Raw genomic sequence first — 72,089 nt, 5'->3', positions numbered from 1 at the left:
GAAAGCTCCCAGGATACCATATTTGTCCTCATCAGTTTTTTAGATTTTATTTTGACACATCATCAATTGGAATTTTTAATTCAGACTATTCTCAAATGTTACAGCAAATTTACATAGTATATCATCAAAGTTCCAAGTCTTTTGATAAGGGTAATTAAACTTGCCAAGTTTGTTGCTACAGCCCTGAGTCTGCAGTCACTCATCCACCGGTTATGTTCCTATACTTATATGTTTGCTGCTTTCTGTGTATTATTTTTATAGTGTTCGAGAAATGTATTCACTTTTAATTCCCTGGAAACTTATCTCCAAACCTAGAGAAAAAGGACCCAATCTCTTACAGCCTGTGTACGTGAAATTCCCAAAAACATACCATATTACTGAGGCATTTTTTTTAAAGTATTTATCTTCTAAAGAAAAGACTCCATCTTTTAGGACTCAGGTATTGATTATATCACTCCTTTTGACATAATCCTTTACTCCTTATGCAGACAAAAACACCATTGATTTTTAAAAACTAGTGGAATTTTTTTCCCCATCACTAGAAGTTTTGTTTGGGAAAAGGAGAATGGAAGCCAGTTCAGAGTAATCTATCTTTCTACATAAGTATTTCTGTGGCACTTATCACAGCAGTACCTGGGCACTCAAAAGCACCATTAGACTAAAACACATACACTGGAGGGGAAAAAAAAAATGCTAGAAGCTAAGAAAACAGAAAGTTTCAAACGTGAAGGGAAATAGAAAAAAAATGTTCTTTGTTCGTGGGCAACCAATGGGACTTGAAGGAAATTCTCAGGAGCAATTAAAAAATATATACCCTTTCTCCACGTCCGTTTATTTATTTAAAAACTTCTAAAGGACTATTCTAGGCCTTTGATTCAGATAAAAATACCGTTGAGACTTGCTGTGGTAAATCAAGGATGCAATATGACACTTATGCTATCTCTCTGGATATAAGACAAAAAAGAAAGATAGATATAGATAGATAGATATCTGGATATCTATCTATCTATATACCAGTTGATCCCAAGGATGTTTTAAATTCTCAAGTAGGATAGTCCTTTTTCACCAGGATACTCAAATAGACCTGATGCTTGTCCAGTGGAATATGTATAGACTATGGTATCTGAGATAGATTTAGGAAATGAATTGCTGGATGGTGAAACTTGCCAAGCTAACTAATTTAAAGAGAAAGGGACTGATGTCATAAATTACATTCCAAACTGACTTTGTAACTTAAGTATCTTTTATCTCCTACTATAAAATCAGTAAAATTATAGTATTATATGCCAGATGTCAATTAGGAGGGCAAACTGGTTTGCATTGTCAAAGACTATGTATTCCACTCTTCTTAATATATAAAAGAAAAGTTACTGAATAATTGCTTATTCGTATCAAAAATATAATCTATAAAATTGTTATATATGAAACTTCAAATTTGAAAATAGGCCAGTTTTCTTTGGCACATGTCATTTACAGATTTATATTACAATTCAATCCAACATATTGAGAAAAAGCATGTTAATGGGAAAGGAATAAATATCTAATTTATAGGAAAGTAACCGCCATAAAGTTTTATTTGTATCATGATGTAATTTCTGAGTAAAAATTCTTTCTTTTCCATTTCATGGTAGGTAACCTGCCGATTCTTATGATTTCCCTCCTATTTTAACAAAAACGACTCAATTTTTTTTATGTGACCTTGTTATACAGTCAGAAACACTGCTGATAGAAATTACATTTCAACGAGTAAAGCCATCTTCACCTCAGATTTACATAGAAGTTGGCAAATTAAAAGTATTTTAATAAGGCTAGCAGTGATAGTTCAGGAATGAGATTTAAACTGAGCTTCTGTGCCAATGAGTGCATTAACTTTATTCAAAAATAGTGTATGTAAAATGGCACACAACTGACATGAGCTGATTATGATAATGTCTTAGTGCAAATTTTTGAAAATCAGGTACTATAAAAATATACCATTAACTTTATGTTAATAAAATATTTTGCTTGATGCCTTTTAAATTATTCATTTGAAGTAGTCTAAAAATATAAAGGAACTCTTATTATCATTCAATTTACATGATTACTTTTAAGTTCACTTTTTTGGTTTAACATAAACAGAGTGTAAAATTCACATCAAGCTTTTGGTATTTAAAATGTGTAATTTTTATGCAAAAATTGGATGCTGTGTTACATTTTTAAGGTTGTCATTAGTATAAATATAATTTTGACTTCTGATTTGAAACAATTTAACCCTTAGGAGAAATTATCATGTTTCCCAGGTTGACTCATTATTGCTGCTTTGATTATAGATGAATTCCTTTGTAAAAACACTTTTTAAAGAATCTAAGCACTGACTTGAAACCCCAGGGGTTCTCACAGATGCATTTGAAGAAATGATGAAAATTATCAGGAAAAGAGGATCATTTTTTTCCCCAAAAGTACAGTTTTATTTTAAGGATTAAACAACATTATGTGCTCAGGACTGTGTTGGGCTCTCCATGGCTTTACACAAGAAGACAGACAGCACACCGATTGCCTGTCATTGCTTACGGTCAAATGGAAATTCCTACCATCAGTTACAGTTACAGCACAGTATTGGGCACATAATGCTATCCATAATGCTACAGGAAACTGGATTTATATTGTCAAAAAAATATGAGACAGTAAAACTGGATAACAACCCTAAATATGGTGGGCCTTAATACGAACAGGAGGAATCTAATCTAGATTTTTAAAGAAGAGAGGATGTAGGCCTTCAAATGGGAGAGAAATTTGAATGAAAGATCAGTTGCCTTCTTTAGAATATATAGAACATACCAAAGTCTAGTTCTGTTCACAATATAAATAATTTAAAATTTAAATTTACATGTATACTTATATATACTTCAGTCCATATGCAAATATAAAACCATATAAATAATTACTATATAAATAATTACAAATTACTTAAAACATGCAATTTTTTGAAAATACATAGTTAAATAAAAAGTTCTCCAAATGCCAAGCAGTGGCTCACGTATATCAAAAGATGTTTCAAGACTCTATACTTGGGAAGGAAGGGAAAGAAGAAGAAAAATGAAGCAGGAATTTGACTTATATGTGCTGTATATTAGCCTGATGCTTCTTTTCCGTGTAGACCCAAGTTGTGATTGCCTCATTCTTACATATATAAGAGAATAAGTCTCTGTTGCATGTCATTACAGGCAAACCCGCCATAATTTAAAACTTTTGGCACAGAGAAGAACTTCTCACTTTTGTGTGGCTCAGTACAACCCTGTCTCCCTAGAATGGTACTAATTTGACATGACTGGACAAGACACTGAATGAGGTTCCCATGAGTTTGGTAGGATTTGCAGAATTAGATTATCTTATCTTATCAGAATTGCAAGGAACCTTACAAGCTAGTCATCTCTCCTCCTACCCAATTGAAACTCCTTGTACAACATTCTGAAGAGATGTTCATCTAAGTTCAATTTGAATGGTTAAAGAAAAAGAGGGGGCATTATTCTATGCACACCAGTTGCTCATCCACAGGACTTTCAGAAATATAAAGACAGGTACCATAATATTTCAGTATCTTTCTCCAAGCTCAGCATATCTGTTCCTTCATGTTTTTTTTTTTTTTTCATAAGAGAGTTCCCAGATTACTTTCCATAATCCTTATCTTCTTCGGGATCCTTCTAGGTTTCTTTTTTTCCCCAGAAAACATATTTATTGATGCTACCATGTGGTGATCCCTTGGTAACACACAAACCCACACACATACATGTCACTGGACCCTGCTCTCAATAAAATTTTACTTAAGAAGAGGGAGGTAAACACGAATCAAAGAAATACATAATTGGGAACTGTGATAAGCGTGTAAAGGAGATCACCCCAAATCAAAATGGAATATCCAGAATGCTATGTAAATTGTGGATCTGATAGGACTTGCACAAAAAGAGAAACTATTACTGACCTTGATCTGAACACTGTATAATACTGCAGCCAAAAGATTACTCTAGTTGGCTCAGTTTGAGCTTGTGGTAAGGTGTGGGGTTTTGTTTTGTTTTTTGGTTTTTTGTTGTTGTGTTTTTTTTTTTTCAAATCAACTTCTGTCACATCAACTTTCCATACCTTCTGCTTACATAATTGATTTTTGAACATCAATGCAAAAACCTTACACTATGAGAATAAAATTCCATCATCTTGGTTTTAACCCATGGGTCTAACATGTCAAAGTCATTTTTGAATCATAATTAAGGCATCCAACATATTAAGTAAACTTTTTCATCAGCTGAGAATATCATAAGCATTTATTCAGTGACTTCATTAAAGAGCCAGACCAAATATAAAGTCCCAGGATATCAAGGACTTCTCTAAATTGATACACAGATACATGTAAAAATCTTTCGATACCTAACCATAAGTATAGACATCTGTTGTTTGTGCTTTCTAACATCCATTTCTCCTTCTTCTGGAAAAACATTTTTTCTTGAGGAAATATTCTTCTGCTATTATCACTTTGTATAATTTTGATATAAATGTTGTGCTCAGTCTCTCCCTGGTTCCCAGAGTGTCATATGACCTAACTTGGTCAAATGAGAATATTGACTACTGCTGGCTACAGAATTGGGCACATAATCTAAGTCATTCTAGTGAGATTAAATTCTTGACCTTTTGTGGAATTGCTGGGAAGAGAGACTGTTGCTGAAATTGAAACTGGGAGGACTTGAGATTGGAATTGCTGGAAGTCACCATATGGAGAGGGCCTAACTAAGCATTCAAATGACATATGAAAGTGGAGCCAAGAGATAAAGAGAAAGAGACCAAACCCTCACCCAGCTGTTCTAGATTCAAAGCCAGGTCTAGATTTTTCTGTTGCATAAGCCATAACATGAACTCTTCAGCTTTAGCCAGTTGGCGTTAGTTTTCTGTCATTTGCCAAGTGTTCCAACTGATACCCCATATTATTATCAGGACTGTATTTTCTTTTTGCCCATAAGAATATCATGGGAGTCTTTGTCATCTGTTTTATTGAAATCTAGATAAAGAATATCTATAGTACTTTTTCAGCCAATCGATGTAGTAACCCTTTTGTCAAGGGAAATTAGATTTGTTTGTTTGTAGTAAATTTATGCTGGTTCACACTGATCATCTCTTTTCTGAAACCATCTGGTTAATAATCCACTATAGAAGCTTAACTAGTTTAGAAGATAAATTCCATATGCTCTTTGCATCATTAACTATGGAATAATATATATTTTTTCCTCTGATCTTTTAGATTTTTTTTTAAATAAAGTCTCAAGACACATTATTCCCAAGGATTTTGAGTATGAGTAGTTTTTAAAATACCAAAACTTATCTCTGACTTCTAAATTCTTTTGGTTGTATTTCATTGGTTACTGTTTATTTAAAACATTATTATATATGTATATATATATATATATATATATATATATATATAAACGTATTTAAAACATATAAAGGCAAAAATTATTAATGTTTTTAAGTGAAATTCTGTTTTATTAATTATGGCATCTGTAAGTATTTGACTAAGTGTCCTACCTACATATAGGCAATATTACTTACTCAATTATGTGTATAAATCTAAGTAAAGATGACTTCCCAATCCCTTTCAATCTGCCCCCAAGGATAAGTGGGCCAGATGGCAAAGTCCTGTTAAAGTGTATGTGTTTGATGATGCCTAACATTTTATCCATGGCCCTTTTCAGATAAATGGAAGACCCCATGGTCCCTTTCTTCTGAAATCCCTTTCACTTCTTCCTGTCAACCTCTATGGGGGTTGCTCTTTTGACTCTGCTCAACAGGAGTCTTGAAATGAAAAGTGATGACCTGATGGGGAAGAACATTTGGGCTCTCAAACCCACAAAGATGCTGGGGCATAAACTGACACCAGAAAAACTTCACTTAGAACCAGAAAGTGGGGTTGGGCATGGGGCAGTTCCCTTGGCTTTCCCTAGCACAGAAAGAAAGAGAGACTACAGTCCCAATACTCTCAGGCGATAATTACCAGACAAACTGACCCTAATGAAAAAGCACTACAGAGCACCTTCTTAAAAGCTTTTGGTGTGTGAGTTTTTAGATAGTGGTGCTCAAATGTGGACAACTGATGATACCCAAAGTTTCCCTGCCTGCTTTAGGCAGTTTATTTTTAAAATGAGGTTAAGCAAACTGCAGTTTAGGGGAAAACACGTTTATTTTTACCTTAGTAAACTGGTTGTCATTTTGGCATATCCTTTATGGTTGTCACAGACTTGACAGTGTGACACATTAGCTCAAACAAACAGATTTTTGAGAATCAGATCCTCAAATACCAGGCAGCAGTATTTTTCTTTAAACACTGCTTGCCGTTGTTAGCAGTTGCTACCTATAAAAAGTCACCGGCCATAGTCTGACACTTTATGACTCCCCAGTTGGTAATTAGTGCCTGAGGTGTCAAACCTTGCTTTTTGATTCCAGTGCAACAATGAGATACACACTTTGTCCAATCTCTGCCTTAATTTTTGAGAACATGAGGCCTAAAACTGGATATAAAACTTATAAATATATCCAATGTCTCCCACATTGCTAATGACTGAAATCTTGGCAGAGGTGATCTCTAAACACCAAAGCACGAACTACTTGAATGAAGAGTTTTGTAATGCATAGTTTTGAGTCAAGTTTATCATAAGAGGTATAGCACATGAAGTTGAAGGATTTCAGAGAATGGTCCTCTTAATGTTCAGCTTAGTGTAAATAGCTGAAGAACTGACATATTTGGGTTAAAATATCTTTGTAAGTGGCCAGTTGTTTGAAACCTGGTAGGCAAATACATAGTTCTCGGTGATAATGAACACTTAAAATATAATAACAGGCCACTTATTTTTATTTTTCTCAAATATCCTTCTAGAGAAGCAGTTGGTTTCATGACTCAGGTCTGGAGTATAATGATCATTCTGCAAATACCCCAGCAGCTTGAGACTTCGACACCTGATGCCTGAATCACTGAAAGTATCCTCCAAGTTGTCTTCTTGTCTCAGATCCACTTTATTTTTTTGTCCCAGAAAAATCTTCATAAAATATACCCATAGCACATATTGTTTTTTCTGCCACTCTGCATTTGCATTTCAGTTCTACAGCCTAGGAGAAAATAAATAGCCTTCAATATGCCAGTTATTACAAGTCTGAAATTCAAAGTGATAGAGAAATGTCCCCTATTTTTTGTGGTATTCTTCTTGGCTCTGTCACATGTGTGCATTCTAGGGATAGAATAACATACTGAAAGGCGAAGAGATAGCGGGGAAAGATCATGATTCAGGACAGGGTCAGAAAAAGTGATCTGTACAGAGTGAGATAGAAGATATTTTAAGCACTGTAGGCCAGGTAGTCTCTGTTGCAACTACTCAACTCTGCTATTGTCATATGAAAGCAGCCATAAACACTACCTAAACAGATGTGTGTAGTGTTCCAGTAAAATTTTATTTATGGACGTAATAATTAGAATTTCATTTAATTTTCATGTTTCATGAGATATTCTTCTTTTAATTTTTTTTTTTTTTTTGGCCATTTAAAAATGTAAAAATTGGGGCACTTGGGTGGCTCAGTCAGTTAAGCATCTGTCTTTGGTGGGTCGTGATCTCAAGGTCCTGGAATTGAGGCCTATGTTGGGCTCCTTGCTCAGAGAGGAGTCTGTTTCTCTTTCTGCCCTTCCTCCCCCACCAACTTATGCTTGTTTTTTCTCTCTCACAAATAAATAAACAAACTCTTAAAAAATTTTTAAAAATCATTCTTAGCTCATGAGCCATACAGATGCAGGCTGTGGGCCATATTTAGCTTGCAAGGCTCTAGTTTGCCAACCCCTTGTTTAGGAAAGAGATTGATTTGGATATGACTCTGAGCTCTGCCATATACATAAACATACAGGGTATCTAGCTTTTCTGTGTATTAGTCTAATTATTGAGTTATGTGTGGTGGGGGGGATCTACGTGCAGGGATCTGCAGTGTTTGATGAGTTATCATAACTAGCATGGTGTTAATCTTATAGGGAATCAAGCATTATGACTCTGGGAAATCAGATAACATGTCTCTCACATGTAACCTTAAGAGCAATAGCATCTAACATGCACTCAGTAATTACTGCTGATGTGGAAAACATTAGATTTCATCTTTTTCCTCTCTTAAGTCGTGAGGTGAAGCATCTTTGATCCTCCAGCATGGATCTGGAGAACTTTCTGAAATTCTTTGACTTTTTTAATAATTCATCTTGATGTGGAAACAATAATGTTTCCTGCCTTAAATTTTTTGGGAAAATTTTAGGAAGTAATGCATATAAAATGCTTAGACAGTGCCTACTATGTTTTAAGGATTACTCAATAAATAAGTTGTTATTAGTAATACTACTACTATTAATGTTATTAAATGGCTTCAGAGAACCTGCTGGATAAAGTCCATACTTGATCTTAGCCAAAAAGCCGAGAAGTGATTGGATAAAGTCCAAATTACACAACTTTATTCCAACTGTCTGATCAACTGGCTTATCCCAGTATTTCAGAATTCTTCCTGTGTGTCATATACCTCTCTTCTGTCTTATCCTACTCATAACTTGCTCATTCCCACTTTTATGTCTTTGCTCATCAGCTTTCTTTTATGTGAAAATCTTTGCCCCAACTCCTCAGTGCTATGCTGTCAGAATTTCCACGTTCTTCTCAATTTCCACTTCTGTTGGGCCTTCCCTAAGAACTGTAGACCTCACTGATTTTTCCTTCACTTTCAATACCAGTAACACTTTTATAGTGTCTAACATAATTTCACACCTGATTGTATATATTTGTTTCATTTTCTTATTATCTCAGAAGTCTTACAGGAACCAGATTGTGATCGCCTGTAAAGGAAGAAATGGTGAGAGCTACTTGTTCTGTGTCCCTCTTCTCCCTAAAATACTTTTGCTCCCTAAAATATCCTGTCACTTTGAACACCTATCTGCTGACTGATGTGGTCACTTATGTAGAGTAAATCTATATTATTCCTGATCTTGGATCCTATACTGATCCTGATCTTCTTGTAAAGACCTCCATATAACGAAATACTCCGTGTCCACTGGCGGTTGTATACACTGACTATTTTCCCTATTGCTTACTTACCGGTAATATCACACTGCTTGAGCTCAGCTTTCCTGCTGCTTCTGGTGACAGGATATTCTTCCTAATATCAGTTTATTTGTTCAAAAATTTAAGCAAATTTTTAACATTACACCTAAGTAAAAATGTATCCTTTTAAAAATGTTGAGTCTTTGGGTTCCCTTTTGAGTATTTCCTATGGATTTTGAATTATTTAGCATATGATGCCTAAATTTTTTCCACTGGAGTTAATTAGGCACACAGTTAATTGTGATTCATTGGGTAGCATTTGGCAAGACTAGAGGAGGTCATTCAAACAAAAATTTTGCACTTCTGAATACATTGTCTTTTGTTACATTTGAGATTAGAGAGAGATAAATTTTCTTTCCCTCACCTTGTCTTTTTTTCAAATATTATATATGCATTTTTTTTTCTTTAAGGAGAAGGGAAAAAAAAAACAATGGGTGGGGCCTGGAAGAAGGGAAAGAATATGATGACATTGTTATTCACTGCCAATGAGGCATCCCTTCTTTTCAGTTCCTCTAGCCAAGGAGGTTCCAGTCAGATGCCCTTCCAAGCTTGTGATTTCCTCCCATCAGCCACAGGGTGCATGGCAGGGTAATGCATGGTGCTTCTCTACCCTGCAGACTAGACCTTCTGGTTTCACAATTCCAAAGCCCCATGCAAAGAGCAGAGGGAAAGCTGCCTTGGTATCGAGTTGTAGAGTAGAGAGAGTGGGAAGAGACTTAAATGAAAATATTTGCCAGCTCCTCTATTGGCCTCCTATCTCCTTCAGCAGAAGAATATTTCAAGCTGCTGAAATTTAAAATGATAGGAAAATCAAGACCTGCATCTTCTTTTTTTTTTTTTTTTTTAAGACCTGCATCTTCTTAATAAATCCATTTCCCCTGAGGATCAAAGAGAGTGGTATTAAATCCCAACATTGGTCAGAAAGACTGGCCCTCTTTCTGGGAGCTCTGAAAAGAAAAAAGAATTGAAAAGGCAGGCATCTCTCTATGTAACAAAAGCAAGAAGGAAAAATATTTTTCAGTTACAGCTCTGTCCTACCTTGCTTTATCCTTTTTTTTTTTTTTAAGTTTTATTTATTTATTTGACAGAGATCACAAGTAGGCAGAGAGGCAGGCAGAGAAAGAGGGGAAAGCAGGTTCCCTGCTGAGCAGAGAGCCCGATGTGGGGCTCAATCCCAGGACTCTGGGATCATGACCTGAGCAGAAGGCAGAGGCCTTAACCCACTGAGCCACCCAGGCGCCCCTGCTTTATCCTTTTGTTTGGGCGGCAATCACAGATCCAGTGGTAGAAGATATTTTTCAAAAACATTTGTCTCCTTGGGAGGCTTCTAAGCTTGTTTTATTGGCAACTATGAAATCACCACTGGGTCTATCATGTGGTTATTCTGCAGATGGTTTGCATGGGTGGCTTGTTTCTACTGGATGAAGTCTCCCTTTGGACTCTAGTTTGGATTCGAGAAATTCATGCACTACTAGTCTTTACTTTCTTTTGATAAAATTCTCACACTGTTTCACCTATAGACTATTGCCTTTGGAGTTTTGGATGGATAAGAAGAAACTAACATGGTAGAAACTTAGTCAAGTAGCACTGATGAAAAGGAACAAAGCTTCACCAGACATCATGGTCTCTTCTAGTTTGGGTAGGTAACAGGTGGTCTGGCAAATTTCTCAGTACATACAGAAACCAACGTCCATTGGAAGCTCAAAAATAATCTTACAGACTTTTACCTAAAGGTAGCTGGCAACACTTCTTTACACTTATGGGTTTTTTGTTTTTTGTTTTTTTTTTTCTCTTTCTCTTCTCCAAAACAATCACGGTTACACATACAATTCATGCCAGGGACATTTATATATGCCCAAGAGAGTGCAGTCCTTTTAGATACTTTCATTTCAGTATTATTACTTTAGAAACAGAATGTAAATGTTTGAAATGGATCATTCCAATTTGCAGAAAAGGTAGGTTACACTATAACTTTTTAAAGGCTTTGGTTCATTTTTATGTCTTCAGTTGCCAAAAAAATTTAAATCTGTTGTACTTTTCCCGGGATCTAGGAGATAACTGACTGTTGTGTCATGGGATTGGCTTTTCAGAGTTATGAAAAATGGTTTTAAATGGTTACACAATTGCTCACTGATGGGTGGTCTCTGGTAGGTTATTTAACATTTCTGAGTCTGTTTTTCCATCTGCAAAATGGGAATAATATGGCCCTATAGTCAGGGGTTACATGAGGATTAAACAATATAACATGCAAAATCTTAGCAAAGAATTGTCACCTAATAAACTCAGCTACTGTGTATTGAGTACTCTCTTTGTTAGATTGTTTTTTTGCGCTTGATATGTCATAACTTAGCTAGCTGTCATTACGACTTTACCTTCTAAAATTATACCTCCACCCTGTTCAGATGGAGAAACTAAGGGAGAAAAAAAAAATTAACTTTACCAAGAAAACAAAAGGAGTAATTTGTAGTAGTGAGACTTGCTTCTGCATTTTAAATCACTACTCCATTTTGGGTCTCCATGCATTATGTAGATGACCAAAGAATTTTAATTCTCCTTTCCCCTAATTTTCTAGTCCTTTATTTACCTCACCTATATAGTCGATGTGATTAGACCAGTGACTCTTCACAGAGATGCCTATAAGAAAAACCTGAGCAACATCTTGAAATTGGACAAGGCTGGACCCAGTCATAGGAAGATCCCAATTTTCTAATATTTATTTATTTGGGCTCTTAAAATATGAATTATTCAGTTGCAGAGGTTATTCTGATGTAAGACACTAAAAAGATAACCAGGAAAGAAAGAGGGAGAGTAACCAACAAAAACGTTCTTACCCTTCTGTTTCTTAAATTTTTGCATTAATCTGGATATAGAAGAAAATCTCTCATTTTGAAACAAGTAACTGGAGGCAAGCTATGGCTGTAATTTTTGCCTCTCCAGTGTTTCACCACCTGGTTCTCCTTTGTAAGTGACCTTGGGACTTTAAGATATTCACATGGAGCTGTCGTGCTTTTTGCAGTTTAAACAATTCTCATTTCAGCAATGTGTTTGGCAGCAGCCTTTCCCTTCTTACATGGCAGTAGTACAATACAGGCTTTTAAGCCATTCTTAACAGAATTACCCCCATGCTGCTTTCTTTTCCTGATATGTCTTTGCCCTTAGTTCATTTTTAGCATTTATAAAGGATTGTATGTTTTTTATTAGCATTCATCTGTACCCAATGTAAGTTGTGATCAAATTCTTCAATATTAATAAATGACAGATGAAAGTTTTTACAGCGTAGGCAAGAAGAAATGAAGTTCCCTGTGCTTCTAAAGATTAATCTGAATGGATCTCTTTCTTATTATTATCAACCTGCTTATTATTTTTGCAGATGCATGTGCCCATTCTAACTGAAAGTTACAAGGGAGTGAGTGTCTGCTGATCTGGAACAACAAACAGGTGTGTGTTTGTGAAAGCTCATTGTTCTTCAAGGGCATTTACAGATTAAAAATAACACATGCTATCAAAAGTTATTGTGTGTCATTATAATACTTAGAGTATCTGAAAATGTGATATCAGGCATCATCAGGAAATCAAAACATACAAAATGTTGATTTTTAAAATAATCCTTTGCACAGATAAAAAGGAGGGGCACAAATCTTGAGCAACATACAACATAACTTTTTAAATAGTTAAGACTGATGAAGTGCTTACCATTTCACTGCCTTAAATGCTTTAGGTGATATTATTTCATTTCATCATCATGGTAACTATATGAAATAGGTAGTGTTATTTCTGATTCCCATTTCGCACATGAAAAAAACGAAGTCTCTGAGATAGTAAGCAACTCATCCTAGGTCATCCAGCTGGAGGTGATAGAGTCCAGCTTTAATCTGATTCCATGGACTGAGCTCTTTATCATTGTATGACATGGCTTCCCAGTGGGTGAACCAGTAGGTCAAAGGTCCAAATACCCAGCTGTTAGAAGTAAAATGCTGTTGCTTACATGACTAAGAGGAAAGCATGAAGGCACCATTTGCTGCTATAAAAATCAAGTTGCTCAACCAGAAAGTTTAGAGTAGAGTCATGGAAGAAACAAGGGAAAAAAGCACAAAATGGGGAAGGCAAAGAGGATAGACAAGAGAAGCCACAGGTAACAGAAGCAGCCATGGAGAAGCAAGGGAGCATGCCAGTCTCAAGAGTAGGGGAGAATACTAGCTCAAGGGAAAGAAAAGATAGGATGGATAGCTCTTTCATAGGCTGCTTACATCTCCATACCCCTTAGGGTCCTGGAGTGCTGCATTAGAGCCATATCCATCATTGACAGCTTTGCAGTGGGAGCAGGCACCAGGGCACTTAGTAAAAGGATCAGTCAGGTCTCGTTTTCTGCCATAGCTTCTGAGAGTATGAATCATTGTTTTCACCTAATCTGACTTTGTGCTAATCACGATAGATGATAGGAAGGATTAATTGAGAATGGCATTAAGTCATTTATTTTACTGTGTTGCAAGGCTAAGCTATGTTATAGTAGAACATACAAGTTATAACTTACAGCATGTAACATAAAACGTGTAGTTTAAAATACATTCCCAAGCATGTAGTCCAAACCTTGAAGGAAAATCAGAGTACCCCTTTAAGGAAATTAATTTTAATTGTTTCTTTGAGCAAGCCCAGGCAGGCTGCCTAGTATGTAATTGACTCTCAGTAGGTGAAAGAAACAAAGGGAGGAGAAAATATGAGGAACAGAAAATAGAGAGAGATAGCAAGGAAGGAAGAGGTGGGGAAGAGGAAAGAAGGATATGTATATAAAAACATTGGGTTCCTATAACTTCAGTGCTTTTAAGTGAGACATGAGAGAAAGCTAAATACAACCAGTAGAAATAAACCAATAACTCATACAGCCAAAAAAACACTTAATGGGTATTTCAGAGCAAAGACCTGATTAAAACCAACACTTGAGCAGGTTTGTTGTTGTTTTTTTTCTTTTTTTGAACAGTTTTAAATGACTGATTAAACCTATCTATTGTATTTTAAACTAGTCAAATTGAACCTCAGGTAATCTTCCATAAACCTTTTATTTCTGTGAAAATGACAAGTAATTGGGAATTACCATTATCCCCAATCTTTCTAATATGCCAAACATTTAACACAGTAAGAATATACTTCTCTGGCCAATTCATTGATCTCTTGGTACATTCAATGAATGATCTTTTCAAAATGGTCATAAAACTAATTCCTGTCACACAAAGTAGTTTACTGTGAAGAAGAGATTGTGTCCTGTACTTTTTTTAACCTTCTTTATAGGTATTGATATTGTGAGGCACTTGATCTAATCTTAATCAGAATATTGAAGTACTGTATTGAAAGACTGTTGATGGCCATTGTAACTTTAAAGGTCAAATGATTACATTTTTTATACCCTAATCTCTTTGAATAGTTGAGTCTCTCTGTCTCTGTCTCTCTCTCTCTCTTTAATTCTGAACTTGCAGTCTAGCTCTGTGTTATCACCTTATAGTTTTAAACAATTTGCAAGTTTTGAAGTATCCTCTCTTTAAAACTCTCTTCAATGGTGCTGGATTTTTTAAAAAAAATAATTTATTTATTTCAGAGAAAGAGAAAGAGAGCACAAGTTGGGGGGCAAAAGGGGGTAAAGAGAGGTGGAGAAGCAGACTCCCCACTGAGGAGGGAATTCAAAATGAGGCTCAATTCCAGAACTCTGAGATCAAGACCTGAGCCGAAGGCGGACACTTAACCGCCTAAGCCACCCACGGGCCTCAGTGGTGCTGGAATTTTGACACTCCATCCCCATGAGGGGATTCACTGTGAGTGAGTCAGAAAGACCTGTAGGTGTAGACTTGTAAGAAGAGGTTCTTATTCCTTGGGTAGCTAATGCAGAGATCCTATACTACATTCTGACTCTTGTTGACAAGACAAAGGGAAAGTAGAGCACCATGAAACAAGATCATTTTCTAGAGGAGGAAGAAATTGCTTGAGAGATTAATATTTTGAGTTTTGATTCCCTAATATAGTTTGTGTAGAGTTGACTGTGTTATAGTCTTTCCAGAGGTCTGATACATGAATACTTTTTTCTTTTTTTGTAAAGAAAGGTGCAAATGTCCTAAATAAAGTCAGCTAACAGTAAAAGATCTTTTGAAGAAAATAAATTCTTGGTACTGGGGTATCATTCATTTAACTCTGCAACCCACTGAGTCTCATACCTGTGAAATAGTACCATGACTGATGATTATAATCAATACTTTATGCTATCAAGAAAATGTAAACCCTTATCTAGTGTTTGTATTAAAGACTGCAGAAAGGCATGCAACAATTTTAGAAAAGGTTCTACTTCCCAACAATTAACAACTTTAAAATTTGATTCCCTGAAGTATTATATTAACTACTTGGGAAAATTCACTTATCCGCAAGAACTTTCAATGTGCAATAAGCCAATCTATTTCTTCTTAACCAAATAATCAATTTTGGATATATTGAATAGAATTAAATCTGAAGTGAGTTTCAGAGTTTCAGTCCTGGTTTTGCCATTCCCAAGTTGTGACCATCAGCACGTTACTCAAACTTTTGAAATCTCAGTTTTTTTATGTAGAAAATGGGGTTAATGATGCTTATCTCACATTATTGAGGAATGTGCATTGAATATTTCAGCACAATACCTGGCACATTGGATATCCTTTTTTTTTTTTCTTTCTTTTTTTCTTAGAGAGAGAGAGCAAGCATGAGTGGGGAGGAGTAGCAGAGGGAGAAGCAGACTCCCCGCTGAGCAGGAAGCCCAATGCAGGGAGTGGGGTCTCAATCCAAGGACCCTGAAACCATGACCCGAGCTGAAGGCAGACACTTAACTGACTGAACCACCCAGACACCCCACATTGGATAGTCTTAATAAATGGCAGCTCTTTTTACTTTAAAATTTCCTTTACATGTATTTAGAAGCAGTGAATGGGTTTCTACACATTAATGGCAATGCATTTTCCAACAACTTGGAAGTCATACCCTCAAAATATAATTAGGATGAAATTCTCAGAACAAAGGTATAGGTTCATCAATAGTCATTAGTCCTGCTATGTCCTACAATGAACCGGGCACTAGGATAAATGTTATGAACACATGATTTGATTAGCATGGTGTTTATGATAATGGCTTCTAAATCAGGTAGCTGTAGGTTGAAGTCTTAGCTCTGCCCTCATGGGCTGGATGACCTTGGCATGATTTCTTCTCCTCATTTTAAAATGTTGTTGACAGTGTACTTCAGAAGGCTGTGTGAGGGTTAAATGGAATAATGAATATTAAGGGTACTTAGTACATTGCAGGCTTCTTCTTCTTTGCCTCTCACAAAATCCTTCAGTTTTATCTCCAACCTCACAGTCTGCTTCTTCTAATTTTCCTTCTCTGTCTGACTGGGAGTGGAGTGCCGAACATTTGACCTTGGTCCTTCCCTCTAACACACTCACCCTAGGTGACCTCATCCAATCCTGTGTCTTAAAACACCACCTCATTCCCAATGAAAGCTCTAACTTCCCACCTAACAGACTGCTGAAGTAATTTAGAGAGGTTAAATAAATTGGCCCAAATCATGTAGGAAGGGTTAGACTGGCATAAAACCAACATCTGACACTGAAACCCAAGTTTCAGGAAAGGAGAAAATTGCAGGAAGGAGAGAATAAAAAACAGATGATTTAATACCAATCACTCAAGTACCAACTTCCAAACTTAACAAAAAAGAGGAAATGTTTGAGTGTTTACTTGACTTGCTATATATGAAGAAATCATGCGGTTTTTCCATACGATAGTTCAGCTTATCCTTTAATTAAAAATTTAAAAACAGTTTTTGAAGGTTAAGAGTTCTATCTAAAACTTCACATCATTTTCAAGGAAAATTAATGAAAATTATTAATTGTTATAGCTCATTTATAAGAAGCTAGATGAGAACATTATGAAAAATTAGTGAAATTATTATCAGATGGAATAATTAAAGATCAATTGTGAAATAATCACATAATTCTAGCTATACGCTGTATTGCTCTTCATTAATCAAAGATAATCTGGAATTGCAATACTTAATTAAATGCAAAAAACTGTTTGTGTGTTCTGGCTCTGAAAGGAGATAATTGGAGAGTACAGAAGCTGTACAGTTATCAGCTTTTGCTGATTTTTTGAGAGACTAGAAATGTAAGTTATGCAGTGTGGGGGTTGGTCATTTTGTGGACTGTTGAAATCTGACCTTAGATACTCCTTTTTTCCATGAGATAATAATATTCCTCTTTCAATCCTGAAAAGGAGGAATTTTAGTTCATCAATAAGAAAAAAGTAATGCATCTAATTTTGGCAGATGTAGAAGATCTCAAAGGCCCATGAACAAATTCATCGCATTGTGCCTTCTTTGCTGCCAAAGTAGTGACCTATTGGCTAAAATCCTCAATGCTACTCAAAAGAGGAAGTGATTCATTCTTTCTCCCATTTGTAAAATAAGGTTATATTTAATACTCATGTCAGTCATGGCACCTAAGTAGTTCATTGGGTTAAGGGCCTGGCTCTTGATCTCAGCTCAGGTCATGAGGTCAAGCCCCACATTGGGCTCCACATGGGCATGGAGCCTACTTTATATTCCTGTCAAACTCTGTTTCTCTGCCGGAACCACAGTGAAGTCACACATAAATTTCAAATGCAGTTTTTAAAATTTTATTAAGGTAAAATTTGCATACAATGAAATGCACCTATTTGAGACATATATCAGTGGCTTTTGACAAATATATATATACCCATGGTATCACCATGACAATCAAGGTATAGAACATTTCAGTCACTTCAAAAAGGTGCTCATGTCCCATCCCAGTCAATCTCTTCTTCTACCATTGGTACCAGGTAACCACCAATCTGCTCATCTGATAGTCTACTTAAATTTGTCATTTCTAGAATTTTATCTAAATGTAGCATACAAATGTATTTTTGGGGGGTCTGGCTTCTTCTGCTTGGCATGATGGTTTTCGTGATTCATTCCTCCTAACTCGTTCTTGTTTTATTACTAAGTAGTTCTTCGTTGGATGAATGTGCTGCAATTTGCTTATGATTGACTTATTGGTAGATGTTTGGTTTATTTTCAGCTTTGAGATATTATGAATAAAACTACTGTGAAACATTACCCATAGTCTTGTCTGGTCATACTATAATTCGCTTTTCATACTGTTTTCCATCATTTGTTTGCACTTGCTCTCTGTATCTACCAACTAAAAATTAACTTTAAAAATATCTCCATGATGGAGGAAGTTAGGTTTCCATACTCTATGTGGAAATACATTAAAATATGGAAATGTCTTTTCTGGAGAAGAAAACACTCATATATATTATTTAATTCCTTATTCACATTATGCTTTTGTAATAGGCAAGGGAAATACTATTATTATCCTTAGCTTGCAGATTTGAAAAACTGGGTCTTAGAGGAGTTAAGTGATTTACTCAACACCACAGTTGATAACTGCTACCTTGAGTCAAGACCAGAGCCTGTTTTATAGCTTCTTAGCATGGTGCACTTTCCACTCTGCTGTGTAGAAAATGTTTCACTTCCGCTAACCCATACTTATTAAGTTCCTTCTGCTTGCCTAACACTGTGTTAGGATATAGGGAAGCATGTAACAACAACATAACAACAACAGCAACGAAAATCCATGTTGTTCCCACATGGAATTTATTATTTAATTGAAAAGACAATACATGTACATGAAAAAAAAATCGAGTGCAATTGTAAGGCAATTAGTTAAGGTTGTTAGAAACATGTATTCTGTGCTGCATTGAAAACAGGTGTTGAATTAGTAGATAGCTAAATAAAGGAGTAGGGAGTTATTTCCAAGAAGTTCATTAAGGAAGTGATTTTGTGCTAGACATTGAAAAACAAAAAGTATGGATTGAGAAAGAATAAGCACGAGAAAAGGCTATGTATGTCTGTGTGATGAAGAGGAATTTGAAATCAGCAGGACCGAGGGGATTTAGTTTCAAAATGAATATAGAGGGTGGGGCCGGCTGAATGCCAAGTTGAATTATATGGAATTTACTCAGTGGAGAGCTGGGAGACATTGTAGATTCTTAAGCAACAGAGGATAATGAGTGACATGGTACAAGTGATGTTTTAGAAAGGATCAATTGGTCAAAGCTTGCAGAATGGGATAGATCTAGGAATGACCATCAGAAAGGCTCATTCAAAGACTATTGTAACTTAGGTATGAGGTGATAAACATCCAGACCAAGGAAAGGGAAATACAAATCTAAATGTTTTTATAAAAACAGACAAGCTGTAATAGTTCTTCTTCAATGCTATCCTAATTCACAGGCATTCAAACAAAATTTCTCTAGAAACTAAATGTTCTTGTGCTAACAGAACTAGGTTTTGCAACCACAGAAATTATTATAAAGCTATGCTTTGTAGGACTTAATTTTGGCCTGGAGCTTAATTCCTTTTACTACAATTCACCACCTGTCAACTTACCAAAAGATGCACTTAACTTGCTTATTTCAGCGTCTCTTTTTGGAGTATAGTTTAAAATAGCACCCATCAGTCTTAATCTCAACTATTTTCCAAAATGCTTCCCCAATTAATAAGTTCAGTATTAGAAGTAGTGACCCTGTAGGGGAGTAGGACAAAAATAGCTCACCCATAATTAGAAATGAAATCTCCTTTCATTGAGCAATAGGAAATTGGCCAAACCCAGCAGCTTTTCATACTATGCTGTGTTAAGGGTTCCTTAAAGTAAGGCAAGTGTTCCCCAAATTTTTTCTCTGGTTGTTCAGTGGTCTGGTGGCTGCTTTTATTTTGTTCCCCATTGCAGGCTGCCAGCTATAGCCTCATTCACCATGCCTTGGGCACACCTGTATGTTGGATCCTAGTAATTAAATGAACCATCCTCATAAGCAGACCTCAATTAAACATTTATGTGGGTCGTGACAAGTTGAAGAAACCCACCAACTCCCCACCCACACTCACACTCTAGAATACAGATTAGAGGTGTAGCTTTTTTTTTTTTTAATTATTATTAACATATAATATATTATTTGCTTCAGGGATACAGATCTGTGAATCATCAGGCTTACACACTTCACAGCACTCACCGTAGCACATACCCTAGCCAGTGTCAATAACCCAGACACCATATCCCTCCCCCCACATCATAGCAACCCTCAGTTTGTTACCTGAGATAAGAATCTCTTATGTTTTGTCTCCCTCTCTGGTTTCATCTTGTTTCATCTTTTCCCTCCCTTCCCCCCATGACCCCCTGCCCTGCCTCTCAAATTACTCATATCAGAAAGATCATATGATAATTTTCTTTCTCTGATTGACTGACTTCACTTACCATAATACCCTCTAATTCCACCCACATTGTTGCAAATGGCAAGTTTTTTTGATGGCTGCATATTATTTATATATATACACACACCACATCTTCTTTATCCATTCATCTGTTGATGGACAGCTAGGTTCTTTCCATAATTTGGCTATTGTAGACGTTGTTGCTTTAATGTCCATTGTGGACATTGCTGCTATAAACATTCGAAGAGGCACGTGCACCCTTCGGATGACTACATTATACCTTTAGGGTAAATACCCAGTAGTGTGATTGCTGGGTCACAATTGCTTGGTAGTTCTATTTTCAACTTTTTGAGGAACCTCCTTACTGTTTTCCAGAGTGGCTGCACCAGCTTGCATTCCCACCAACAGTGTAGTAGGATTCCCCTTTCTCCACATCCTTGATAACATCTGTCATTTCCTGACTTGTTAATTTTAGCTATTTCAACTGGTGTGAGGTGGTATCTCATTGTGGTTTTGATTTGTATTTCCCTGATGCCCAGTGATGTTGAGCATTTTTTCACGTGTCTGTTGGCCACCCGGATGTCTTCTTTGCAGAAATGTCTGTTCATGTCCTCTGCCCATTTCTTGATTGGAGGATTTGTTCTTTGGGTGTTAATTTTGATAAGTTCTTTATGGATTTTGGATACTAGCCCATTATCTGATATGTCATTTGCAAATATCTTCTCCCATTCTGTCAGTTGTCTCTTGGTTTTGTTGACTCTTTGCTGTGCAAAAGCTTATGATCTTGATGACGTTCCAATAGTTCATTTTTAGCCCTTGCTTCTCTGACCTTTGATGATGTTTCTAGGAAGAAATTGCTGTGGCTGTGGTTGAAGATGTTACCACCTGTGTTCTCCTCAAGGATTTTGATGGATCCCGGTCTCAGATTGAGGACTTTCATCCCTTTTGAGTCTATTTTTGTGTGTGGTGTAAGGAAATAGTCCAGTTTCATTCTTCTGCATGTGGCTGTCTGATTTTCCCAACACCATTTGTTGAAGGGAGTGTCCTTTATCCCTTGGACATTCTTTCCTACTTTGTTGAAGATTAGTTGACCATAGAGTTGAGGGTCCATTTCTGGGCTCTCTATTCTGTGCCATTAATCTATGTGTCTCTTTTTGTCCAAGTACCATATTGTCGTGATGATTACCGCTTTGTAATAGAGCTTGAAGTCTGGAATTGTGATGCCACCAACTTTGGCTTTCTTTATCAACATTCCTTTGGCTATTTGGGGTCTTTTCTGGTTCCATAAAAATGTTGGGATTATTTGTTCCATTTCTTTGAAAAAAGAATAGAATGATGGTATTTTAATGGGGATTGCATTAAATGTGTAGATTGCTCTAGGTAGCATAGACATTTTCACAATAGTTGTTCTTCCAATCCACGAGCATGGAACGTTTTTCCATTTCTTTGTGTCTTCCTCAATTTCCTTTATGAGTACTTTATAGTTTTCTGAGTACAGATTCTTTGCCTCTTTGGTTAGGTATGGTTTGGGGTGCAATTATAAATGGGATCAACTCCTTAATTTCTCTTTCTTCTGTCTTGTTGGTATATAGAAAGGCAACTGATTTCTAAGCATTGATTTTATATCCTTCACTTTACTGAATTTGTGTATGAGTGCTAGCAGTTTTGGAGTGGAGTCTTTTGGGTTTTCCACATAAAGTATCATTTCATCTGCAAATAGCGAGAGTTTGACTTCTTCTTTGCCGATTTGGATGCCTTTAATTTCTCTTTGTTGTCTGATTGTTGAGGCTAGGACTTCTAGTACTATGTTTAATAGCAGTGGTGATAACAGACACCCCTGCTGTGTTCCTGACCTTATGGGAAAAACTGTCAGTTTTTCCTCATTGAGAGTGATATTCACTGTGAGTTTTTTCATAGATGTCTTCGATGTTATTGAGGTATGTACCCTCTATCCCTACACATGAAGAGTTTTGATCAAGAAAGGATGCTGTACTTTGTCAAATGCTTTTTCAGTATCTACTGAGAGTATCATATGGTTCTAGTTCTTTCTTTTCTTAATGTATTGTACCACATTGGTTGATTTGTGGATGTTGAACTAACTTTGCAGCCCAGGAATGTGATCATAGTGAATAATCTTTTTAATGTACTGTTGGATCCTATTGGCTAGTATTTTGGTGAGAATTTTTGCATCCATGTTCATCAAGGATATTGGTCTGTAATTCTCTTTTTTGATGGCATCTTTTCTGGTGTTGGGATCAAGGTAATGCTGGCCTCATAAAATGAGTTTGGAAGTTTTCCTTCCATTTCTATTTTTTGGAACAGTTTCAGGAGAATAGGTATTAATTCTTCTTTAAATGTTTGGTAGAATTCCCCTGGGAAGCCATCTGGCCCTGGGCTCTTGTTTGTTGGGATATTTTTGATGACTGCTTCAATCTCCTTACTGATTATGGGTCTGTTCAGGTTTTCTATTTCTTCCTGGTTCAGTTTCGGTAGTTTATATGTTTCTAGGAATGCATCCATTTCTTCCAGATTGTCGAATTTGCTACTGTATAGTTGTTTGTAATATGTTTTTTTTTTAAGATTTTATTTATTTATTTGACAGAGATCACAAGTAGGCAGAGAGGCAAGCAGAGAGAGAGGAGGATGCAGACTCCCCACTGAGCAGAGAGCCAGATGTGAGTCTCTATCCTAGGACCCTGGGATCATGACCTGAGCTGAAGGCAGAGGCTTTAACCCACTGAGCCACCCTAGTGTCCCTGATTGTAATATTTTCTTATAATTGTTTGTATTTCTTTGGTGTTGGTTGTGATCTCTCTCTTTCATTCATGATTTTATTAACATGGGTCCTTTCTCTTTTCTTTTTGATAAGTCTGGCCAGGGATTTATCAATCTTATTAATTCTTTCAAAGAACCAGCTCCAAGTTTCATTGATTTGTTCTCCTATTCTTTTGGTTTTTATTTCATTGATCTCTGCTCTGATCTTTCTTATTTCTCTTCTCCTACTGGGTTTAGGCTTTCTTTGCTGTTCTCTCACCAGCTCCTTTAGGTGTAGGCTAAGGTTTTGTCTTTGAGAACTTTCTTGTTTCTTGAGAAAGGCTTGTATTGCTATGTACTTTTCATTCTCGAGAAAAAACCTTTGCTGTATCCCAAAGATTTTGAACAGTTGTGTTTTCATTTTCATTTGTTTCCACAAATTTTTTTTTATTTTGTCTTAATGATTTTTATTTATTTACAGGCAGAGAGACAATGAGTGGAAGCACAAGCAGGGGGAGTGGGAGAGGGAGAAACAGGCTTCCTGTTGAGCAGGGAGCCCAACATGGGGCTCAATCCCAGTCCGCAGGACCATGACCTGAGCCAAAAGCAGATGCTTAATGACTGAGCCACTCAGGTGCCCCTCCATGAATTTTTTTAATTGTTCTTTAAATTCCTGGTTGACCCATTTATTCTTTAGTGGAATGCTGTTTAGCCTCCAAGTATTTGAGTTCTTTCCAACATTATTCTTGTGGTTGAGTTCTAGTTTTAGCATTGTGGTCTGAAAATATGCAGGAAATGATCCCAATATATTGGTATCAGTTGAGACCTGATTTGTGACCCAGGATGTGATCTATTCTGGAGAATGTTCCATGTGCACTAGAGAAGAATGTGTATTCTGTTCCTTTGGGATGGAATGTTCTGAATATATCTGTGATGTCCATATAGTCCAGTGTGTCATTTAAAGCCTCTATTTCCTTGTTGATCTTTTCCTTGTTGACCCTTTAGGTATGATATAATGTCCTTCCTCATCTCTTATTACAGTCTTTGACTTAAACACTAATTTATCTGATATAAGGATTGCCACCCCAGCTTTCTTTTTTTTTTTCATGCTTTCTTTTGATGTCCATTAGCATTGCAAATTGTTTTCCACCCCCTAACTTTAAATCTGGAGGTGTCTTTGGGTCTAATATGAGTTTCTTGCATACAGCATATCGATGGTCTTGTTTTTTATCCATTCTGATACCCTGTGTCTTTTGATTGGGGCATTTAACCCATTTACAGTCAGGGTAGCTATTGAAAGATATGAATTTAGTGCCATTGAATTGCCTGTAAGGTGACTGTCACTGTATATTGTCTCTGTTCCTTTCTGGTCTGTTACTTTTAGGCTCTCTCTTTGCTTAGAGGACCCCTTTCAATATTTCCTGTAGGGCTGGCTTGGTGTTTGTAAATTCTTTTTTTTTTTTTAAAGATTTTATTTATTTACTTGACAGAGAGAGATCACAAGTAGGCAGAGAGGCAGGCAGAGAGAGGGGGGAAGCAGGCTCCCCGCTGAGCAGAGAGCCTGATATGGGACTCTATCCCAGGATCCTGAGATCATGACCTGAGCCGAAGGCAGAGGCTTAACCCACTGAGCCACCCAGGCACTCTGGTGTTTGTAAATTCTTTGTATTTTTGTTTGTCCTGGAATCTTTTTATTTTCCTTCTATTTCCAATGACTGCCTAGCTGGATATAGTATTCTTGGCTGCGTATTTTTCTCATTTAGTGCTCTGAATATATCATGCCAGTCCTTTCTTCTCTGCCAGGTCTGTGGATAGATCTGTCACCAATCTAATATTTCTACCAGAGAGACCTCTTGTCCCAAGTTGCTTTCAGGATTTCTCTTTGTCACTGAGACTTGTATGTTTTACTATTAGGTGACAGGGTGTTGATCTATTTTTATTGATTTTGAGGGAAGTTCTCTGTGCCTCTTGAATTTTGATGCTTGTTCTCTGCCAAATTAGGGAAATTCTCTGCTATAATTTGCTCCAATATACTTTCTGCCCCCCTCTCTCTCTCTTCTTCTTCAGGAATCCCAGTTATTCTAATACCGTTTTATCTTATGATATCACTTTTCTCAGGAATTCTCCCCTCATAATCTAGTAGTTGTTTACCTCTCTTTTTTTCAGCTTCTTTATTCTCCATCATTTCGTCTTTTATATTACTAAATCTCTCTTCTGCTTCATTTATCCTAGCAGTAAGAGCCTCCATATTTTTATTGTACCTCATTAACAGCTTTTTGATTTCAACTTGGACAGATTTTAGTTCTTTCATTTTTCCTGAAAGGGATTTTATATCTCCAGAAAGGGATTCTCTAGTATCTTCCATGCTTTTTTTGATCCCAGCTAGCACCTTGATAATCATCATTCTGAACTGTAGTTCTGATGTCTTACTAATGGCCATATTGATTAGGTCCCTAGCCATCAGTACTGCCTCTTGTTCTTTTTTTTTTTTTTTTTTTTGACGTGAGTTTTTCTGCCTTGTCATTTTATCCCGATAAGAATAGATGAATGAGAGAACAAAATACTAAAAGGGTAACAAGGACCCTGGAAAAATATACACGAATAAAATGGGAAGAGACCCAAAACCAGGGGGAGAGGAAAGGAGGGAAAAAAAGATATGTGTGTATACACACACACACACACACACACACACACACACACACATATATATATATACACATAAATACATACATACATACTGGTGAATAGAACAGAGCCACACATTTGATTTTGGGTGTATTTTGTTAGAAGAAATTATCTCCCCAAATTTAAAAAATACACACACACGCACACACACACACACACATAAAAATAAGGGTGAACATGATAAGGGATGGAATATGACTGTAAAGATGAAAGTTTTAAAAACATTTTAAAAAAGGAATTGATAAGTAGTTGTTGAAAAAATAAATAAAAAGAGGAAAGAATGTGATCAGGGTGGAGACTAGAATAAAGCCATGTGCTAGATTTAGGGTATATTTTGATCTGTTAGAAGCAATGGTATCCCAAAAATTAAAAGAAAGAAAATCCTGTATATATACAAAAAGTTAGGTTAAATACAATGAAGGGATAGAATATGACCATAACAATGAAAATAAAAAGATTTTTTTAAATATATTGATAAGATAAAATAGTCAAACATGCTTAAAATAGGAAAGATGAAAAAAATTTAAAAAATAAGAAAAAAATAAATTTAAAAAATTTAACTTTAAAAGACTAAAGAATCATGGAAAAAAGCCATGAATTCTTTGTGTTATATTCCCCTAGCTCTGGCGTTCTGTAGTTCTCATTGATTAGTGAACTTGATCTTGGCTGGATGCTCTTGCTAATCTTCTGGGGGATAGGCCTGTTGCAGTGATTCTCAAATGTCTTTGCCTGAGGCAGAACATTCTGCCCTTGCCAGGGACCAGGCTAAGGAATCTGCTCAATTTTGCTTTAGGTATCTTTTGTTCTGTGAACACTTTCCGTAGAGCTTTGGAGGATGGGAATGAAAATGGTGGCCTCCCAATTTCTGGCCCTAGACGAACTGAGAGCTCGGGGCCCCCCCTCCTCAGTGCGTCCTCAGAGAAAAGCAGTCAATCCTTCCGCTCTCCCTGGTCTCTGGCCACACTTTGAGCTCACCTGGCCTGTGCCCGAGCATTTTGATCTCTGGTGCATGGACCCATTTGGAGTCTCCAAACCCAGCAGATTCTTGCCACGCACTCCTGCACCGCTCCTCCCGGAGGAGGAAGGAGGTGGTCTCCCTGGATCTGCCACTTGTGGGGTCCCTGCTTGAAGAATAGTGGTCTGACTATGCCTTGGATCATGGTTTAAGGTAACCCTGAGCTCAGAGCTCACTCCTCAGCTCCGTCTCTGTAGCCAGCTTCCCCACTCCAATACCTGCGAGCTCTGCTGCACTCAGATACCCCTGTTCTTTTTGTGACCTCGCGGGTCCTGAGAGCACACTGTCCCTGCAAGGGCTCTATCCCCTGCTTAGCCTCTAGAGCAATGTCCCTCAGTGGAGCAGACTTCTAAAAGTTCCAATTTGGTGCTCTGCTGCTCTACCACTTGCCCAGAGCCAGCCCCTCCCCCTGCGGTCTCTCTTCCCATATATCACCTATGATTCACTTCTCTACAGGTCCTAGCTTCCAAAAAGTGGTCACTTTTCTGTTCCTAGAATTGCTGCTCTTCTTGTCTTCAATCTCCTGTTGAGTTTGTAGGTGTTCAGAATGTTTTGACAACAGTTGAATTCCTGGGGCCAGATGAAATTTAGGTCTCCTACTTCTCTGCCATCTTGCTCTTCTCCAGAGGTTTAGCTTTTGATTGATTTGGAAACTAAAGAATCCCTTAACCTGAAATTTATGGTAATGAAGTAAAATGACTCTTGTCTTTCTGAAATGAGTTCTTTTGGTTCTCAGTCCAGTGATCATTTCTATGCATTATGTTGGGGAAGACCCCATAAACTTAGGGAGAAGATAAATTTCAGATCCTACTCTATGTGCATATACCTATACATGATAGTCACTTATTATTAGACATGTGACTTACCTCAGGTTCTTCAACTGTAACATCAGAATAATACTAGTATTTACCCCCAAAAGTGAAGAAATATTAAAGTGATCTATTTTAAGTGCTGTTGTACCTGGCACATAGTAAATACTCAAGTATTAGTGATTATTTTTGAGCTGGTGCTTCTGCTACTGTTGTTTTGTTGTTGCTGTTGCTGTTTTTGCTTCAATCCAAATTTTTAGTATTCCTCCTAAGGTATTTCCAGTGTAATAGGGAAAACAAATATAAACTCCCCAAGACTGAATTTAATAAGTGCCATGTATAGGTACAAACACTGTACAATGGAAAGAACAGAAGAAAGAATAATTCTGCAGGGGCAATCAGAGACCATTTTATGGGTCATATACATTAAAGCCAAGGTTTGAAGGTAGGATTTTTAATTTAATTCCAGACAGAGGAGTGCTGCCGAAGATTTTTGAAGGGGGAATCCAACCTGTGTTTTAGGAAGTTAGCTCTGGCAACAATGTGAAAAAGTAAAAAAGGTAGAGACATATAAGAAATATAATATAAAAAGTAGAAGCATAGAGAGGATATCAAAATGGAATGGTTACCTTTTGTTGATTTTTATCATGAGTTTATAGACCAAAAGTATGAGGGAAGCAAGGAGGTAAGAATGAGGTGAGAGTGACGTGGAGAAGGGAAATGGTGTGCTCTTGATCTAGGTACCACATCAGATCAAGTTTTCCACATAATCAGTGTGGAATCATTAATCATTATTCAATGTGGATTTGATTCAATGTGGATCAATCAATCACTAATCAATGTGGAATCAATAATCAATTTACCGCAAAAATCTTGGAACTCACCCACTTTTCTCCCTTTTACCTCCTCTGGACCTTTAGTAGCGTTTCTCCCATTGGCCCTCCCTCTGCTTCTTGAACGCCTTTCTTCTCTTGACTCTCATGACACACTCTGGTTTTCTTCCAACTCCATGGATTCTCCTCACTCTTCCAGATGTCCGTTATTCTTTTTGACCACAAAAGCCTCCAACCTTGGCTCTTTCTATCTATGCAATCATCTAATTTTGTGCTTTAAAACACTGCCTATTCCCTAATATCTCCCTCTTATTGAACATATTCCAAACTTCAGACTCATGCCTGTTAACTTCTAATTTGACTTACCCCATGGATGTTGTAATAGACTAACATCCTCTTTGAACTTGCTCTTCTCTGAGATTCTCCATCTCATAAATAGCATGACATCCACCTAGTTGCTGAAGCCCAAGATCTAAAATTTTTCTTTGATTTGTTTCTTTCTTTTGCCCAGCCCCCATATTCAGCTCACCAGTAGGGCCTGTCAACATTACCTCCAAAATCTCCCAAATCTTGTCTCTGCTTGTTCTCACCTTGGATTCATCACTGTAACTTGTCCTAGAGTAAGAATTTATGAACTGATCTAGTTCTGTCTCTTTTTGACCTCTATAATCTGTGACCTACTCAGGAACCAGAGTGATCTGTTAAAAACCTAATTTCAGGGACACCTGGGTGGCTAGTTGGTTAAGCCTCTGCCTTCGGTTCAGGTCATGATCCCAGGTTCTTGGGATCCAGTCCTGCATCAGGATCCTTGCTCAGCAGGGAGCCTGCTTCTCCCTCTGCCTGCAGCTCCCTCTGCTTATGTTCTGTCCCTGTCTTTGTCTCTCTTTCTCCCAAATAAATAAATAAAATCTTTGAAAAAATACCTAATTTCAGTCATGCTCTTTTCTTTTATAAAAGACTTTACTTAACATCTCATCTCTTATTCAACTTAAAAAGTCCTATTTCTCCTAGTTCATCAGATTTTAGTTTCCTCTCTCCCACTATACTCTAGACATACCCACTTTCTTTCCCTTGAACATATCAAGCTTGTTTCTGCTTATTATACTTTGTGACTGCTTTTTTTTTTTTAAACCCGTCAATGCTTTTTTGATGTCCTCTCTTCAGAGAATACTTCTTTCCTAATCTCCCAACCTGAAATCCCCTCAAACTCTCTCTGAATCCCATTACCCTATAGTAACCTGACTTCTTTTGTCCATTATTTATTTATTCATTCTTCCTTTTGGCTCCCTCCTAAAAGTAAGCTTTTGGCTCCCTACTAAAAAGTAAGCTTTACTAGAGCAGCAATCTTGTCATTTGTGTTTAAATGCTTTTGCCACCATCTAAAATAGGTCCTAACACATAGTAGCCGCACAATAATAGTGTTTAAGTGAATAAGTCTCTAATACCACCATTCTTTTTTTGTTTCAATTTTGCTTTTTTGAAAGAGAGAGAACCAGAGCAAGGGAGAGGGGCAGAGGGAGAAGAGAATCTTAAGCAGACTCCATGCTGAGAAGGGTGCCCGACACAGAACTCGATCCCAGGACCTTGAGATCATGACCTGAGCTGAAATCAAGAGTAGGATGCTTAAGTGACTGTGCCACCCTGGTGCCCCTCTATATCCAACTCACTATCTTTTCTTTTTTTTTTTTAAGATTTTATTTATTTATTTGACAGAGATCACAAGTAGGCAGAGAGGCAGGCAGAGAAAGAGAGGGTGAAGCAGGATCCTTGCCTAGCAGAGAGCCCTCTGCGGGGCTCTATCCCAGGACCCTGGGATCATGACCTGAGCCAAAGGCAGAGGCTTAACCCACTGAGCAACCCAGGTGCCCCTTTCTTGCTTGTAATACAACAAGCTAGCTTAAAATTTATATCTCTTTAAATAGCCACCCCTTTTAATTGACTCTATACCTAGAATCTTTTAAAACTGCAGTGTGATTATCCAGCCCCCTCTCTTTCATAAACACATCCCATATAGGGTGTGACCCACATTTTCTCTAGCTTGTTTTCTGCTAATCTCTGCTTAGTTCAGTGTGCTCCTTTGTCAAATAGTGGAGAGGAAGATTGGAGATGGTTTCACTACATTTTTGTCATCAGTATTCAGGAATGCTGTTAGTTTTTTACTCTTGTAACCTCACCGTATTGCCTGTGCACCTTGCACCAGGATGTTTTTTCAGGCTCCTTTTTAATTTGTAAAGAGAAAGAACAAGAGGCCCAAAGGTGATTACCAGTCAGAGCAGCTCATCATTAAAAAGGTCTGAGACATGTGGCAAATGGATAACTGTAAGACACAGGTCAAATGGATTTTGCACTACTCAGGCACCGGCTGAATTACAAAAATTAAATAGCACTCTAATTAACCAGAGTAGTTAGCACATAATTCAGATCTCTAGAACTCTAGCTGATTGTGGATTAAAAAAAAAGAAGAAGAAAAAAGTATAACATACAAATCCCACAACAACAACAACAAAATCCTGCTCTGGTTGGTTTTCCATATACAGGCTTCAAGGGTGAAAAAAATTACAGATTTCTGCAAAAATAGGAATAGTCTTACTCTACAGGAAATGAAAAGGTGGATTCTGTTTTTCAAAGAGAATACAGTATTAACCTAGCAAGGGACAAAAGAAGTTTGGCATTCTGTTGTTAAACACTACATATATCCTGATATGGGCATTTTAGGACTGCACCAAATGAATGAAAAAAATGGGAGTTAAGATGAAAACAATATTATATGTAAGTTATAGAACTAAATCTGCCTCACTGATTGCTTTCTGAAGATGTAGAGTAGCCATTCCCCATCAAGATTATGTTAACATACTGGCATGGAACCTGGATGAACCTCCAGATTGGTTAAATAAAGAGAATGATTATGTCAGCAAAAATTTCTTAAACTCTTGGGGTGCCTGTGTGGCTCAGTCAGTTAAATGTCTGCCCTCAGCTCAGGTCATGATCCTGGAGTCCCAAAATCCAGTCCTACATTGGGCTTCCTGCTCAGTGGGGAGTCTGCTTCTCCCCTTGCTCTTCCCCTGTTCATGATCTCTTTCACTTTCTTTCAAATAAGTAAAATCTTTTAAAAAAAAATTACTTCAACTTGATAAACAACTGCAAAACATGTTGGGAAACGTTTAACAGGGACTTAAGATGTAAGAGGGCATTGTGGAAATACTAGAGAAATTTTAGAATTATAGTCTCTGCTCATAAAATGAAAAATAAAATGAAGTCTAATTTTACTGTTGCACAAAAGAAGCTTGGGCAAATCACTGTGCAGTGTGGGTAAATATAAAAGCTGAGACATGAAACTGGCAAGTGGTTGCTTTAAAAATTAAAAAAATATTAACACAGGGAAAATATAACAAAAATCCTTTGTTTTTAAATATCTAAATTTCAAAATTCAACTAAAATGTTTCAATTCAAGGGTTAATTTCACACTTTTCACAATAAGATATTTCATTTTTTAACTTTTTCCTAAAAATGATGAGGCTAGTAATAAGAGCTAATGTTTCTTGAGCTTTCACTACAAGTCATACACAATGTTAAATATATTCATTATCTCATGGGACCCCACAACTCCAGGAAAGTGAGAGTTACTGTCTGTGTCTTACAGATGAGGAGACTGTGATTCACAAACTAGCATAAATTGGCCCAAGAACTCACATGCAGTAAGAGGGTGAGTTATGAATCTAGGGGTTTCTGGCTCTAATACCCTATTTTTAACTGCTAACCTACGCTATCTCCCTAATTTAAATTGTACCTTTTCCATGGAAATGAACAGCTGACTAAAATCTCCTCATATGACTCACACTTTAAGGATTGTAGTCACTCATAATGTATTGTTCACTCATAATAATATATGATGTTAAACTTTTGAAAAGTAGTTTATAATTCTCTAAATTTAAATGAGGGACTCATTGGATAATTTACTCATTTATATGGCAGACAAATATTTACTGAGTACTTGCTTTATCAAGGCACTCCTTTAATGATAAACAATATAATTCCCTTCTCTTTGTGGAGCTAACAGTCTAGTTGTGGAGGATGGGAGGAAAAACAAACAAAAAGAAAATTTCAAATAATAAGAACTGCTATGGAGACGATAAAGCAGGATGACATGCTAAAATAATACTGATGGGTGAATGAGGCATTTTAAAAGAATGGTCAGAGAAGGCTTCATTGAAGATGTGACATTCGATCTGAGATCTTTATAAGAGTGAGCCATGAAAAATTCTAGGGGAAGAATGTTCCAGGCAGAGAAAAAGGGGCAAAAGCCCTAAAATTAAAACACATCTGGTGTATTTGAGGAACAGAAAGTAAGCCAGTGTGCCTATAGTATGGAAAATGTCAGATGAATGTTGAGATGAAGCGGGCCGTGGTAAGACTCGAGATTTTATTTTATTGCAATAAGAAATCATTGGAGGGTGATTTACAGTTTGGAGGATTAATTTGGGGCTATATGATTTATCTGAGAACTTTGGATTTTATAGTTAGGCATACCATTTCTATCAGCCTCAAACAAAAATAAGGTATGGAAAAAGATTAAGAGGGCTATAGCCATAGTGCTGTATTAAAACCAGAGCTTAAGCCCTCACATCCAGAGACCATTCATTGAGCAACAACTTATCCATTTAACTTAATCACAGTGTCAGGCACTATTTTAGGTACCAGGGACATGGCTGTGAATAAGAAAAGTTTCTTGCCTTATATTCTAGGTGATAGAAGAAACATGGAGTACTCATAATACTGAGTACTTATTGACAGTTCTTTTTAAAAATCTTTCTTGTTAGTATTTCAGTTTTAGGATGACTGCATTATTTATTAATTATGACTGACCTAGAACCTATTAACAAGCTTAGCACACAGTAGTTACTCAATATCCTTAATTGAACTGAATTGAAGGTTATCACATTTGCTTTATTGTCATTGATACAGTATTTCATTGTGTAAATATATCTTCTCTCTTTTTTCAAACCATGTCTTATTTTGGAACATAAACATATTGGGAAATCATTTTTTTTTTTTCTGAGAAGGCTTTGTCTTTTTACAGGCCTTTGCTGTATTAGTAACTGTTTTATCCTTATTCTGTGCAATGCAGTCTCCATAATTCTGTAAATTTAAATCTATAGGGAATATATCTGTTTTGGACTTAAGTTATGTGAAGTCAGTTAACCCCTGATTTTTTCATAAATAAGTTTTTTCATAGCCACCTTAACATAGTTTGTTCTCACACATCATAAAGAAATTAATGAAATGGAGAACCTTTTTCCTTTCCTATTTCCATCTATACATCCTATTATAAAAAAACTCACTAGTTGGCACCTGGGTGGCTCAGTCAAAGTGTCTGCCTTCAGTTCTGGTCACGATCCCAGGGTTCTGGGATCGAGTCCTGCATCTGACTCCTTGCTCAGCAGGGAGTCTGATTCTCCCTCTCCCTCTGCCTTTTTCTCCCCCTGCTTATGCTCTCCCTATCAAATAAATGATAAAATATCTAAAAAGAAAAAAAACCTCACTATTTTCTGATTGTCAGTTTAAAATACCATTATATTTTGATCTTTCTTTGGGCTTTCCCTTTCCTTTCTGTGAACTATAGACAGATGGTCCCCCAAAAGTGTCCTATTCTCTTTCACGGTACATATTCAGCAACATTGGAATGTCTTTCCCTATTCTCATTCCCCTTCCTGTGTAATTTATTTTCAACCTCTGGAATGTAGCTTAACTTTGACTATTTCTGAAAGTCTTTGATCTTCCACATCTGGGCTATCTGCTTGGGTTTCTCCTATTGCCAGCTTTATCACATGCTATTGTAATTTCTATTTGCTCCCAATTTATTTTCTTAGACTATAAACTCCCTGAGGGCTGGGACTAGATCTTAATTTCATTTCTAATTCCCACTTCCTGGTTCAGTGACTACCAAATAGTGGACTTTTAACAAAATATATTAAGTGAATGAATAAATGGATAAATTAACTCTCATTTTCTAAGGCAGATCATAATTTAATTTCTTCTCATTGTCTGGTACATTAAAAAAAAAAAAAGGCTTTGTTCATACTGTGACTTTTCCAGTCTCCTGAGTTCTATTTTTATCATTTTCTTTTATTTTGTATAGTTTGATACTTAGCATGTTACTTTAGAGCAATGTAGCTTTTAAATCTGAGGTAGAAAAGAAAGAAAAGACAATCTAGTATTGGTATAAATCTGCCCTTAGGACCCATTTCTCAGGAAAAGCAGATAGGAGTGAACAGTGGTTGAGGATCTAAGAGCAGGTATGTGTCATTAAGAAAGAGAACAGGGCATCATTTCCACATTCACTTTCATTCCTCTGATATTTCAGCTCACAAAAGCTCTGGCTTGACTGTTGACAGCCGGTGTATAAGAACTGGGGTTTCTACTGCCTTTATACAGGAAATCAGTGTGGCTATATAAGAAGGAGTGAGAAATGGTGTTTCCGTCTCATGAATAAAAACTGTGTATCTTGATGTTGCTGACAAAGAGCTGAAGTTACTAAACCAATGATATACTCCCAGGGAAATATAGGTGAAAAAGATACTTACTATTTTTTTTTCTTTTTTTCCCTTCCCTAGCTCTTTATCAGCGTTCAATTCAACCCAAGGAACCAGGAACCAAGGAGGAAGGAAGTAATTGACATTCAAAGCCTCTATTTTTAGACACCTTTACACTTTCTTTTGCTTCTAACTAGCAAGGATTTTTCCAAACAAGCTTTTAATTAGCAGGTGAGTTTAATTGATATGTGGGTTTTCTCAGAAGGGGAAAGGACCTCAATGTAGAGAAGGAGGGGGGAGGGACTCCAATCACTCTCACTCACAATAGAAGACCATTAATTCATTTGCACCTGGATGTTTTAAAGGATCAATTTACTGTAGCAAAGAAAGAAGGCAGAGAATCAAAAGGTTGGAATCTGTCAGAGAAGAAAGAGAGGCACTATAATTTAACATGCTATGTGGATGATTTAAAACTTGGAAAAATATTGCTTCTGATGTCCAAATACAGAAACTTACTTATTTGCATTTAGTCAGGTTTGGTCCATATCCTGAGAAAAGATTAATGTTTCAGAATCAATGAAGTTATTTATTTTTAAGTTTTTAGTCTAAAGTAAAGTAAAAAATAAGACCAAATACATATTTAAATCACTGTCATTGCTCTTAAAGGAGTATTTTATTAATGTAATTGAATGTGAGGATGTTTTAAAAGTTTAATTCAAAGTGGTCTTGTAATTTATGGGGACAAGAGAGGACACATATCCTGTGTCCAATTTCCTAAAGTGGGAGGTTGCCGGAAGTGGGGACACGTATACATCATGAATCAGAGACCACTGATGGCATGGAACAGAGACCAATACTAACTGATGTAAGGAGACAAAACAAAAGAATAAATTGAAAACATACTGGCTTTCTCACAGAATCAAATAGATGACTCAATAATCAAGCCTCACAAAATGAAGGAAACTAGAGAAGCTCTGAAATTTAGGTAATAGAAACTAGCAGAGGGTCCCTTCAAGGATCTGCCTCTTTAAGGACTCAGGAAAGAGGAAATAATCCAGTGAAGCTTAATTTCATATGCCCACCCACTGACTGATACTTCAGTCCTGCCAGCATTATCTGTAGTGGGAGAGAAATAGTTGAAGTAAAAAAAATTCTAGATACAACTTTTGACCTACTAGAAAACTTGTGTAAATACACATGTAATATATAATGTATGCATGCATATGAAGACATATATTATTACAAAATGATAACTACCGCATTTCCCCCCAATATTCCAGTACCAGTATTCTCTGCCTGCTTCAGGATGATTCTGAGTGTTGAGCAGGCATGTTTAAACTTTGTGCCACATCAGACATTGTTAAAGTTCATATTCTCCATTAGCCGGAGTGGGAGTCTGCCTTGTAGAGGAAGAAAATTTCCTTTGAGTCCCTGCAGTCAGCAACTATAAAAAAAATGGCCACACTTTTACCTTTTAAGATGCCTTTTCAGATTATGTGATATTTATTCTTAGGAAAAAAATAATAACCTAGGCCCTGCTGAGTTCACTATAGAACTGTCCGAAACTTGTATTTATTGGACATGTGATAATTACAAAGAACATGGAGCCCTAGAAGAGAAACTGGCCTCATACACGCCTCCTATCCCTAAATTTTTACTTTAATGAGAGTCCCAAACTGAGATTTTTAGCAAATGTTATTACAATAGGAAACAATTACTCATAATAGGAAGGTTTGGTTCATTATTTTTGAATGAACCACTCTATTCAGGATAAATTGTGGGGGGGGGACTCTTAAAATTTATCCTAAAGGCTATACAGACCACTCTCCAACTTACAATTTTTTGACTTTACCATGACATGAAAGCAATATACATTTAGTAGAAACCATACTTTCAGTTTTAAATTTCGATCTTACCCTGGGTTGGTGATATGCATATAATACTTTATTATGATGCCAGGCCATGGCAGCAAGCTACAACTCCCAGTCAGGTACACTGTCACAGGGATAAACAACTAATACACTTACAACAATTCTCTACCCATATAAACACCGTGTTTATTACTTTCAGTACAGCGTTTAAAAAATTACATAAGATAGTCAATACTTTATTTAAGCCTTTGTGTTCTATGATTTTGCCCAAGTGTGGGCCAGTGCGATCGTTCTGAGCACATTTAAGGGAGGCGAAGCCAAGCTCTGATCTATAGCAGGCTAGGTGTATTAAATGCATTTTGGGCCTACGTATTTTCAACTTAGGATGGCTTTGTGGGGATATAACCCCATCATAAGTTGAGGAAGGTAAGTTTTTTTTTTTTCCTTCTTAGGAAACAGAATATGTGAGGATAATTTGAAGATTATTGCTTGACCTCATGGCTAATCCAAATGGAAATTCATGACTATCTTTGGCAAAGTAATTAGATTCATAACTTGGCTAACTTGGCTTAGTATAAGCAGTTTGTATATTCGTAAGAAAAATCTGAACTGAATGTCATATCCAATTACAGTTCTGCCTTGTGTGATTTGTGGCTCCCTGTTTGTATCCTTCTCTAGAATGTTAGCTAGCAATACAAGCTCTTCTAGCAAGCAGCTCACCCAGGTCCAGTGTATGCTGATGATAGGAAGGTAATAAAAACAAGAACCCTTGAATGCTATAATTGGGGATCCAGCCTCCTAGACTACTGAAAATTAATTGGCCAGATGTTCCCTACCCAACTGTAAATAGGGGATAATGTAGGAGACTGAGTTTTCAACCTTCCCCAGGTGTGCACATTTGAGCAGAGAAAAGTGATTATGAGTGACATGATGACAGGTGCAGTGCCCATGTTCCACACTGCCCTTGTGTATCCATGATATATTTAGGATTTTTTCCCCTGAGGCACTTGAGAGATATGAAAATAGACAAAGAATGAAACCAAAAGACCTTTAAAATTGAAGAAAAAAAAAAACCTTGGAAGTTGTGAATATTATATTTGTATATACTAATGTGTTGTTATTTAAGGTTACATTTGAGCCTGTCACTGTTAGCTGTTGTTATAATTATGTGCCAAGCCCTGTAGTAAGCACTTTACATTTTGTGATTAACCTTCACAATTTTATAGGTGGGTACTTCTATCATTTCTGCTTTTTAGACGAGTCAACCACTGTCCGTTCTCAGAGATGGAATCAATCTCTCCCAGTTTCACAGGAAGTGAGAGAGTACCCTTGAGTATCTAACATCAGAGCTCATGGGCTTACCTACTAAGCCATATTGTTTCCAAAATAGAAGGTCTGTTCAGTTCTCCAAAGCACACTGTGATAAGCCCATTACCTGTATTATCTCATTTAATCCTCACAACCAAGAAAGGTATAACAGACTGTCCTGATTTCACAGAGGAAGATAAAGATACTTATAAGAGTTTGATCAACTTGACCAAGGTTGTATGACTTTACAGAATGAGAAGATGCTCAAATATACTTTCCTCTGATTTCAAAGCCTAGGTGTGAGGCAGTGCAACAGAAGGATAGGTCTTCTGGATGTGAAAGTATAACATCAGCACTTTGATTCAAGTCTGATTTTCTTTATGTCCTTACTGACATGTTTATATTCACAGCAAAAGTGATTACGCTGCCATCTTCTCCTATGCAACATATCCTTCTGCCATCTTCTCCTAAGCAACATATCCTTGAGCTTTAATTTTGAATGGGGCCCAAAGCGTCCCTTGATTATTTCATGCAATTGCCCTCAAGGACTATTTAGGAAGAAAATGTTGTTCTTCTAATAAAACAGCACAGCTATCTCAAAGAGCTTTTAATCCATCTTTTTAAAAGATGTGGACTTTCTAAAATAATGTCGCCCCCATTTGTCTTCGATGAAAGAAGATATTTCAAAACCAGGAACACCTATCATAATAAACCATTAAGATGACTCTAGCCTTTCAGTGTATTTTTAGAATTTCATATTTCACCAAATGTTGTTATATATAATTCATGGTAGTGGGATATGATGGGATATGACAGTTATCTCATTTGTGAACAAAGACCAAATAACTCATTGTCCCACATGCACAAATAAATTATTCTTGTCCCCAAGCATGAGATTCTGTTTTGTTTCCTTACCTTAATGGATTTTCTTTTTCACATTAATATTGTTTTGCAAAAGACTATGACCCTTAAATATCAATTTGACTGTTGTGAAAGAAGGAAAATTCTTAGAAATTAGCCTCAGTGATCTAAAAATGAAGTATTAACAAAGTAGCCCATGCCTCCAGAAATAAAAGGAGGCCTTGAGTGATAATTATTTTGTATGATTTCGTTCAGTGTTTTTTGTCACATGTCAAACATATGAAGAAAAAGCTTAATTTTTCCCTTTGAGACCCTTTGAGCAGATACCATCTGTTTCAGCTCAAGGAGGGTCTAGGGTTCTGTTTTTCTTTCTTCATCAATTTTGAAGAGTCCTATATTTGATTCTAACATTACAGTGCTATATTATCTAGAACTTGAGGTCTTAATGTAATGCTTTAGTCCACAGGGTATTTAAACGCATACATGAGTATAAGTAAATGAAAATTTTCCTTAATTAAATTACATCAGTGTCTGAGAATATGCCTCACTAAGTTTTGCCTGTATTTTTACTTCTTATTCTTTATGATCATGTATATTTCTTATGGTTTTTAGTCTTAACTGGTGTGAATTTTAGTCTGTGTAGTCTTAGTTGATTGATCTCTTTAAAGAGATTATTTCCTACTCTTTCTTATTTTCTCATTTGTGGGACATTTATAAAAGCACTCAACAACTCTTTTTCAAGTAAAAGTGAAATTGATTTAATGCTTTTAAAGAAACAGAAATAGTCCCATGTTGTCTCCTTAAGGGTAAAGGTCAGTGTCAAAAGAGAAGATGGCTAGTAAGGAAGCATTTGGAGAAAATCCTAACTCGTGCTTTTATTATTTTGTTTCTCAGAAAATTTTCCATGGGAAATAGTGTGATGTTGTATTTTTAAGACTTTTATAATACAAATTTCTAAGTATATGTTCATGGAATACCTGAAGTTGTATATACGTTTTTGTCGTAGACAACCAATATAAGTAATATAGAGAGTAATAATATAAGTAATGGTGATTATATAAGTAATATAGAGAGAGCACTTAAATTTGCATTTATACATATATAAGCTAGCATAAAATAACTTACTTGATCAAAGCATTATCACATATTTATATAAATATATATATTTTATATAACTATGTATAATTATCCAGTTATGATAGGTAATAGATGTTTGATAAATAGATCTTAGTTGTAGTGTGTGTGTGTGTGTGTGTGTGTGTTCTGTTTGCTAAATGTAAGTCCATGTGTCTTGCTACTTGCTAAATGTTGTCTGTGTGTGTACAAATGTTCATTGCATCAGGCAGCACTGATAGCTTAGCTCTAATCATTCATGAGAATATATGTAGGGCAGAGGAAAAAGTATCCAAATTAATAGTCCCTGTATCGTCAGTAAACACACTTCAGCTGGACTTCCTGGACTTTGATATAATCTGAGTGCAAAGCTAATAATAATTCCAAAAGTTACGTGGCCACTGACCTCTACTAAGCGTTTCTCAGAAGGGGCTTTTTAGAGCCTACCACAATCAAGAGTTTTAGAGCAATGAGAGAGTCCTGCTAACATCCTTTTAATAACATCTTCTGAGACACCCAGATTGTTAACTACTTGAGCATTTTGCATTAATTCTGGTTGCTTTTCAGTAATCAGATGATTAGGACAAATAGATAAGCAGTAATTCTTCAACAAATTCTACAAAATCTCATTTGTTTATTTGGACCTGAAATAACTGATAGAATTCTACTGCTACTGTCTTCAATATTCCACATAAAGATTGAGAGGTAGAAAATAGCAGGAGTAGAACAAAATGAAGCTATAAAATCAGAGCATTTTAGAGAGGATGACAATGGTGCTGAACACATTTTGTGTCTTTGAGGTGTCCGTTCCTCTGGCAAGTGTGTTATATCCCTGATCTCATTTAGTTTTCCTCCTTAATGGGGTAGATTGGTTATCTACAGTTTCCAGACAAGGGAACTAAAATTCCAAGGGATTCAGTGACTTCCTTAAGCATTTACTTCGGAAGCCTTTCTTTCCCCATCAAAATTGGAGACAGGTATCCCTGTTTACTGTCTTCCCCGCCCTGACCCTTCAAATTTAAGTTCCATGAAGTAATTAACAAAAATAAACAACACTCCCTGTCCTCAAAGATCTAACATTCTAGTGTAGAGGGACAAAGATAAGCCTAAAAATTATGCAAAATATGTAGAATGAGAAATGAGGAAAGGCATTGTGAAAAATAATACAGCAGGGCAGGGGACTAGAGAGGGAGTAGTCAGGGACATCTTTCCAGAGAAAGTGGCATTTGAACCAACAACTAAGGAAGCAAAGGAGGGAGCCATGAAGTCAGATCAAAAATAAGAGTGTTTCAGGCATAGGTAACAGTTCCTTGGTGTGGGACAGAAATAAGCCTGACATGTTGCATGCAGCAAAGAGGTCAGTATGGCTAGAGAGAAGGGAATGAGAGGGAGTATAGCATAGTATCAAGTGAGACAGGTGGTGGGTAGATGAGGGTGAAAACTTCTGGGCCCTTCTAGGCAATTTACTGTGAGTGAGATGGGAAGACAAGGCATGTTTGAGTAATGGGCTTGATGTGACCCGGTTTCCCTCTTCCTCAGAGACTCACAGATTGCTGTATTGAGAACAGACTGAAAGAGGTCAAGAATGGAAGCAAGGAGAATATTTAGAAGGTATTAAAATAATTCAGGGAAGCATAATCACATATGGCTTAAACTGAGGGTGGGTGGCAGGGAAGGTGATGGGTAGTGTCATTATGGATATATATACATTTTTTGATACATCTTTTTTGAAGGTAAATCTGGCAGCATAGATATGGGATGTGGGTGAAACTGACAGCATAGATACAGATATAAGTCAAGGGTCAGCTCAGGGGTTTTGGGCTGAGCATCTGGAAAGATGGAGGCACAAATAACAGTTATTGCAAGACAGCATGTTTTGGAGGAAGGGCTCAGAGCTGAGTTTTTGACATGCTAAATTTGAGATGCATATTAAACATCTTACCTGAGATATTGGTCTAGTAGTTGGATATCTAAGTCATATGGAGTCCATAGGAAAGTTCAGGGCTTGGGATATGAATATGGTATCATTACTCTAAAGATTGTATCCAAAGTCATGTAACTGGATGAAATCTCCATGGGGTTAGTGAGGCCCTGGCAGGTAATTGGTTTATAGTTGATAATTTAAAATTACCTGTATATGAATGAATGGGTGTGTGCAACAGAGGTGAAATGAGAAGAAAACTAGTTTGTCTGACATCAGAGCCATTGTGTTTCTTACTCTTCGTGTAGGTCTAGGTTTTTAGTTGAACAAGAGAAAGTGTCCGGTTATTTTAAACAAGAGCAATGGCAAAATGGGAATTTACCTGAAAGGTATTGGAGCACTCACAGATATATCTATATATCTATATATCTATATATCTATATACCTATATCTATATCTATCTATCTATCTATCTATCTATGTATTTCTTTCAGAATTAAAGAGCCAGGCTTGAATGCTACATAAGCAGAAATAAGGCCTATAATTACACAACCATTTTAAGAAAGAGTTATCAATATGTCAGCTTTAGCAACAGAATAAGAATGGCGATGGTAATAATGCTATCAAGGAAAAGGGAATCATTTTTGAAAATGCCTACCATGTTGCAGATTATTAGATCATTAATCTTCACACCACTTTTGTGAAATGTGCACTGTTACTAACTCACTTTTTTGGATGAAAAAACTGAGGGTCAGAGATGTTCATTAATTCTTCTAGGTTACACAAATGGTGAGCACCAGAGTCTGGATTCCGATCCAGATTTGACTTATTCTAAAAATAATTTTCCCATTTACCAGACTGCCCTTCTAAAGCAACAAGTAGGTACAGCAATTCATAAAAAGCTGGAAATTCTTTTCAGAACACTGTGAGGTAGGCTGGGTTGATAGTTTATTCCTATTTAATAGAAAGGGAAACTGGAGCTAAATGATCTGGCCCAGCTTGATAGCCTAGAGAAGCCAACCTAAGATGTCTCCCGGTCCACTAAAAGTGAGTCTGAATTTTCTCAACATTATGCAGAACTAAATTTAGCAAAACTAATAATGATCCTAATAAAATATCTCTATCCTTTTGCAAAAGGTTTTACCAGTTTTTGATTGCCTTCGGTTACAAATATATATGAATGTACTAAAGTCCTATATTTATTGATTGTAAAGTTGGATTTTATTTTGATATTCTAATGGTACTTCTTTATGCATTTCTGCTTAACTACAATCTTAATTGTGATAGTATTTACCTCTACTATGATAGAATTGCTCTGGATTCTGATAATTTTCAGGGTTTTTTTCAATTATTAATTACTTCCCTCTTCCCCACCCACTCTTGTTTGGAAATAAGGAGCCCTCTGTTCCTTTCTCAGGTTCTGTCATTCTGATGTGGAGAATCAATCTCTTTCGTCAATACAATACTTCCCTGCCTGCTTTGTCATTTATTTTTGTATTGGATTGTCTTTCACTTTATTTCTCTGGTCTCTTTCCTTTTGACTCTTTTAAAAATTTATTTCTCCCAACTGAATCACTTCTGTTCAGCGGAATGAGATTTTGCTTGCTTTTTCTCCAACATGTTATGTTTATCATGAGATTAATATCTATATTTTTTTGCTCCGAAGTCTCTTGAACATTTTCTCTCAGTCATTTTTATTTTCCTTCTTGTCTCCATGGTTCTGTGTTGTTAAAGTTCTTCATGGCCTGTTCTCCACCTATCTTTTAGTTTGTCCTGTTTTCCTACATCAGCTTCTTGGGAGGTTTTATTCTTCAATTTTTCACATGATGATATCAGAAATCTCTGCTACTAGGTACGGTCAAAGAATTATAAGTCCTCTGCTCTGTTCCACTCTCTGCACATGTTTATTAGTAAGTGGATAGTATTGGAAGAGCTTCCATTCTTACACTAGGCTTGTCCAGGCTTATATTTATTAAAAAAAGTACTTCAATCTTAAAAGAAAGTATATCTCAAAGTAAGATTCAGTTTTGTAAAACTTACTGTTAATTCAAGTGTTCAAGTAGGCTTGGCAATCCACAACAAATATTTTTTTCTGAGTTATTACTTCATATTGAGTTATTTTAAGTTTTGGTTAATATTTTGAAAATAAAAAGTACAATACCTGCATGTAAGAAACATTTTACAGTTTATATTTAAGTGTATTGAACAGAGTTGATAAAGTTAGGACAGCACTGGGACGTAGTGGACAAAGCTGAGCTTTGGAGTTAAACAGATTTGACTTTGAACCCTGGTTTCACATCCCTCCAGTGTATAGCCTTCAGCAAGATCAATTTTTCTCAGTCTCAAGTTTCTCTTTTTTCTTAATACTGGGGTAATTGTATCTGCTTTAGTGATAGTTAGAAGATTCACTGTGATACCATGTTTAAATGTTTTAATTCAGGGGCTAAAATATTGTAGATGCTTGATAACTTGTAGACATTATTATTATTATTATTTTATATAAAATGTCAACATTTCTGGTCTTTTTTTTTAAGTGTGAGTTTACTTCCAAAAGTAGCCATGACCTTTCTTTCCTCTCTTCAGTTTGAGAATATTTGCTTTCTTCCTATTAAGTATTCATTATATACATGGCAACCTACAGAAGAAAATTTGATAGCTATAAGTATCAAGTAGATTTTGCATAGGAAGGAAAAAAAAAACACCTGAAAAATGGTTAAATATTTCTGGATTATATAATCACAAAGTAGGAAAATTATAATTGAGGGAAGACTGAGTAAATCCTTTAGGATGAAGGCGCCTTAAGAACTGATATAAGAAATCTAATGAAGCAGGAGTTTATATAACCTCATAGAGTTTTCAATGATGAAATAAGACACACTTCCCTAGTTCTTATAGGAGCCCTCTGCAGATGGCATCCTCAGGAACTTCAGTTAAAATTAGCTAGTTAAAAGTATACACAAGTAAGTGTCCCATTCTCATAAGTCAAGGCTTTGTGTAATTCTCTACACAAAATTCTGAAATTGTTTGCCTTCCACGTCAACTCCATCTATATCCAAAACCTTTCTCACCTGGCCTGACCTGTTTCTTTAGAGCTGCTATTCTACTGGCTGACTAGAATTTGATGTATCTTCTCACCTCAACTTCCACAAGTCAAAACATCTATGTGCTTTCTGGCCATCCACCTACCAGAGCAATTCTACATTTGCTAATGTATGCCAGTGGTCACATAATTTCAGTGAGTCCTTTAAGTCATCCTTAATTCTATCATTCAGTCTCTCTGACCTTGTGTTTTAATGCCCTTGATTTCTACTTTAGACTTGTAACTTACAGTCTCTCACAGCCATTTGATATTCTACTTGCTTTTGTGCTAAAAACAAAAACAAAAACAAAAAAAACACAGATAAAGTATAAAGTATCTGGTCTAATGATAAAAATCACAAACAAATCTATTAGCATGTATAAAAATGCCATTAATGTTATGTTATATTATTGTGGATTATAAATATTATTAAAATGCTGCATAATATTAACATAGAATGGCATAAGGCCAGCACATGTACAGAAACATAACATTTCCCCTCTTCCGTTTACTGCTAGGGATTCATTAAACATTACTCCTAAAGGTGAAATATTTTGAAAGCCTGCAGATACCTACACATCAACTTTCTTTTGTTCCTTCCTCAATCTAACTATAGTTCTAAAAATTTTGTCTGATAAGGAATTTGTTCTTTATGGTTGTATACATGACTGTCACATGGGATGCATCCCCCCCCCCCATGCTATAGGGGCAAAGATTTAAATGATTTTCATTTTTACCTTTAATTTTCCTTGTCTGATTTTTTGCCTTACATGCTACTTTAAAATATAAGAAATGCTTAATTTGGGACTCTGCAGTCCCATTTCTTACCTACTTAGGTGACTATTTACTTATTACAGAATAAATTTCAAGTTTTTCTGTCTCTTACCTAGTTCTTCAACTTCTGCTTTTATTCTTCCACAGAACCTTAAGAGCATCACGTCAGGCTTGCTCATTTTCCTCTATTACAGACTGTGCTTCTCCTTTAAAAACTTGGCCCAGCCTCCTCTATGTAATAATCTCCCTCCATGTCCGCCTAGAGAATTCCTACCTGTCTAATAACTTCCACTTGATCACCCACTGCTGGAAATATGTTTCCTTCCTCTGAACTGTGACCCTAGGTTTCTAGCACACTATTTATTTTATTTTATTTCTACCATGCTCACTATGAAAAAGAGCAATGTAGAAAATCAAGAAAGAAAAAAAGACTCGTTATCTCACCCCCTGATAACAACTATTAATATTCAATAATGGGCTTTTCTTGCTTTTTTCTCCTTCTTATACCTCATCATCCTCATAATTAAAAGGAGAAAAGTAGAAATTCTATCATTATTTTATTATGTGCCAGATACTATTTTAACCTTTTAAACCACTGATTGCATATCTTCACAACTACCATAGGAACATCTTATTTTTATCCTCATTTGTTAGAAAAGAAACCCAAAACTTAGAGTTGTTAGGCCATTCTCCCAAGTCATGAAGCTACAAAGAGGTAGAAAGTGGATATGAGTCAGTATTTGCTTCGTGTCACAAGTCTTGGATCTTAACTACAACATGATGCTGACACTATGGACATATGTAATCACATCAAACTTATTTTTTCTCATATATGTAAAAAAGTTCAAGAAAAAAATGGAAAAATGTCACTTCTAAGACTAAAAGTGAAACTCTATATTAAAGAGACTCTATGAATCATTATCGTAAAAGGGCAGGTTTAGTCACGAGAATAATTATTATGGTTCACACCTGCATGGTGCTTATTACCACATGCCAGGCAGTGTTCTAAGTGTGATATACATTAACTCATTCACACTCACATTAACTCTGTGGGAGAAGTACCGTAATGGTCACCATATTATAGATGTGCATACTGAAACAGATCAGTTAACTGATCATTCTAAGACTATCATGATGCCTCAGCCTATACAAGAACATTACACTGTGTGTATGTATATACGTGTGTGTGTGTTTGTGTATACACATATGTGTATATATATTTTTTATAAATAAATTTATATATAAACATATATAATACTTCTACCTCTAAACTTACGCTTTTATATGTGTATTTTTTCTTAATATAACAACAGTGTACTTACTTTGACCATAACATGGCGTTTAATATGTAATCAGCAGCTCAAAAATAGGGAATGATTCTTGAACCAGTTTTGTTTGTAGAAGCAAGGCGCTAACTTTAATTAACTTTAACTAGGACTGCTTATAGCTGCATGTGAGAAGAGACACAAAAAGGCCCATTAACTCTGAACATAATTTCCATGTTTTTGCCTCTGTATGCCCTCAAGATAGTACTTTTTCCCTGCTGTTCTTTGATTTTTGCCTCTTTTTCCATTTTTTTTAAAATGTATTAGCCAAGGGTATGAGTCTAAAATTAGTCATGTATCCGCTGTAGCTTTTTAGTTCATCTAAACACATTATTTCTGGGGAAATGGTAGAGAATTTTGAGGAAAATTATATTTTAAAGGTTGAAAAACCTTGTTTTTAGGAATCCCCTCATCCCATTCATGGGGAATTATTTGGTCTCTGTTTTTTTGTTTTGTTTTGTTTTCTGAGTGTATGTGAGCATGTACGTTTTGAAAATATTCTTTGCCAGCAGAATCTTCTCTCCTTGTAATGCATGCTTTCTTGCCTGTGGTTTGGTAATATTGAGTGAATATTGTTAACTTTCAGATATTTAATGTGCAATTGCAAAAGCTGCATGATTCCACATGTAAACATTTTCTGAAAACTAGCATTTAAAATTACTTTTTACTATTTTCATGACCCTAGACTTTGAAGGAATCCTTCAATGACAGCTGAAGCGAGACATTAGCAGCCACTGTCCTTTTTGTATTCTGTGCCAGGCGCAAGGACTCCATTCCTCTTGAAAGTTTTATCATGTACAAGGCTATTAACATTATGAGGATAGGCTGAAGCATGAATAAATCCTGAGACTTACTGATGATGTCATTACACTGGTCAATAAAATACATAGAGGGAAGGGCTTCCCACGCTACCAGGTTCGGTTAACTAAATCAGGATACACGAGCAATTAACTCTTTAATTAAGATGAATGGATGACATTAGCCCTCCTTAAACTCTGCTCGTCAGCATTTACAAATAGAAAAAGACGGATGCCTCCTTCCCAAGAAATGTGGGTTTTATTTTTCATTCATTGACACAGGCTCATTCTTACTACTTTGTAAACAAAGTCACCAAAGTATAGAGGTGGTCAGAGATATTTTAACAGGTTCATTTTATCAGTTAGTATCTCTTACTATATAAAGATCCCATTTTGGAATTTATTAGTTTTTGTGTTTCTTTACAAAGCTAACTTTATCATTATTATTATTTAACACAATTGCTTTACCTTTTTCCCCATTGCACACAAGGAAGATTCATATCAGAATCTTATAGATGAATGCAACACAGCATGGAACTGTTATCTGCTACTTTGCCAGTAACTTAGCTTAGCCCTGGAAGTCTAGAGATACATGTTCCACTTCTCTTATGTCTCTAGTTAGCCTTATGAATGTATATCACATGAGTGTTTCTGAACTTCCATTTCCTTATCTGTAAACTTGATTACTGGAGCAATTGGTCCTATAATTCTCTTTCAGGGGTAGTTAACACAGGATAAAGGAAAACAAAGATATGATTCATTCTAGGAACAAAGTGTCTAAACCAGCAGTGTACTAGAACAATATGAGGTGATCTGTATATGCAATTAAAAATTCTCTAATATCCACATGTTAAAAAGGGGAATAATGGAATTTTCATATATTATGTAACCTAGTGCATAAAATACTATTTCAACATATATATTCATATGCACAAATACATACACACATAAGGTTATATGACCTATTATAAATACATGACCTGGGGCGCCTGGGTGGCTCAGTGGGTTAAGCCGCTGCCTTCGGCTCAGGTCATGATCCCAGGTCCTGGGTTCAAGCCCCGCATCGGGCTTTCTGCTCAGCAGGGAGCCTGCTTCCTCCTCTCTCTCTGCCTGCCTCTCTGCCTACTTGTGATTTCTCTCTGACAAATAAATAAATAAAATCTTTTAAAAAATAAATAAATAAATAAATACATGACCTATTTTATATTATTGTCTGTACTAATTTTTTGAGATTTTACAGCACACTTAAGTTCAGACTAGTTCAAAAACTACATATGGTCAGCAGCTGTCATATTGGAGAGTATAACTCAAATATGAAAAATACAAGAACAAATACAAGTATATCTCTCAAATATTTGCCAATTTAGACTATATTTTTTAGAGAAAAAGTACCCAATGTGTAAGTTACCATTGATTTGAAAACCCAAGATAATTATTCCAAAAATAAATAACAAAACTTGGATTGTCCATAGGCAATAGAATTTCTCTGAATGGATATGATTTCTTATAAGGGGAACAAACAGTGTTAAACAAATGCATGTGCCACTGTGTGACATAAAATGAGAAGACCGAAGCAAGTGTGGAAACAAAAACTTCCCCACTGTACATGATAGTTTGTACTCTTCATTTACAAGACAATCCACTACATGGTTTATGATATAGACAGTCTAGTGGATCAGATATTCTAATCAATAGGATACTAACTAGACTATAAAGAAATATACCATTTAAAATAAGTCCTTTATTTTTTAACTTCATTAGTATTTTAAATGAAAATCACTGAATTTGGGGGTTAGTGACATATCCATCTTTTCGTAGCATTTCTACTTTAGCTGATCCCATTTTTCTGCTTTAACTGGATTCAACAAATACATACTGAATTAAAAAATAAATTGAAATATAAAAATATTTTGTTAAGAGATTATAGATTTTTATTTTTACAATTTCTTTGTCACCTCACATTATTTGGATTTTTTTTCCCATTTTGAGGTATTTCCTCTAATAGGGAGTAAAAATAACAGTAATGATAATAGTAATAACATCAACCAACATATATTTAACTTTTACTAAATGCTAGGTACTGTGCTGACAAGATTATGTATTTTATATAATAAAATCTTAATTGGATCTGTATGGATTAAAAAACTAACCACAAAGTAACCTCTCTGATTCTGTCTCTAAACAAACTCTCCTCTTTTTGAACACTAAGAAACTATATAGATCACTTTATTTTCTATGTGAAAGTGATTGAATGCATATTATTGATTTAAATTACTTAGAACAGGAACTAGAACACAAAGCATCCAGTAAGTATCTGTTGAAATTGTTTAAATACATTATAAGTTTCTAAATAAGGCAGTTATTTGGGAATATCTACTGAGTGCTTTCCATGTGATAGACCCATTTTAAAGTGAATAAAATAAATATTTGAAAAACTAAAAAACCGGGGCACCTGGGTGGCTCAGTGAGTTAAAGCCTCTGTCTTCGGCTTGGGTCTTGGTCTCAGGGTCCTGGGATCTAGCCCCGCATCGGGCTCTCTGCTCTGCAGGGGGCCTGCTTCCTTCCCCTCTCTGCCTGCCTCTCTGCTTACTTGTGATCTCTGCCTGTGAAATAAATAAATAAAATCATTTAAAAAAAAAAAAGAAAAACTAAAAAACCATCTTTCTATATGGTGCACCCTTTACCAAGTGAAAGATACATATGTTAGCATAGAGTTGACCAGTTTTCCACCTTATAGGAGCTTCCTGTTTCATGCATGAAACAGACGTACAAATGATTCCAAGACCACAGTAAAAAATGCTTCTCTGGAAGGTCTGGAACAGCAAGGAAGGTTAAGTCTTTCAGGGGATAGTAAAAAATATGAGGCAGGTGGCATTCTAGGTGAGTTTAAAATAAGTGGAACTTTTCCAGGTATGAATGGTACAAACCAAGGGGACACAGAAATGGGAAAGCACATAATAGACATTTTTTTTAATAGCTTGTGAGCTTAATAATTATCACATAGTAGGAAGAAGCATCTGAGGGTAGAAAGATGTGTGTGTGTGTGTGTGTGTGTGTGTGTGTGTGTATGTGAGAGAGAGAGAGAGATAAAGAATTTGGCCTTTGTAAGCAATGGGAAGCTTTTAAATAAAGACATAAAATCAGATTTGAGTTTTACAAACAGTAATCATGGTGTCAAATGGTGGTTGATTTGAGAAAGCACAACTTTAATTGTAAGCCATTGAACTAGTTGAGGGTGAAGATAAAATGAGGGTCCAAGCAAACTTGGAGTGCTAGATGTGAGAGAAGAAAAGATTTCAAATCTATTTCTTTTTTTTTTTTTTTTAAGATTTTATTTATTTATTTGGCAGAGAGAGATCATAAGTAGGCCGAGAGGCAGGCAGAGAGAGAGAGGAGGCAGAGAGAGAGGAGGAAGCAGGCTCCCCGCTGAGCAGAGAGCCGACTCGGGGCTCAATCCCAGGACCCTGAGACCATGACCTGAGCTGAAGGCAGAGGCTTTAACCCACTGAGCCACCCAGGCACCCCTTCAATCTATTTCTAAGGCAGTTTTCACAGGGCTTGTTAATGGTAGGTGATGAAAGGAAGATATCAGGATGGCAAGTGTAGCTCTAAAACCTCTAACCAGGTGAGTGCTGGTATTATTAAATATTAAAACTACCCTGAACTTAATTTAATCATTTTGCTAGTTTCAAAGCACTTTCAGTATTAGGTAATATTCCCTGTCAATGATTTGAGCAGTAGTTTATTATAATGGTTGTGGAAAATACCGCAACAGGGAATAAGAAGAACTATTTAGTATACCATCTCGGTAAATGGCCCACAGAATTCTTCATTCTGAAGAGATCAATCACAAGTGCAAGCATCAAATCTCTAAGCAGTTTTCGGCTATGGAGAAGTCACTTAACCTCCCTAAGTCTGATTCTTCTTCATAGTCTGGTATTTATAGGAAAAATTAGTAATTAAGGACATATTGCCTTTTAAAATCAGGCACAATGGGGTACCTGGTTGATGCAGTAGAATAAGTGTCCAACTCTTGATTTCAGCTCAGATCCTGATCTCAGGGTTGTGAGTTCAAGCCCCCAGTTGGGTTCCATGCTGGGGGCAGGACGGCGGGGGTGGGGGTGGAGCCTATTTAAAAAAAAAAAATCAGTCACAGGGAGTATTGTGGAGGGAAGACCTTATAATCATCACAAATGTTCCAGAAAATCTAGAAGTTAGAATTTTAATGAGTTAGAAAACATGAAATAAAACTATTTGTGCTTTTTATCACCCCCCTCTAAAAAGGCTCCAAATGACTATCTAAAACTATGCTTTTTCATATCTTCCCAAAAGAAAAGGCAATTAAAAGGTCATGTAAGCAACATCACAAATTGTCAAACCTCTGTTTGTAGTATATAGAAATAAGTCATCATTATGTTCCTAACAATATATTTTGTATGATATTACACTTGGGGTTGTAAGCAGTTATCAACCACATGACCCTTTTTGGTTGTGGGAATATAGACCAGTGACTCTCAACCAAGAATCATTTGCCTTGTTGGAAACATTTGGCAGTTTTTGTTGTCATGCCTGGGGATAGTTGCCGGCATCCAGTAGATAGACACCAAGGATGTTGCCATAATGTTACAATGCATAGGAAAGTCCCTCCCCACCACCACCGAAAAAATGATCTAGTCTAACATGCCAGCACCGTTGAGGTTGAGAAATTCTGCCATACACCATGTATGAAGCCTCTTAGGTGTCCTTGAGAGGTACTGTGATAACTTAAAAAAAAATGTTTAACATTTTAACTCAAAACATAACCAAGTGGGACAGTTCATGAATGAAATACTCTGTGACACACAAATGAAAGATAGGAATATAAAGTTTGTGTTACCTCCTATTCTCTATCAGTAAGCATGTTTTTCCCTGCTTGAAAGACCAATTCTAGTTGAACTTGTGAATATGGCATTTAGCATTTTCCCTGGGAAACTGCTTTTAAAAAATTCAGGTTGAAGTTGTAATACCAGGGAAAATAGAACACAGACACTGACATAGTATTCCACCTGGGAGTGATGCCCTATGCAGTCCATTTCTATCTATCTGTTCACAAAAGTGAATTTCACTTAAAGCTAGGGCCACACATTTAAATACTTAAAGCGAGGCTGATATTCAGCACCAAGCCCACCACGTCCAGTCACGTACGCAGGAGGTGGCATGTGGCTCCGCTACAGTCCGCAGGGACCCACAAGCTGCCCCAAGTGCCCTGGGTTTTTCCTAGGTGACTTCTCACCACTATGTACATAGTCCCACAACATAGTCCCACTATGTGGGACTAGGCAACTTCTCACCACTATGTACATAGTCCCACAACAAAAGGGTTAATTCGCAGCATCGCAGGGAGCCCCAGACACTTCTTCTAGTGCCTACAATAATTCTTATTGGCTGGGGCCCGAGCTATACCTGCTGTTCAATATTTATCATTCTAGATAAAGGAAATGGTGAACTGGTCCAGGTGTAAAATGTTATGGGGAGGGTGACATTGAGCCTCACTGAAGAGTAAACACTCAGGAGTGGCGGGGACAGTGGGGCACTGGATAGCACATGCCACTGTAAATATGAGCAGCCCCTACTCAGATTCAGCAGATGGTCGCCATGTGGGAATGCAGGTCCAGAGTTGCCAGCTTTTTCAAGAGAAGCAGTGAAATCTAATGATTTTTAAACATTGACGATTAATTCAAATGTAAAACACTATTCAGCCCCCACTGCAGCCTATATAATCCCTTCTGGGGATAACCCGTGGGCCAGCAGTTTGCAAATTCTGCTTTAAAAGAATGGAGAGAGGAATATCTTGATTCTCAGTTCCAACATGGAATTATTTCTTAGACTACAGGCCTCCTCTCCCGCCACTGAAAGGGATTTCTCTGAAACACCATTCCAGGTGAATTCAAACTGCAGCTGGTATTTGAGACAACAATGCGTCTGCCTCTTAAGGAGCCAGACAATTGACACTTCGTTGTGCCTTTTAAGGCATAAAGCTCCTATCTCCACGTGACCAAAGATAGAGAGGCTCCATGAACTCCCATGTCGAGTTTGCAAGAAAACATTTCCTATAGATGGCTTAAATATTAGCTTCATGTTATGCTCAGGTATGAAATTCAGGGATCATATTTATGATTTTACCTAAGGAAATGTATCAAGTGAAGGACAGATGCTAAATACTCTTTTCTGTGTAGATGCTACTAATGAAAATGCCTCGTGAAACAACTAAGGAATCCGTCTACAGGTGACATAAACCTTTCATTTAAACTCAGGAAAAGAAATGATTCTGTAATTCTATTCCAAAACAATTGATCCTCTAAAGTGCCTCCCTCTTTTGCTTTTTTACTGATACTTTGGTCATTTTTTTTTTTTTTTTAATATTGAGGGACTTCTGGATCACTTAAGCAAGTATTTGCTGTCCCACTCCCAATTTAGGTTCTTTATCCCAGAGTAATAATTTATATCATAACAGAATTCAGAATAAACATTCAGTGAATACAAAGAGCATCAGGGTTTCAATAGAACGCCGAACTGTGGAATCTCTGTTACAAAGATGAGCCTGTGAGGGGACAGGGAGAACTACCTGGCAGGTAGGCATTGTGTATGAAGACTGAAGATGACCCACTTCCTGTAGCCAGGTATGAAATTCCAAGAAAAAGGTATAAGAGAAATAGAGTTCAAAAGAGCAAGGGCCATTCAGTTCACAGCAACAATCTTATGGGTAGTTACTCCTGGAATTTATTTGGAAAAAATAAACCTTCAGCTCTTTCCTGCTATAGCAGAGGACATTGAGGCCCAGAAAGGTGATGTTACAGAAGCTCTCAGAGTCACAGAGGTAGCTTTCTGATGACCATTCTGTTTACTGTATTTCCCTCTGCCACCATCCCTGCTGCCATATTTCTTGGGACCATATCATATAATAGAGTTAAGAATATGTGAGATGAAACCCCTGGGTGTGTGTGTGGTGTGTGTGCATGTGTGTGTGTGTGTGTATGCTTTTGTTGATAATTTGTTCATGTGTTCAAGGAGGAAGAAGCTATACCCAGGAAGTAAAATGAAATTTTAATATTCTAATAATTCTGAACTCTTTTATGCTGCATAAGTCAAGATTGGTTAATATTCACAATAACCTATGTTGGTTCTGAGGAACTGAAGGTTTTCTTTTCTTTTTTTTTTTTAAAGATTTTATTTTTTTGACAGAGACAGAGCAAAAGAAAGAGCATAAGCAGGGGGAGCAACAGGCAGAGGCAGAGGGAGAAGCAGGCTCCCCACTAAGCAAGAAGCCTGACCTGGGGCTCTATGTGGGGCTCCACCTGGAGCTCGATCCCAGGACCTTGGGATCTTGACCTGAGCTGAAGGCAGATGCTTAACTGACTGAGCCACCCAGGCACCCTGGAACTACAGATTTTCAAGAGGAAGGGAAGAACATGTAGTGAGCGCCTATTACATGCTTTCTCTTAACATAGCCTATGTAATTGTAACCTCACAAAAACCTGAGTCTGAGACTCAGAAAAAGTAAAGTTGCTTTCATAAAGTCATGCTGTTGATCACTGGCAAAGCTGGAAGTACAGTGTACTGGATAGAGCATGCCACCATAGCTCACAGTTCTGGTTTGAACCCTGGGCTCCAGCACTGCCAAGATGGAAGCTGTCGGGATACTTATTTGAATCTCGATTTGAATCTCGTAGTGTGAGTTCCCTCATCAGTAAAACAGGAATAAAAATAATTCTCACATCATTTGAAAAATGGTAATGAAAACTCATAGTAGTAACTGTTTAGGTTGTTTAAATGAGTCAGTAAAAAAATTCATGGAAAACACTTAGCTCATGTGTGGCCCATAGTAAATGTTCAGGAAATATTAACCGTATTATTGTTACCATTACTCCTGGGGGCTCCTGGGTGTGTGCCTCTCCCACTAGAGCACATATTTTTCTATATTCCTAATCATAGTTTACCACCTTGCATGTTATACTGTTATGTTAAAATTGTGTAATGAAGATTTCCATTTTTCAAGTATCTACAGGCATTTTAGCAATAATTTATCTTCATAATGGGTTTCTAAATGAAGAAAGTGTTAACAAAGCTTGGCTGAAAATTAGGCTGGATGATTGAACCCCAAATACCTGAATACCCCCTACCCTTTTACTAATCGTGTACACCTTGACCACTTTTCTAATGTGATGCATGCAGATTAAGTCTTTTGTTTATTGATTGGCCAAATATATGCAGGACGAATGTACGCTACTTCATCCTTGGCTCTTCTGAGAGAAACTGTTACCATAGTAACCAAGGCATCCTTTGACTCCTATTTCTACACAGAGTTATAGAAATGCTTCGTAAAAAATACTTAAGACAATATTTAATGTCGAATCTAAAGTAATTTTTCTCATTGTTTGGGGAGCAAAATTGATTTTCTCTGGGCAAAGTTTGTTTGGCTGCCCAAATGTACTGTTTATAGTAATGTGTTCCACCAAATTTCTTTAAAAGCCAGTTAAACATATTTTGCCTTAACTTCTAATCTAATTTCATCATTTGGAAGTGCCTCTTGCTGCACTGTGCCTATTTTGATTTGGAAATAGTGCACATTCCATCTTTGCTATGTCAGGGTAAGGTGGAAGGGAACAGAATGAATCATTTGATTTCTTATATCAAAGAACAGTATGTGTGGCATGGGAGGGGAAACACATGCTTGGGTATGTTCAGGAGTCTGGCTTATTTTAAAGCCGAGATTTTCAGGTGGCAGCTGGTGCCTGGTTTATGATTCCAGTGGTTCAAAACCCATTCTTCCCTGAGGCATCTGTTTTAATTTTTTTTCAAAATTAAAAATAACTTTGTTCTTCTCATTATAAGAATAATAATCATTTCAGAAGTTTCAGAAAACATAGATAAACCAAAGAAAGATGCCCATAATCCTGTTTTTAGAGATAACCACTGTTAGCTATCTGGGTGTGTCCTTCCAGAGTCTTATGTATTTATACACACATATTATTTCAAAAAACAGGACCATAATTCTATTATTCTGGAACCTGCTCTTTTTATATAACCATGTGCTATAACTCTGACGTATTCAAAGATTACTTGTAAGCACTGTGTTTAATGGTATAACTTGTAAGGTATTGTAAGATATTGGCAAATTAAATTGATATTCATTTGTTGGATATTTAGGTAGTATCTAGATTTTCCTAGTAGAATTATAATGAATTTATTGATATATTAACCTTTGCATATACTTTTTTATAAATGCTTAAGTGGGTAAAGGTAAAGGTAGATTCGTATGTCTTCCTGGAATGGAAAAGATGTGAAGTTACGATTGATTATGCTTCCACTTCCCCTTCCTGAGAGAATACCCAGGCATCCCTACTAGTGTCTGCATCCAGGAATCAGAGCAATGAACTTGATATCAGTTCCTCCTCTGTGACTGAACCATTCAAATGCTGGATCCTAGTTTCAGTTACCTGTGATCTTGGGAGAAATTTTAGCTTCTCTCTGTTATTTATTCCATAAACATTTATTGGGAATAAGTTATATTCTAGTACTCTGCTATCCTTTGTGAATTTTATTACACATATTACACCATACATCTGACCCTATCATGTACTAATAACCTGTACACAAGCATTTAAGTTATAGGGTGTTGGAAAGTAGCATAGGCTTTCACTTCTGATAATTCGGGGGTCTGAATTCCAAGTCTCTTATATAACAGTTAATTTATATTTCTGAAACACAATTTTCTTATCTTTAAAGTGGTAAAAATGAAAGTTATTTCAAGGTTTTCATTGTGGTTGCAGGATTCAGTGGCTTCATATATAGAAAGTGCTAGGCATTATGCCTGGCATACATTAAGACAGTGGCATTGGTGGTGCCATTGGCAATGGGAAAGCATGGAAAAGGGAGCTACTTTTCCTTCTGAGGGGCTTCAGGAAGGCATCCAACTTCTAGTTCTATGCTTAATAGACTAAGCAGAGAGCTGCAAGTTTAAAACTCTATGTCTAAGTGCCAGCTCTCCATGACTCACTGCCTGACCTTGGGTTAACCACTTAATCTCTCTCTGCCTTGGTTTTCTTCTTCAAAATATGAGCATAATAACTCTTACCCACATCACTAGGGCAAGGATGACTAATCAGTGTTTATAAAACTCAGTAAATCTTTTGGGTATGAAGTGCAGGGAGATTGGAAAGTATTATTACTATTAGCTGCTTTCTTAATATCTAAATCAGCATGCCAGGGACTGCTGAATGGAATACCACAGTTATATCCTCATCCTGCATCGTTGTCAAGAATCTCAGTTCCTTTAGCCCTGCCCCTGCAGACATCAGTTTTTTTTTTTACCACTATTAATGCTTACTATTCAACAAGGAGCAATCAATTTCCTGTTTATATCCAGGTGTCCATAGCTACCCACACCCATAAGCAATATTTGTTCCTTTAACAAATAATTATCAAAGAGTTGGAAGGTGCTGTGCTGGATAGTAATGATATAGGAATGCATAAAAATCAATATGGTACTTATCTTCAAGGTATTTAGTACCTGGTGACTGACCCAGACTGGTACCTAGTAGTCCTGTTACAGCCCCAGTTCTCTGAAGGAAGAAATACAGGGCCCTAGGGATACATAATATGCATGTGCACAGTCAGCAAAATCTTTCTTCTGGAAGTGATATGGAAATGAAAACTGAGAGAGAGGCAACCTTATAGCCAGGGAAATGGAGGGGAAAGGGGGGGCAGGGAAAGGAAGGAATGTTCTAGAAAAAAGCAAATTATTATCATTCACCCACAATGAGAGTGAGCAAGCTCTATTAAGGAATTGAAAGAACTTTCATAAGATTAAAGCTAAAGAAAGGGGAAATGTTGTCTTAAAGGATACATCCAACACCATCTAATCCCATCTTTTGATCAGGCTAACTTCTCGACCTAACTATTGGTGCCTTTCGTTTAAGGCACCTCACAGCCTGGGATCCTGACTCCTCTCCAGCCTAAACATCTGAAGTGATTGCTTCCTCAACTCTTGGACTTCAGTCTCCTGGGCCTTTAATCTCTTGTGAGTTTCTTAGTATCAATATTAATGAACGTTATTTATTATTATTATTTTGTCTGTCTACATGCTATTGCCCAATCCCTGTCTGACTTTCCTTGTAGCTGTTGTTTATTCTTCAGTAGAACAGTCAACCTCAGGAATGACATGTGTGTAAAGAAAGAGTCAAGTTTTTAAAAAATTGGAACTTTGTATACATTAAATGAAAGTGCTAAATAAGAGAGAGAGATATCTGGGAAGAGTTAAGTTGAACATCACTGTGGTGCTCCTATGTATAACTTTGAAAGGGATATGCATGATTTAGATTCCTCCTATGCAGTGCATATTATATATTAATTTTGCAAGCATACACTAGAAAGCCTTGAAAATAGTACCAGTAAGTGTATATGTCAAAATGTAAATGACATAGTGAAATCTTAGACACAAGGTGAGAATTACATTGAAAGAACAAGACCCCCAAAAAGAGAGAAGAAAGAAACTTGTCAGTAATAAAAACATGGTATAAAACTTTAATCAACATCAGAGTTAATCAGCTCATTTGGTAACTGGCAGTTCAATGAAGTTTCTGTTTTAAAATCATGGGCAAAGCAGACTGCCAGGTTTTATTTGTCATCTGATATAAGTTGAGCTATAGTCCGAGATGGTGGAAAACCTTTTTTGTTGGGTTTTACCTCTTTAATCTCAAATGAAAACTGGCACTCCATCTGGATAATGTCCAATGTGACACATTTTGGGAACCATCTACTACCTAGCCTTACAAATCAAGAACACTGATTAAATAATCAAGATTTCTGAAAAGCCTTGAGGGAGTGATACGTTTCTTGCATCCATAATTGCCATTCTGTTTGTAGCGCAAGATGTTTTTGAGCTCTGGATAAGAACTGATGTTTGACATACTGGCATTGAATATCTTATTTGTGGATTAGCAGGAGTTTGACATTCTTAGAAGTAATGTGATAGCAAATAAGGAAATTGTGGAATTTAAAAAATGTCTTAAACTAATGAAATTTGTCACTAAGAAAATGAAACAAGGTAAGTAATTGGTTATATATTTTTGAGGGATAGAATAAAGGTAATGATATTTTGCCAAGTATCTATTTAAATAAAAGCTGTTATTGTTCTTCCTGATAATATTAATATGCAACATATATCTATGTAATTATAATCCTCCATACATAAATTTAAAAATCACCTCTCCCTTATAATATACAGAAATACAAAACTTCTGTTTGTGACACGTGGTAAAACACACCTTTATGGTGATTTAAAATAACCACTGCTCAAATTAGAAAGACATTGATTAGAATAATAACTGATTTCCCAGAACTGAATGCATGAAGGAGCAATTCTTTCATTAGAGATGTCAAAATTAGTCCAGAAAATATCAATGAACATTATTAATGTTATGTTCAGCTTTGGCCGTAGGCAAAATTGTCAATTTGGTAAAATTATTCTTTGCCATTTCTCAACATCCCTTTGAAGGATTTTTTTAATGCTGGTATTCAATCATTTATTCATTCAAGAATTTTTTATTGAGAGCCTACTAGATGGCAGGCACAATCCTCAGTGCTAGAGGTACAGCAGTGAAAAAGATAGTCAACTACCCTGTGTATATAGAGCTTACGTTATAGAAATTTGGGTGGAGTCAAATAATTAAAAAGCTGAATAAGTTAAGAAAAAAAAAGAAAAGATTAGATGATAGTAAATACAATGACAAGTATATATAAATAATAAATAGAGTGGTATGTTAGAGAGTATCCAGGGTTACCTTAAGTCAGGTGTTCATAAAAGATTCTCTAATGAGCTGACACCTTTGAGGCAACCATGGGAAAATGTTGGGCTGCACCATTACAAACAGAATGATTCTGGCAAATGCAAAAATCCCAAAGCCATGAAACTGAGACTGGGGGCGTACTTGGACTTTGATGGACAGGAAGAAGATCTGTGTGACTAGAATGTAATGAACAAAGAGAGAACAGTGTAAGGCAAGAGAGCCAGACAGGGGTTTCTTGCTTATGCAGACTCTAGAAATTTAATAGAAACTCTTTTCAGTCTAATGGGAACCAACTGCAGAGTTTTAGTAGCTATCTGTCTTCTCCCTTTCTTCTTTCTTAGAACTTCTGTTCCCCTGGTTTGTTTTTTTTTGTTTTTTGTTTTTTTTTAGAATCTTCTACTATTGTAGCTCTCATGATAGTTCCTTCACCTAAGATATTTTATATCTTTCTTAATAAAATGTAACTTTCAACTTCCTACTCTTTCAGGTCTTGCCAGGTAATTTGTAAACTAATCTGATAAATCAGCATGAATTAGAGCATTCGTAGTAAATGTGGCTTAAAATGATACCCCTCTAAGATAGCATTTTTTCTTTAAAACAGACTGTATTATCTAGACTTCAAGGAGTAAAGACTTTGGAAATTATAGCTATTTACTAGGGGGGAAAAAAAAACACATTCAAGCAACTGCTTTTTTCCCCCTATGCAAAGGAATATCCATGATTATATGAAATCTTCAGACCAGTAAGAATTTTCATCATCCTTGGTTTTATGATCATTATGATTTGTTAATCTCCTTTTGAGTGCCAGGCACTGTATTAGATACTTTAGATACATATTTTTATTTAATTCTTACTGCAAATCCTATACATTCCCAATTTATAGATGAAGCAAGTAAGGCTCAAAGACTTATCTGTCTTTGTTCTATATTGTAGACCTGGAATGACAATGAAGTCTAGAAACATAAATGATAATCAATAACTGTTTTCTAGAAAAATGTATGATTGATTAAAAAATAATTAAATAAAATAAAATAAGAATGGCCACTCAGCCTGGAAGCTAGTGGGTCAGTCAAACTGAATTCAGCCCTTACAGATTTAGAAGCCCACTCTCTGTATAATAATGCCTTCCTCATTTAGTATGTAATGGATTTGACTTTCTGATCTATAGCTCAGAGATAAGTTCATTCAAAGGCAAGAAGAAACACACCCAGGGAGGCAAAGTCTTCAGTTAGTTAGAAGATGCCCTCCCCTTCTATTTTCTGGGTCTGGGAGCAATTTGCTGTATCTTCTGGGGAAATCAGGCTGATTAGATGACTAAAGTCTGATAATTATGTTATTTTGATCAGAGCACAACTTGCCCAAAGGAGTTTGCCAGGAATACACACTCACACACAAGCACAATTGTGTACACACACACACACACACACACACACACACGCACGCACACTGTAAATGGGAAAATGCCATGTGGAACACAAAAGCATCCAGGCTTCGCCTCCAGTCAATGTCTAAAACCAAGCAAGCTTATTTTTGGGTGATGTTCAATATCTTACCAGTTACAAAGAAAATACCCCTGTGGTGTCTAAGAATGTGATAAGAGTTATCTTCAAGGAATACAATTTCGTTCTTTGATTTTAGCAAGATCTACACATCTCTGTCAGAAGCTGAACAAGTGCCAGAGTCTTTAAAACAGAAACAAACAAGTGTGTGGCTCTGAGTCATTCTTTTCAGGAACACTGAACCCTTGGATAGGCACTCTTCTGAAGATATGATGCTTCTATTTGTATTATAAACTTGAACTTAAGGATAAGTTAGAGATTTCCCAAAATAATGCTCTTGCAAAGCACTCATCCCATGGATTACTATGTGGGAAGAAAATGTTCCTTGATTAAATGTGTTTAGGAAATAAAGTGAATTATCTGATGTCTTAGAAATTCACAAAGGCTATTATTAAAGAATTGAAGAAGTCTTTAAAAATAAACAACAACCACCTATATAACTTTGTTTACCCAGTATATCTCAAACTAATTTAGCCACCATAATTTAATAATTTAATTTAAGACACCATAAGAGGTCTATAGAATTAGTTGTCTATGGAGTATCTTTTGGTAAATGCCCAAAGTAACTGGCATTTGGCATAGTAACAAAGCCCCTAAGTAACTTTAAATGGTTCATGATAGGTAGAAAAGTAAAGTTCCTGTGTGTAGATAAAGCTTTCATAACCTTTAGTGACTTATGGGGTAATTTATAATATTTTAAAGGAGAAAGATCTTTGCGATAGTATAGGCTATTTATATATGGTGATATTACTCCTAACTCTTTAACTGTACATGATAAATTATGGCAGGTGGGAACACAGGCTGTCGGGTGGAGTCCTAACCCTGCCACTTAGTAACTTAGATGACTTTGTATGACTCACTTAAATTCTCTGAACCTGACCTATAAATACTACTTAGCTCAAAAGAAATTATGGAGATAATATAAGCAAAGAGCTTGGCATTATGCTGGGCAAATAGTAAGTGCTCAATAAGAAGCAACTATTTCACTTTTTCTCCCTGACGCTTCTTAACGAGTTTGTGCAGAACCATTCACATTCTCTTCTGCAGCCCTCTTCTTGTCAGGGCATGCATTTATAAGGAGACCGAGTGGGTATTAACTATCTCATATACAGACCTCATTAGTGCAATTCACAAACCAAGACCAAAGTTTTATGGATAAAAAATGCAAAATTATTTCTTGCAGTGTTAGCCACATTCATCTTTAGCTATAATATTCAGTTAAGTGGCACTTTAAAAAGCTATTAGCACAAAAGTCATTCACATCAAAAATAGTCTTAACATTAAAAATCAGTTTTCTATAAAAATCTGTGAATATCCTTTATACTGTTACGAAGCCTGTACAGGGATGTCCCCTTAAAAAACAAAATGAGTATTATAGAATAATCTCCCAAGGAAATTTGTACTATGGCATGATGGACTCGCGTTTACCCTAAGTAAGGCCAACAGTTGGCAAACTGACATTTGTATTTGCCAGATTTACAAGTTGCTGATAGAACTAGAAATGAGTGCTTCAAGTTATCCACAAACAATTTGCTGCTCATGCATCTGTAGCCTACATTCATAAGGGAAAAATCCCATTGCAGATTTATAAAAAGATTTTGCTACATATACTCTTGAGTTGATGATGACTTAAGTAGGATTTCCATACTATATTGTTGGGTTTGTTATTTATTTTGGAGGCAGAACATGACAGCATGTCTTAATAATTTAAAATGACTATATATTATTAATCTTGTTATTCCTCTGCTACAGTCCAAAGGTGTCCCATCTCATTCAGAATAAACGTGCAAGTCCTTGAAATGGGCTGTAAGGCCCTCTGATCTCACCCCTTCTCTCTGCTTTCTCATTCTGCCACAACCACACCATCCTTCTTGCTGTTCCAAGCATGCTCCTGCCTTCAGGCCTTTGTCTTTTCTGTTTCTTCTGCCTCAAATGCCCTTCCTCCAAACATTCAAAATTGGTCCCCCAGTTCTTTCAGGTCTCAGATCAAATGTCACTTTGCCACTCTGTATTGACTAATACTGCTTTTCTCAAAAGTTCCTTACATCCATCTCTGCTTTATATTTCTCCAAAGCACTCACTACTGTCTGACATAGTAATACATGATCACGAGAGACATTTCTTTAATTTTCAAAAAAAATTTTAGGTATTATTTATTTTTGTTAAAACATTGTTAAATTTGCAGCGCCTGGGTCAGCTAAGTGTCAGTTAAGTGTCAGTCAGTCAGTTAAGTGTCTCGACTCTTGATTTTGGCTCAGGTCATGATCTCCTGGGTCATGAGATCAGGCCCTGCATTGGGGTATGTGCTGAGCTGGGAGTCTACTTGAAGATTCTTTCCATCTGCCCCACCTCCCAATCACATAGGTGGGTGTGCATGCATGCTCACTCTCTCTCTCTCTCTCAAATAAGTAAATAAATATTTTTAAAAAATTGTTAGGGGTACCTGGGTGGCTCTGTTGGTTAAGTGTCTGCCTTTGGCTTAGATCATGATTGCAGGGTCCTGGGATGGAGCCCTCATCAGGTTCCCTGTTCAGCAGGGAGTCTGCCTGAAGATTCTCTTCCTCTGCCCCTCCCCCAACCTTGCATGCAGGTATGCTTTCTCTCTCTTTCTCTCTCTCTCAAAAGAATAAATAAATCTTTTAAAAAAAATTGTTAAAGATTGAAATTGTTTCAACAATTGTTAAAACATTGGAAGCTTGGAACTGACTACGATAGGAGTATTTACACCATGGAAATTGACAAAATGCTACCAGAGTTTGTTTTTTAGGCGAATACCATTAGATATAATAAATACATTTACTTTTTTAAAATATTTTATTTATTTATTTGACAGAGAAAGAGAGATCACAAGTAGGGAGACAGGCAGGCAGAGAGAGAGGGGGAAGCAGGCTCCCTGCTGAGCAGAGAGCCCGATGCGGGGCTCAATCCCAGGACCCTGAGATCATGACCTGAGCCGAAGGCAGCGGCTTAACCCACTGAGCCACCCAGGCGCCCCTACATTTACTTTTTTTAATGTTTACTGTTGTCTACTGACAGTGTATAAGTTAAATGAGAGCAGAGGGCTTATTTTGTTCACAACTGTCTATCTAGCATCCTGCAGTGTCAGATACAAAATAGGTTATTAATAAAGTACATGTTGAATGAATGATTAGTGAGGATTGGGATTTTATGGTCTTTAATGTTTGTGAAGAATGAGATTGATCCTTTTACCCATTCATTAATTTAAACATTAAATAAATACTTTTGAGAGCTCATGTACTGGGTATTCATACTACTCTAGAACTTGGAGACATTTTAATGACTAATAGAGAAATAATTCCTACCTCCATGGGGCTTACATTATAGTGGAAGGGAAAAAAATAAACATGAAACTATAAAAATCATAAGTTCAGATATTGGTGTTTGTTAGAAAAAAATAAGTTCAGATATTAGTAACTGTTAGTAAACCAAACAAAAGCAGAATAAGTTAATGGGTAGAGAGAGACTGAAGAAGGGGTTGATTTTTTAGAGAATTCAGGTGAAGCCTTTGTGAAAGGTATGCTTAAACTGAGATATGAATGAAACAATTAACCCAGCTAAACTTAGATCTAAGGAGAGAACATTCCAAGCAGAGGCCACAACATAGTGGGACCCCTGAAGTGTGAATGAGCTTGGTGAACTTGAAGAACAGAATGAGGGCTGCTAACCTTGAAATATACTGAGTTAGGGAGAGAATGGCTGGGGATGAGTTCAGAAAGGCAGGCAAGGCCAGATCACTTGGGGTCTTTTGGGACATAGGAAACCATCAGAAAGTGACATGATCTGATTTAAAGTTTGCAAAGATCATCCTGGCAATGGAGAATGTGAAGAGAGCAATTAGAATCTCCTGCAGTGGTTCAGCACAAATGCAGTAAAAATATAAAATATATATGAATAGAATGGACCTGATGGGTCCTAATCATTTTAGAGGGGAGTTTTAGCAAATCTTCCACAAGTGTGAAATCTTTGGATTTATAGATTGTTCAACAAGAGATAAAAAGATAGGATATTTTTCAATTTTGATTTAAGGATAATAGAACCTTGATACCCAAACAAAACAGGGAAAGTAAAAGAAAAAAAATTTTAGCTATCTCAATTAAAATTCCATACGCATAAATCCTAGGTAGAATATTATCATGCCAAATAAAGAAAAATATAAGAAATACTTTGTGACCAGAGAGGATTTACTTCAAGAATTCATGGATGGTTTAGTATTTAAAAAACTATGATTGTAATAAATATTTCAGCAGGCTAAAGGAGGAAAGATATGGTCATCTCAAAGGACACAGAATAAAATAATGTGACAATTAAAAAGACGTTTCTCATTTAAAAAGAAAATTAGATTCAGGAAACCTAAGAAAACATCCTTAATATGATGAGGATATCTACCAAAAACTTACAGCCAATATCTTAATGATAAAAGTTCGAAGTATTCTGGGCGCCTGGGTGGCTCAGTGGGTCAAAGCCTCTGCTTTCGGCTCAGGTCATGATCCCAGGGTCCTGGGATTGAGCCCCACATCAGGCTCTCTGCTCAGCAAGGAGCCTGCTTTCTCCTCTCTCTCTGCCTGCCTCTCTGCCTACTTGTGATCTCTGTCAAATAAATAAAATATAAAAAAAAAAAAAGTTCGAAGTATTCTTTTTTTTTTTACACTAGTTTTTTTTTAATTAACTTATAATTGACATACCACCTCAGGTCCACAATGTGATGATTTGCTATGCTTATGTATTGCAATATGATTACCACTGCAGCATTAGCTAAAACCAAAATATTCACCTGAAAGTCAAGAGAAAATCAACAATGTCCTTTGTTCTCCTTTCTGTTCTACTTTGTATAATGATTCTAACTAAAGCGAAAGGATTTTTAAAAAATGTATATAGGGAGTGAAAGGGGAAAAAATACATTCATTGTTCCTAAGAGAATCTAAAGGCAAATTATTAAAACCCAGAAGATCTATACAAGATCTAATAATATCCTATACACCTACAACAAATAATTAGGAACACAACTCTAGCAAAAATATAATTTAAATCAGTGAGGTACTTAGGAGTAAATATTTAAAAAAAGATGACTTAAATTTTATGAAAAAATAAGCACCCAAAATTCAGATGATAATCATAAATTTAATTTTATTAAATTTTGAAACTTATGCATTAAAATATACATCATGAACAGAAGGAAGAGAGAAGTCTCAGACTGAAAGAATCTTACTACCCATGTAATTCTTAAAGAACTATAATCCCTCTTATATTAGGAACTCTTGGAATACTCAAAGACTACCATAGAGCCCAATCATTGGTTCTCTTCTCTTTCTAACTTACGCCCTTGCGGATTTTATCCAGCCTCTTGTCAACTATACTTTTGATGACTAATAGGAATCTCAAACTGTGATCTACCCTCATCCTTCCCATCTCAGTTGTCTCAAGAAAAACTCTAGCCTGGAGCAGTTCCTGACTCCTCTTTCCTTTCACATTTCACATCCAGTCCCTCTTTATTGTCAAAGTATATCCAGAATCTAAGAACTTTTCATCATGTACATTAACACCATCCTGGTTCAAGCCATCATCATCTTTTGCCAGTGTTAACAACAGTCTCCTCCTGACTGGTCTCTCTGTTTCTGTTATGTTCTTACACAGCAGCCGGGTGATTCTTTAAAACCTCAGACCAGATCATAAGTCAGAACTCTGCAGTGCCTTAGCTCCACTTCAACTTCTTTGTCCCTTGCTCACTCTGGTCCAGCCACATGCTGGCCTCCTTTTTGCCCTTAAGACATGACAGGCATGCACCTACCTTACAGACTTCGGCCTAGCTGTTTCCTTTTTCTGAAATGCTTTTGTGTGTGTGTGTGTGTGTGTGTGTGTGTGTGTGTGTGTGTGTGAGAAACTATTTGGCTAAGTCTCTTGGCAATTTCAAGTCTCATCGAATCTCCCCTCAGTAAGAACTACCCTGATCACAGTATTTCACAATACAACTTGCATAGTTCCCTTCACTGTGCACTGTTTTTATTTTCATTTTAGCTGTCACACACTATATATTTTACTAATATTTCACATTCTTTATCTACGCCTCTTCAGAAATGTCAGTTCTACAAGGGGAGCCATTTTGCTTTATTCATTGATGTTTCTCTAGCTCTTAAGAGTACCTAGAACTAGTGAATGTTTAGTAAGTCATTGTTGAATAAATGAATGAATGGAAATCAATAATAAAATAGAAAAGAAATAATGGGCAAGTCTTAAAAGTAGATAATTCATTGAGAAGAACACTCAAGTGAGCAATAGTCAACTGAGCCTAAGCTGCTCTATGTCATAATAATCAATAAAATGAAAAACTAAACAAAGATAACATTTTGTTTTCATCTCACTGGCAAAACGAAGTCTGATAATACAAAATGTTGGTGAGGGTTTATGGAAACAAGCAGTGATACAATGTGTGGTTTGAATGTAAATTTGAACAATTGTTTTAAAGTTCAATTTAATAATCCTGGATGAAATTATCCATGTTCTTCAATCCAGTACCTTCACTTCTAGCTGCATTCCCCAAATAAATTCGACCACATAGACAAGGAAATATTGGCAGCACTGCTTGTGATAGAAGAAAAAGGAAAAAAAGTATAAATCCTTAATAGGAAAAGAGATAAATAAATTGTGACTTATTCATACAATGCAGGTTTATACAGTCATTGAATTTAATAAAGCACAACTGCATGTATTAACATGATTAATTATAATAACCTAATGTGGGGTGAAAGTAAGTTGAAGAACGTAACCCTATTTGAACTTTTTAAAGACAGAAAAAAAACAATAGTACATATATTTTATATATGTAAAATTCAAGAAAATACAAAATTCAAAAAAAAATGCATGGGAATGGCAATGCCTACCTCAGGAAATTGACAGCCTTTGGGGAGGGAATAGGGAAGGTTTAGACAGTAGGGCTTTTAGTGCTGCTTTACTTCTGTTAAAAATATATTTTAAGTATGAGTATTAATATTTACTTAATCTCAGTTGTTGTAGACTTTTATATTGTCTTTCATATAATTCTGTATTTTAAATTTTAAAATGATAAACTAACATTTTGGCAAGTAAGAGTAAGAGATAAAAGGAGAGATTGGATGATAATCTGAGGTAACAGTGACAAAAGTATAAAATTCTATTGTGATTGGGGAGATCCAAGTATATTTGTAAGCAGGAAAGAGGGGCCTTACAGAAAGGGGAAATAGACAATACAAGAAAAAAGGTAAAAGAGTAAAATCATGATGACATGTGTAGAATGTCAAAACAAAGGCATACAGGTAGCTCTTAGTTTTGACAGGAGGGAATCATATTTCTTCTACAAAAAGGAGGCAGGAAATACTGGTTGAACATACAGAATAATATTAAGATACAGAAGTGAAAGGTAAAGGAAACTTAAGCAAACATCATTCTCAGTAGAATTGAAGACAATGGGCTATCAAGATTATTTCCAGCCAGTAAGATAATCAAAGATTTTGGTAATATGAGGAGACCATAGAGGATATGAAACCTTTTCCTGGACATAATAAAAAATGGTATATAGATAGTTGTTATCAAGAAAGTTATAAACCTAATTGTGTTAGAAATTAGTGATTTTTGTGGTGTACCTGATTTTGTAACTTCCCCCAGCAGTGTTCAGTAGGCAAGGAATACAGAAAACGGACTGAGAGCTGAGAGGAGGACTGACTCAGGGTTGGAAATGGACTAAATTCTAAAGTCAAAAAAAAAAAAAAAGGAAGCCATGAATCTATGGTATTAATGAGAGTATCAGTGAAATAACTTAATCTGTTATCAAGGCTGGGAAAAGAGACAAGTGATATGTACCAAAATCTCATGAAATGATGAAGCAGTGAGAAGTTGAAGACATGAAGATTATCATGAGGACAAAGGAACATTTTCAGCAAGATTGCAGTGACAGGGAGAATGAAAGCAAGAAGGTGATGGTACTCAAGAATTTTGGAAACAGACATCTTAGATTCTCCTTAGTTCAAGATAAAAATAAAAAAAAAATAGAGATGGGCAAAATGAGTGACAATGATGACTAAAATGTGAAAGAGTCATGTGAAATCCAGGTACTGGTTTATATCTTAAGTGTAAATGTTGGAATTGGGATTGTTGAGGATGATGGAAGTGCTGAAAGGAAAGATCTCCAGGATAGCTGTTCAACTATTAGAAAAAGAATATTACTATCAATTTAGGAGCACAGGTAAAGAGTGAATGCTATTTTCATTTCAATATTTATAAATTGTTCAATGTAATGTTATTTGAGATGCCCCTATGTTGATAACATGTAGATCTAATATATCTATTTTAATTTTTCTATAGAATTCATTTCTATGAATATGTTAATTTGTCACCTACTCTCTAATTGGTGGAAATTTAGGCTATTTTCAATTTTTCTTTTTTGCCCTGACATAATAATACAAAATAAATTTTATTTTCAAACATGCTTTATTATGCACTAATGAGGGAATTTCTCTAAAACATTTGTGTATAAGAGAAGTTCCTGGATCATAAGGATATAGACCTTAAACTGAAATATGTGAGTTGTATTATATGCTAATATTATTTTTGTGAATTTTTAAAACACAAACCAGCACAAATACTTACTCTAAAGGAGGAGAGTTAGCTGTTTATTACCTTCTTTATAATGTTTAAAATATTTCATAATAAAAAAATATGTTTTCAAAATGACATAATTCATTATAGAAACTTGAGATAACATAATTAAAGAAGTAGATGAAAATAAAGTAAAATAATCTTTTGTCCCAAAACTCTGATATAAGAATTATTGATATTTTGGTATATGTTTTCCATTATGTATGCACACTTGTAAATATAAAAAGAAGTACGCTTTATATCAGACATGTTTTAAAACATACTTTTGTTTCACTTAAAGATATATCATAAAAATCTTAATAAACTTCAGATTTCAGCTCTGACATGTAAAGACTTTGGAAGTTACCATGCCTATCCTTAAACAAAAAAAACCTGAGTAAATTGAAAACCATTGTCTTTTCTTGGATCCATTACTGAACTGCGGTTGCAGGGTAAACCACCACTTCAATATGTAGGAAGAAAGGAAAATCCAGAAAGGCATAACCAACATCTGCATACTGGGGCAGAAGCTGCTGGACCCAGGAACTAGTAGGAACATTAAAGTGGTAATTATAACAAATTTTTGGAGGGTAAGTGTAGATACACTTGACAGAGAGAATCTCCTGGGGGCCACAGTCAGGGGCTCTCCACACATTCAGGGGCTTTACCTCTAGGAACTCTACCAGGTTCTCATGGTGAAGAGCCAGGAAAGATTTCTTCATGGCTCTGGCAGGAGAACAGAAGAGTATCCATTGGGAAATGTGCCCAGTTCCATTCTCCATAATGAAGTCCTACTATCCAGGGTAAATATTTCACCAGAACCTTATCCAAAGTGGGGAAATAGCACTTCTCCAAGTCAAACCCCTGGAGAGATTGTGTTAGGAATCTAAAATTACTTTGTTTAGGTCACATACCAGGGACACGTGACCACTAGAAGATTGAGATCTACTCATATGATTATGGAATGCTTCCCCTCTCCTTTATC

This window comes from Enhydra lutris, unplaced genomic scaffold (genome assembly GCF_002288905.1).
Source record: "Enhydra lutris kenyoni isolate GAN:26980312 unplaced genomic scaffold, ASM228890v2 scaffoldscaffold5, whole genome shotgun sequence".
Lineage (NCBI taxonomy): Eukaryota > Metazoa > Chordata > Mammalia > Carnivora > Mustelidae > Enhydra > Enhydra lutris.
Note: the sequence above shows the minus strand (reverse complement) of the source record.